This window comes from Sebastes umbrosus, chromosome 23, assembly GCF_015220745.1.
Source record: "Sebastes umbrosus isolate fSebUmb1 chromosome 23, fSebUmb1.pri, whole genome shotgun sequence".
In the NCBI taxonomy this organism is placed as follows: Eukaryota; Metazoa; Chordata; class Actinopteri; order Perciformes; family Sebastidae; genus Sebastes; species Sebastes umbrosus.
Window position 1 is genome coordinate 1,560,845 of NC_051291.1, and position 72,089 is coordinate 1,632,933.

Genomic DNA, 72,089 nt, shown 5'->3' on the forward strand with positions numbered 1-72,089 from the left:
GTTTAATCATTAAATATTTAAAACTTTTGTAGCTGCTGCCATGTTAAATATTTTAAATCAGAAAAAAATGAGCCTTCATTTATCTTTGCCGGGAGGTCATAGTGGATGTTATTTTACATATATTTAACCATAACGAACCAAATAATTTTTTATACATTGTTTTATTACGTTGATGTAACTTTCTATCTAAATTTCATACGAAATAATGTGGTTATATTTTTCTTGTTTTAAACAAAAAGGCCAATATAAGTCACAACTCTAAAAACATCATTTTATTTTGAAATGGACTTAGTTTTTTACATTCAGATGGTAAAACGTCATAGTACAGTATGTCGAAATTTTTATAAAAAAAGTCATAGGGTAGAATGTCGAAAAATTAAAAAAAAAGTCATACTTTAGTATGTCAAAAACATAAAAAAGAAAAAAAAGTCATAGTTTAGTTTGTCAAAAAATTAAAAAAAAAAATTCAAAGTTTAGTATGTCAAAACATTTCATGGAAAAAGTCGTTGTTTACTTTTACATTTTGACGGAACCTGTCGTATAAGAGTTTTATAATAAAATAAATAATCAAACAATCAACATATCTGTGTGGCACTTTTTGTTCTGACTAGAAAAAGCTTGTAGATGTAGCAGGATGTCCCACTCCCAGTTGATTTTGTTAACCCGTCTTTGGAGGACCACAAGATTCAAGATTCAAGATTCAAGATGTTTATTGTCACACCGGTTATACAAGTACAATCGTGTGAAATACTTTTTGCTGGGAAGCTCCATTAAGAAAACAATAAGTTCAGTAGTACTTGGTATATGGTAACTATAGAAGCAATACATATATATATATATATGTATATGGGAGCAGTAGAGGTTGCATACTATAAAAATATTGCACAGGCATTTTTTTATAGTCACGAAAATAGTAATAATGCATTTAATTGATTAATAACGAATTGTACAATAAAAATAGCCAATAACATTTTTTTTGCAAATTTATGCATTAATCTATGAATAATAATTTATGAATAAATAAAAAGAAGAAATATGAAAAAGACTTTACAAATGAAATATTAATCCATTAATAAATAGTTCAAATCAAAAAGGGATTTACAAAAACAACATAAAACAGTCAATAAGTACATCATTTTGAAAGACATTAATTAATTCATTAAAGAAATTATGGAATTTTCTTTTATTTCTTTTATTTATTATTCTGTATGTGGGGTTGGTATGTTTGTGAGTCTGTCTGTAGATGTTACATTTTTATATTTGTTTTTTGTCTGTTTGTGATGAAAATTCAAAAAATAAATTCAATTTTTTTTTTTTAAATAACGCAATTAAAAAAAACTACACCCTATAACCTAACCTAATAACCCATAGCATTGAAAATGCAGTTTAAAAAGAGACATAAATCATATGAATAAAATTATATAAATAAATGACCAAGCAAAAATGAATAGCTAGTACGTTCAGTAAAAACAGCAGTTTTTTTGTTATTTTATTATTTTTTCTTCTGGGGTTGCGGTTCCTTTGTATCAGTCTGTGGCTTCTTGACCTTTCCTGACACATTTCTTGTTTGTTTTTTTCATTGACTGGATTTTTTCTGCAGTTTTATATATGTGCAAATAAAAAAATAAATAAAAAAAAGAAGTTATTAATCAATTAAATAAATGCTGTAGTAGCTCATCTCTCCTCCATAGACGATCTCTGGTGACTCTTGGCTGTGACGCGTGTCTGCTCTCTGCTGGCTGACTGACAGAGAAGAAGGAGACTCATCATCTTCATCTCTCTTCTTCAGCCTCCTGGTGAGATGAATCCGCTCAAAGGTAACTCATGGGAAAGACATAAAACACGCTGACGACTACAATAAGTAGTTCTTCTATCTTCTGACCTAGCTAACGTTGCTGTGTTCTCCGGGTTAACACATAAACCTCCTGCTGTTGTGATTCCTAACAGAGCTAACAGCTAACAGAGCTAACATCAACAGCAGCTACCGTTAGCCTCAGAGTTTAGCATCGTTATCTGAATAATCACAGCTTTAAAGACAGTTAGGTCACCTTACAGTGAATAATCACAGCTTTAAAGACAGTTAGGTCACCTTACAGTGAATAATCACAGCTTTAAAGACAGTTAGGTCACCTTACAGTGAATAATCACAGCTTTAAAGACAGTTAGGTCACCTTACAGTGAATAATCACAGCTTTAAAGACAGTTAGGTCACCTTACAGTGAATAATCACAGCTTTAAAGACAGTTAGGTCACCTTACAGTGAAGGTTAACGTTACCTGGAGAGACTCAGACAGACAGGTAGTGATGAAAGGCTGAACAGAGATGTAGAACACATGAAGAGGAGAATACCAGGTTATTATAATGTGATACTCTGTTTACTCTATTTACTCTGTTTACTCTATTTATTCTGTTTACTCTATTTACTCTGTTTACTCTATTTACTCTATTTACTCTATTTACTCTGTTTACTCTGTTTACTCTATTTACTCTATTTACTCTATTTACTCTGTTTACTCTATTTACTCTATTTACTCTGTTTACTCTATTTACTCTATTTACTCTATTTACTCTGTTTACTCTATTTACTCTATTTACTCTGTTTACTCTATTTACTCTATTTACTCTATTTACTCTATTTATTCTGTTTACTCTATTTACTCTGTTTACTCTATTTACTCTATTTACTCTATTTATTCTGTTTACTCTATTTACTCTATTTACTCTATTTACTCTGTTTACTCTATTTACTCTATTTATTCTGTTTACTCTATTTACTCTATTTACTCTATTTACTCTATTTACTCTGTTTACTCTATTTACTCTATTTACTCTGTTTACTCTATTTACTCTATTTACTCTATTTACTCTATTTATTCTGTTTACTCTATTTACTCTGTTTACTCTATTTACTCTATTTACTCTATTTATTCTGTTTACTCTATTTACTCTATTTACTCTATTTACTCTGTTTACTCTGTTTACTCTATTTACTCTATTTACTCTGTTTACTCTATTTATTCTGTTTACTCTATTTACTCTATTTACTCTATTTATTCTGTTTACTCTATTTACTCTATTTACTCTATTTACTCTATTTATTCTGTTTATTCTGTTTACTCTATTTATTCTGTTTACTCTATTTACTCTGTTTACTCTATTTACTCTATTTACTCTATTTATTCTGTTTACTATATTTACTCTGTTTACTCTATTTACTCTATTTACTCTATTTACTCTATTTATTCTATTTACTCTATTTACTCTGTTTACTCTGTTTACTCTATTTACTCTATTTACTCTATTTACTCTGTTTACTCTATTTACTCTATTTACTCTATTTACTCTATTTATTCTGTTTACTCTATTTACTCTGTTTACTCTGTTTACTCTGTTTACTCTATTTACTCTTTTTACTCTGTTTACTCTATTTACTCTATTTACTCTGGTTACTCTATTTACTCTATTTACTCTGTTTACTCTATTTACTCTTTTTACTCTATTTACTCTGGTTACTCTATTTACTCTGTTTACTCTGTTTACTCTGTTTACTCTGGTTACTCTGTTTACTCTGTTTACTCTGTTTACTCTGTTTACTCTGTTTACTCTGGTTACTCTATTTACTCTGTTTACTCTGGACTCACCTTTAACTCTGGACTGGTGGTGGTGATGATGATGATGATGATGATGATGATCATGATCTTTCCTGCTTTGGTTTCACTTTTACATCCCTTTTCCACTTCACCTTCACATCACCCAGTGAAATGCATTAACAGCACTGTGAGATGTGGACACTTATACACACACTATATATATATATATATATATGTCTTTATGTGCCATCATATTGTCCAGCACTGACAGAAGACCTTGAAGATGTCTTCAGGGTACAACAAGTCTATAGCTACAGACTAGACCTGGGACGATACACCTATCTCCTGATTCAATACTATCACGATACTCGGGTGCCGATTCGATATGTATTGCGATTCAATATTGTGATTTTTTGCTTCGTAATATTATGATAATAAAGTCATAAGTTTAAGAGAAAAAAATCGTAGTATTATGAGAATGAATTCATAATATTATAAAGTAGTAATTTTACGTATTATTTTATTTTTATCTCGTAAAGTTATGACTTTATTCTCGTAATATTACGATTTTTATTCTCGTAATATTACGACTTTTTTTCTCGTAAAGTTATGACTTTATTCTCGTAATATTACGACTTTTATTCTCGTAATATTATAACTTTTTTTCTCGTAATATTACGCCTTTTTTTCTCGTAAAGTTATGACTTTATTCTCGTAATATTCTGACTTTATTCTGTAAATCTCAGATGTGTTTTCCCTCAATATGGCCCTAATATTCCGTCGTACATTTTCACTTTGGCTCTCACTGCATTAGACTTACAGTACACTATAAGCTGTGTATAAGCTAATCGCAATACTTAAAAATCGCAATACATATCGAATCGGCACCCGAGTATCGTGATTGTATCGAATCAGGCGATAGGTGAATCGTCCCAGCCCAATCAATATTGGAGGTGTTGTGCCTCTTCATAAGAGGTGACTCAGCTGTTCCATGTCCGGTTAAATATTGCTTCAGGCTGGGTTTTCCTGTTCTCCCGGCTATTCTCTTCTCTGTTATCTTTCCTTGTGTGTTTTCCTCAGGCTGATGAGTCCCTAAAGCCAACATAGACGATGCACCCGAGCCAATCTAAACCTCTTCATTTGTGTACGCTGCTGTCAGACTGGACGGCAGGAGATGAGACAGGTCAGCCCTGTACCGCACCATGAGTATCCAGAGTCTGGGAGGAGCTATAGGGGATTCCCTGGGCTCTAGCCTGACGGTGCGCATGAGCGGAGCAGGTGTCGGGTGGAGCGCTCTCTCTCTGAAACCTGTTTCCTCCGGGCGGATCGCCTCTTTGTTCCAGACCATGGTTCCCACCGGTTACACCAAGCTACAGGAGGAGCGGCTGGCCATGGTGGACCTCGGCGCCAAACCCGAGGCCGTCTCGCTCCAGAACGGCTACAGGCAAGAGACGCCGCACATAGAGGGCCGACGGCTCCTAGACCGGGCCTCTCGGTCCTCTGTGACTTTATCTGACTGCGGCGACGGAGGCTACTCTGAAACGGAGCCCATGCTGGCCGAGAGGAGGCTCTCTGGGGAGGAGGCGTGTGAGGAGGACGAAGAGGACGAGGAGGAAGGGCTGGGGTCGCGCGCGCATAACATGCCCAAGGAGTCGCCACTCGCCATGGCGCTGCAGATCTTGCTGCCTTTCCTGCTCGCTGGGTTTGGAACCGTATCAGCTGGAATGGTGCTGGATATTGTGCAAGTAAGCCGAGCTACAATACAACTATTATTCAAACAACAACCAGCGTAATCGAGAGCTCAAGGCAGGGTGGCATTAAAGGATAATTCCAGTTTATTACATACTTAATTTCACAGTTGAGGCCATTGTTTCTATCAGTCGTGATATAACACTGTACTCAGCAGAGTCATTACGGAGATGTGGGAACATGATGTCACCACTAGAACAAAGTCTGACATCAGACAGGTTGTAAACAAGCCAACAGTTTAACTGGAGGCCTGCACTACGAAGCCAGGTCAACGTTTGACATCCTTTATTGAATTTCAAGTCGCCCTGTTGACTGCACAGGTTCATATATGCAAATGAGGAGTGTTTCCCTTTATCTAAATGATAGCATAGTATTTGAATTTGAATGTCAAATGAGGGAAAGTTCAGTTATTAGGAGGTCAGACGTGGTGTTATAGTATATTACTTCCTTGTTTCCTCCACAGCACTGGGAGGCGTTCCAGTACATCACAGAGATCTTCATCCTGGTACCTGCTCTGCTCGGCCTCAAGGGAAACCTGGAGATGACTCTGGCCTCCAGGCTTTCTACAGCGGTGAGACAAACACACACACACACACACACACACACACACACACACACACACACACACACACACACACACACACACACACACACACACACACACACACCGGCTCTCTCTGAACACAGTCACAATGACACACTACCAGGGAAGTATTTTTATGTCCAGTATGAAGTGTGAAAACAAAATAATGTTTTGTTTTTGCTCCGTTGGAATGGATGTAGCTTGTGAAGATACTGGTATCATATGAAACTAGAATAATAATGAATAATGCTCCAAACTTACAGTACATTTTGGCGAGGAAAAACTGTCATGTCCATTTTCAAAGGGGTCCCTTGACCTCTGACCTCCAGATCATTGAATGTAAATGGGTTCTATGGGTACCCACGAGTCTCCCCTTTACAGACATGCCCACTTTATGATAATCACATGCAGTTTGGGGCAAGTCATAGTCAAGTCAGCACTCTGACACACTGACAGCTGTTGTTGTCTGTCAGGCTGCAGTTTGCCATGTTATGATTGGAGCATATTGTTTTATGCTAAATGCAGTACCTGTGAGGGTTTCTGGATCAATATCTGTCATTGTTTTGTGTTGTTAATTGATTTACAATAATACATATACACATACATTTGCATAAAGCAGCACACTCCCATGTTGATAAGAGTATTAAATACTTGACAAATCTCCCTTTAAGGTTAATTTAGAACAGATGAAATGTGAGATTAATCAGGATTAACTACGGACAATCATGCCAGCCCTAGTTGCAACATTAGAAAAGTTCCCAGGCAGCTTCACAACATGTCCTCTTAGCTGCTGTGGATTTGTTTGGGTGTGCTTGTTTGTGTTGCGTTACATCATTTTTTGTGGTGGTGTCTCATCCCCACAGACTGAGCCTCTCACTGCGTACGGTTGTTATTGGTCACCTCTGAAACGTCTTGGAATACTGACCTTGTTTGTCAGTGTCTCAGCGTTCACCGGCCTTCTTCTGAATTCAACTTCTTATGACTTTGGAAAGTTTCATGTGAGAATCATTTTGGAGCATCTTGAATGGATTTTTGGTGTAGGAGCTTTGCGGATTAGGAATTAGTGGAGGAATTTGTGCTGATGTAGCAGAGCGAGGGGAGGTTTCCCGTAGAGGGCGGTGGGACGGACGGCCCGAGAGTCAGATGGCAAATGTGTTGCTCCACTTCAGACCTCCCAGAGCAAACAGTGTACAAAAAGGGAAGGGCAACACGTTGGCCTGTTAGACAACCACGAGTGCATACATTCGCAGCACATAAAACTGCCTCATAAATCTGTAGGGATTACATTCCTGTCCACATTCAGCAGATATTTCTCCGTGTTTGTCTCTCCACACTGACTCAAACTCTCTGAGAAGTACAAGAAGCTGAAATGAAGAAGTGACGGAGCAGAATTCTCTCTTTGTTTGGTTTTCGTGTCTTCCTGTCCCCCCCCCATCCTCCCCTCCATCTCTCTGCACACAGACTCCACATTCACGCAGTGCTGTGTCAACACGGCCAGCGGAGCTCAGTGTGAGCTGAGACTCCTCCGTGGTGTCCCGAAAAAACTATTTGTCTTTAGTGTTCATGTTCTCCTCCGGCACAGCCGTGGAACAGACAGTCATTCACAGAGTGTGGCAGGACTTGTATCCCGTCTTATCACAGCTATTACAGCTGTTGAACCAGTTTAACTTACATTGCATATAGAATTTATAATAGATATGTGTGTAGATTAAAGTGTTTGTTAAGGGCATGCTGCTGCTGTGTAACTGGGACTAGAGTGGAAAATTTTATAAAAGGGATGAAACATGTCCAGTCCAAAGTGTGTCCATATTAAAGGGACAGTTTGGGAGTTTTTGAAGTGGGCTTGTATGAGGTACTAGGGATGTTAATAATTAACCATTAACCGACATTAACGCTATCGGTTAAAACGGTTAAAAGAAATCGTCACTTTAAGGAGACAAGCTGGTCGACCTTAAGAGAGTCTGAGCCGGCGTTACAGATACAGGAAGTCGGCTCCCGTCTATAGCTCGCTGTAGCCTCGTAGCATTTATTCACCGACAAATAAACTGTACACACACTGTCTGCTACACCTACATTCACAGCTAGAACACCACCGACAACACACACACACGGTCTATCGGAAAGTGGCTGCATGTCCGCGACACTACACGCAGCATCGTAGCTGCTAAGTTAACGCTCCCGGACGGTGAACTGGGGACAGTGAACGCAGCATCGTAACTCTCCTGACGGGTGAACTGGGGACTCAGTTGTCTATTGTGCTCATACACTGCAGCTGGCTCATGGCAAAGACCAAACTACAGCCAAAAAGAAGTGTGAAAGATGTGGGGCTCTACCAGGTAGGGAGGGCCTAAAGAAAAACGTTATTAAACTGCATTATGGGACTTGTAGGATCTAGTTGGGAGCTGCTTGACCCATACTAGGGTCTTAAAGTCAGGATATCTCGGCATCTGCTGCATCGATTGATGACCATACTTTTCTTTAATCTGTCTCTTCTAACTCTGTATGATGGTGCTTTACTGAACAGCTGGAGTACCCCTTTAAGTCCATGATAATTTGGGGGGGGCTGTGTTTAAGGTCATAAAGGGGCTCTGGCATATTTATAGGCAGTCATAGAAAACTCATCGAACTGTTGTCTTTCTTCTGTCCTGCCTCCCGACACAGGTGAATGTGGGCAAGATGGATTCTCCCATAGAGAAGTGGAATCTAATTATAGGCAACCTGGCACTGAAGCAGGTAATCACACATACACTATGTGCATGCACATACATTACATACATTATTGCCTTTTCATTTAGAAGGAATCAACAATGATTCAGAGCTCCAGACATTGGTTGCAATGATGCACTGAACTTTTTCATTTAGGAGCACTCAAAACATTTCCACCGTGGCCTTTTGGCACCGCAATAAAATACATTTGAAGCGTTTTGTCAGTTATAATTCTCTCTCTATTATCTATTTTATGTTGCTGTGAAAACATCTCCTTCAAACATCTGTAATATTCTCGATACACATCCTCACTACTACCGGTGGTGGTAATTGGTTGGATCCTGGTGGGTGTTTGCTCAGACCGTTTTATCGATCTCTGTCTGTGTAGTGAAACCGAGTACATTCTCTGTTAATCATCTCCCTACACACTGATAAACACATGTAACCTCGGAGTGTTTTGACGTGCTGTTTGTCCGATATGTTACTCAATAACACGCACACACACACATCAGCAGGAAGCGTTATGTAATGTATTGTACCGAGAAGTGACGAGACAAATATGGAACATGACGTACCAAAAGTACCCCCTTCTGCTGATCCTGTTTTCACACACGTACTGTAGTAGTAGTCTCTACTCTAATAAAAGTAACTCCCACTCCCTCCGTCTCTCCTCCAGGTCCAGGCCACTGTGGTGGGTTTCCTGGCAGCGGTAGCAGCCGTGGTTCTCGGTTGGATCCCGGAAGGGAAGTTCCAGATGAGCCACGCCGTGCTGCTCTGCTCCAGCAGCGTGGCCACGGCCTTTATAGCCTCCCTGCTGCAGGGTAAACACACACACACACGCACACACACACACACACACACACAGTGACAGCTGAGAACCACAGCTTTAAAATGAACTGTTAATACTGTCGCCGTGACGACGCTGGACCGCTCCTGTCTGTCCTCCTCCCCAAACAGTCACTAATCTCAAAGTTAGGCTTACAAAAACACTTCTTAATGTCTGAATAAGTCACCATAAATCAAGTGCTCCACCCTTTCTGTGTCACGCTCTGTTCAGGTATCATCATGGTGGGTGTAATTGTGGGTTCGAAGAAGACGGGCATTAACCCCGACAACGTAGCCACACCCATCGCCGCCAGTTTTGGTGACCTCATAACCTTGGCGATCCTGGCCTGGATAAGCCAAGGCCTCTACAAGTGCCTGGGTAGGTGAACAGCTTCTACCTTCAGAACTCTGCGCTAAATGAATGTTTCTGGACAATATCTGTCATTGATTTGTGTTGTTAATTGATTTACAATAATAAATATATACATACATTTGCATAAAGCAGCATATTCGTCCACTCCCATGTTGATAAGAGGATTAAATACTTGAAAAATCTGATTAAAAAATGTGTGATTAATTTGCGATTACCTATGGACAATCATGTGATTAAATATTTGAATCGAATGACAGCTCTTTTTTTCTACATTTTCCGACGCGCAATTACTGTATACTTTCTCTTAAGTGTTAATTAAGGTGCAATTAAGTAATTAGTAGTCCCAGTGTCTGGAATTGTTTTGTCTTGAGAACATTAACCCCTACTCAGCCAGGAGAACTACAGTCTTCTTCATTGTCAGATATAAAAGACAACTCTGTAGATAAATAGATAATGTAGAAGTTTGACAACACTTCCAAAACAGACACAGTTTTAAGAGTATTAAATACTAGGGATGTGTATTCCAAGCAAAAATACTATTCGTTAAATCACTGGGAATTAGTCGATTATTATTTGAATAATCGCCGCATGCACACGTCATATCTTCGGGGTAAAACACATGCGCAGTAAAATCTGACGGGATGAATAGTCGCATAAACTATTTGATTTTTTATAACTTAACGACTATTCAAAAAATCATGACTCATCCCTATTAAATACTTTAAAAAATCCCTTTGAAGTACATTTTGAACAGATAAAAAGATGTGATTTATGCGATTAACTATGGACAATTATGTTATTAATCGCAATTAACTATTCTAATCGATTGACAGCCCTAATAATAAACTTTGACAGTCTGGTCCATGTCCTCTCAGTTAGAAGCTCTTCCCTCAGTCAGCCAGTAGAGGTCCCTCCTGCCTCACTCTGATAGCAGCGCTGCTCTCCACTCAGAGAACAGACGGACTCTTCCTCCCCACCACAACCACACATTCCACATGTTTAATTCATGTCGCACCCAGACCTTCGTTTCACCGCCTTGTATCACTTAATACAGCCAACACTGGGACCTGTTTCCTCTGGACAGAGTCTCCTAACTAACTAACCTAACCAACCCTGTCTGGTCTAATAGCATGACATAGATGCTCACCGCAGTGAAAGGAACACTTTAGCTGCTGCTGCTGCTGCTGTGAGCTAAATGTATTAAACACACTTCAGATTTCATATTTCCATGGCGGGCCAGAGCAGCGAGGCTGTCTGGCTGTGTCACTCTCCCAGGACAGTAGCTCTGTTGTTCATGAGCCAGAGCCACGCCGACACTTCCCTGCTGAATTGGAAGTAATGGTCAAGTTTACTGTCAACTAAACACATGATTATATCTGTGCAGATAAGAACTTTATGCTTCTAAAATGCTTCTAATTTTAGAGATGAGACTGGGCTAGACATATAGTAGCTGCAGGAGTTGGGTTTATTTATAAAGAGCTTTTAACAAACAGGATTGTCGTAGTCGTGAGAGGGCTCGACAGCAGATAAAAGCAGGGATAATGAGCGCACGAACACCAAGAAATGGGGCCAAAGCTTGTGAGCGTGCACGAGTATGTGTGTGTGTGTGTTTGTGTGGATGTGGCAACGCTGGGCCATTTCAGGGCAGTCCGCGAGAGAATTGACTCCATGATGGAGAAAAAAACTGGGAAGAAATGCCGTTAAATAAATAAATCCGGTTCAGGTTGGGTCTAGACTGCTGAGAGAGCGGCTGCATTTACACCTGCAGAATGGGAGTCATACACGAGTCACACACACGTCTATTAGGACAAAGAGAGAGGGCATTATACTCCATGTATTTTACTATTTGTTTTATTCCCCACTTCGTTACGTATACAGCCGTAAACTGGCAGAAGACTGTGCCTGGAAGAAAAAATGAATTAAAGTATGTGTGCTTATATATTTAACAGACAACTTAACAATTTTTTTGATTCTTAATGTTCCTCAACAAAAAACACAAGAGTCTCCGGGATCATTTAATGATATTACAAATGTGTTTCATGGCCATCAATTTTCATTAGGGATGCACCGATACCGATACCAGTATCGGGTATCGGGTCCGATATTGTACTCATATACTCGTACTCGCAAAACGGCTCCGATACAACTTTATGGCAGCGCGACGTTAAACTCTCGTCACCGTCTTTCGGGTCCTATCGCATGAGCTCACGCTCCACCTCCCCGACGGTGTGGGTGGTGCGCCCGACCCCACGGGGCCGGGATACCACCTAAGCCAGCGCGTGCCGGCCCTCACTTTCATTGTGCCACGGGGTTTTGCTGTGACCCTCTGACTCGCACATGCGTTAGACTCCTTGGTCCGTGTTTCAAGACGGGTTGGGTGGGTTGCAGACATCACCGCAGACCCCTGGCGCCTTTTACATGGGCCGAGCCCCGCCCTGGGGTGCACGATGTGGTTGGGGCGCACTAAGGACAGTCCGCCCCGGTGACGCTTTGGCCACGGCCCCGGGAAGCACCTTCGCCCCGAGCCTTTCCAAGCCGACCTAGAGCCGGTCGCGGCGCACCGCCTCGTATTCGGGACTCCCCAGCCTGCCGTGTGTCGCTCACACCCTCCAGCTGGCTGTTAACGAGGGTCTTTAGGCACAGAGAAGTACTCGGTATCAGTACTCGGTATCGGTACTCGGTACCCAAATGTAAGTACTTGTACTCGGTCTGAAAAAAGTGGTATCGGTGCATCCCTTAATTTTAATACTTTGGTTCTGAGAAAACAGATTGGCAGGTGGCTCTAAAGTGCTACAAAACCCATGAGCAGCCAGAGGCACAAATAAGAGCTGTCACAGCTTATCAAAACTTTTTTTGCGACCCGGCCCTGGATGGAGGGATGGAGGGATGGATGGAGGGATGGAGGGAGGGAGGGAGGGATGGATGGAGGGATGGATGGATGGATGGTATTCCACCAGAGATAGACCGGAATATCAATTGTTTGTTGGTTGGTTTAATCACGGCAGAAGGTGCTGCTCAATGGCAGGCTGTCAGAGGTTCATGTAAACAGTTTAACCTGTACAAGACCTTAATTGGAGCCAGCTTACTCTGTGAATTTTAAGTCAATGTCAGTGTCAGTGTGGGTTGATTTGGGGACAAGGCTTCCCTCTCAAACGTGTGCCTCGCTATATCTTTCTCAGCTCTGCATTTGAGGACTGAAGGTTTGCTGCCCATTATACCCTGAACATTGGGCCATTTCTGTTCTGCAGCTATACGAGACTATGGAGATAATAAATCTGGGACTGTTTCCTAATGACAGTTATTTAGTATCCTGCTGGAAACACCTAAGCAGGTGCTTTACCCAAATTACTTTTTTCGAAATAGTTGTGCTATATTGTGGTTTGAACAAAGAGAGAACAGTTGTAGAGAGAAACCTTCTCCGTGTTGGTGCTCCACATCTCCTCTCACATTTAGAAACATGTGCAGCTCAGCTGGATTGGAGACTGAAGCTGGTTTTGCTAAATGTGATACTAAATTTTATATATATCGCGGTCGATCATGTTCATTGAATTGTGGAATGCCAAAATCGTGATTAATATTGGATTGATTGTGCAGCCCTACCTCAAACTAAGCTTCTGATGAGAGTATCATTTTGGTATCGTTGCTGAAGGTCAGCTATCATAATGACACTGGTTTGGAAGCATTTTCAAACAGTACCCAGCTTGTTTCCGTACCATTCCCCTTATGCATGCTGGGAGAGGCTCCCCAAACAGAAAAAATGAATGCATGTCTTCCTCTTCCCCAGATACCTACCCGTATGTGTCGTCACTGGTCTGCGCCTTCTTCATGTGTCTGACTCCGCTGTGGATCGTCATCTCCTCCAAGCACCCGGCCAGCCGCACCCTGCTCTACTCCGGATGGGAGCCAGTCATCACTGCCATGTTCATCAGTAGGTGTGTGTTCAGTTATTCACCTATGTGTTGTGATTTTTTATTTATTCTGAAATCAATTTTTTTAATTTCAATTTGTTTCATTTGAGTCTACAGTATGTGGAGGTAGAAGGAAGTTACTGATTTTATTGTTGTAGTCTGAGTAACGTGACGTCATGTCCGTTCAGTATCCGTCAACCAAAACAAACCGAGCCCAAACGATAAAATAGAACACATTGGAGCATCCACGTGGATACGACCTGCACCCTCACATGTTAAATCCAGCGTGGTAAACACTACACATCCAGTAAAGGATGGAAACACTTTGGGTTTCACACATTGACAGGAAAAGCAGAGCTAGACGGAGCAGAGCTAAAGCTGCATGCTAACTCTGTCACGGACAGGAAACGTTATCGTATGGCGGTAACGTTGCTGTCGAAGCCGGCCGTCGCTCTCGTCTCCGTGGTCAAATGGGCCGACGCTACGACTGTAGAGCACCCAGATACTGACATTTGTGTTCTCTGCATTGAAACGGCCCCGATGGAGCTGACCATGGATGGATAAAGAGAACGGAGCTGACGGGAGAGCTAGAGACCACCTTGGAGAAGTTAGAGGAAGTAGACACGTGGGACTACGTCCAGTTTTCAAAATAAGGTCTTAACAAAGGGAACTGTAGATACAAAATACATCTATGGACATAAGATTGATGGATTATATTCACCAGAAGTATAAAACATTACATGTCCCTTATAAACTAAAAAGAAAATACCACTAATCTGTGAGGGAAATGTCTTTATTCTTTGATTTTTGGGTTGCTGGATAATAAATAATTCCTGACATTGACTGATATATTTGACTTCAGGACATCTCTGACTACATACATGCTGAAAATCAAACATTCTTACTGGATTCATTTAGATATTTTCCAAAGTAAAAGTCCCTAGTCCCTTTCCCCCATGGTTTAGTGTTAAAAAAGTTAACAAAAATCACAATACATATCGAATCAGGAGATAGGTGAATCGTCCCAGTCCTACTGTTTCCCTTCAAAGGGGAAAGAACATCTGTTCTACGTCTGCTACTCCCAGTGTCTGGGTCTGCCCGATGACTCATCCCCTAAACAAATTGCAGCAGCACCGGAGCACACGCACCCTCGGGTCCCCTTGAGCCTGGCAGCCTCACTAATACAGCCGGTAGGAGGGAATGATGGTGTCGCTCGCCATTACTCAGTACTCAGTGCAGGTGATACCATATCTCTCAGGCTTTTATAGAGGAGGAAGACGATAGAAATACTGTCTCCAGTCTGGACACCATAAGATGGAAACCCTCTCTTAGTCTTCACCACTCTGCAGCTGATGAAGCAGTTTTTAGTGCCATTTATAGACAAGCATACAAATTCACTGTGGACATCATTTAGATGCTCTATCTTCGTCTTTCCATGCCGTCTTTGTCTCGCTCTATCTGTGTCTTACACACCACTTAATGATGCTACTATGTTGTGCTCTGCAGCATCGGAGGGCTCATCCTGGACAAAACGGTGTCCGATCCAAATCTGGCTGGCATCGTGGTGTACACCCCGGTTATCAACGGTGAGTCACAGTGTTGGCACTGCTTCTTCTTCTTCTTTTACTGTGTGAATGGCTTCAAGGTGTCACTGTTTGATCTGCAAATGCCTCGCCTACGGGGGCGCCAACGGACGAGGAGAATCCGGTCCAACGGTTTTAATATGATAGCTTCCTAAATCCAGGGGTGTATAGACAAGAGATATACGTATGTAAGGAAACTCAAAGCTTGTGTAGTTAGATTGCTCTAATGCCAGTGCACAGAAGTGTCTTAAACCGGCATTCTCTCTAACAGCCAGCAGGGGGCGACTCCTCTGATTGTATAGAAGTCTCTGAGAAAATGAGGCTACTTCTCTCTTGATTTATTACCTCAGTAAACATTGTAAACATGAGTTTATGGTCTCAATCTCTAGTTTCAAGTCTTCTTCAACACAGCACGATGTTCATTTAGTAAATTACAGTCCCATTTACATCCTCTCGGAAATCCCACTATGATGGTAACTCCAGCTTCCTGGAGATAAAATTGTGTAAATCTAAATGCGCATCATTACCGTGTTCTCTGGGATTCTGAGATTCATAATGCCTTACAAGATAATTTCAGATGTCATGTTCCCCTTAAGAGACTTTCTCTTTTGGAATTGTGCCGTCAAGAATGGATGGCACTTTAGGCAGACATAGGATGGTGATGTATACAGGGTCTGTAACTCATTCCATGGAAGTATGTTTGATGCTAAGTGTCAATACAAATATAATTAAACAAAAGGTTCCTTACAAGCATCAGCGATACATCCCGGCTTTATTTTACACAGCGGACGACAACAGACTGTTTAACGTTTGGGTTTACAGAGAAACCGTATCTCTTTGTCTCGTTTATCCTTCTCAGTTTTGCAATTAATGCAGTCTTTGACCCTGTTGGAGCTGAGATCCAGACAAAGAGTTTATACACAAGATGGATGACATGCCTTAGTCTATTTGTCTTCGTGCTGTGCAGCTCCCAGGTGTGAATGTATGTGAACAGAAGAGGCGCCTGTGTGCTCCCCGGAGAAATGAAAGTGACTACATAAAGACTCCAAAATGCTCATCTTACCTAATGAGACGGCCACAGTCCGTCTGTCTCCACTCCATAGAACTGGTCCTGTTCCATCTCCTCTCGCTTCTGTCTCCCACCGCTCTCACTGGCTCAGCCACGGTTGCCAGGACGCTGGCACCTCCACAACAAGAGATAAGCTTTTAATTAAATGGCATTAATGAGAGACATTTAACGAGATGGAGTACGATTCTGACTCTTAATTGGTTTTCCTGTCGAGACGTATCCCGGGCACGAAACAGCTGGGGGGAATCAAGCCCGCGTCTGTTTGCGAGGGCGAAGATGTTTTTATTTTCTGCGTGGCGTGTCAGAAACATCCAGGTCTGAGCGAACCTTTTTATCTGTCTCTGATTTCCAGCATTTTATTCACGGGTGAAGAAACGGCGAGGCGTGTCTTTTCAGCAGATTAAAATGCACCGAGGGCCCCGTTTCTAATAAAAGAATAACATTAAAGAAGAAGGCAGACGGAACAGGAAGTGTGAAAGGACGGTGTGTGGATGTTTGATTAGAAAGGAGATGTGCAGAGCGTGATAAGAAAAGACGGGTTAAATGAAAGATAGAGGGAGACACTGACCTCCATTAGTTCATTTTAATACATTATTTTATGCAATTTCCCTCCTGCAATAGAAGATAGAAGGTATCTGTGGCTGCTTGAATTCTATTATTTAAATTCTTAAAAGGTATTCTGGTTTATTTAATCCAGGTATTGAGGAAGCGTCTGCCAGTTAATTTCCTGTTGTACTTGTTCCTATTGAGCCACAGAGATTCTTTAGCGACATGAAATGGGAGGTGTTCTGGTCTTTATATTAGGGTTGTCAACCGTTAACAATATTTACTCTCACATTTACTGGACAAATATGCTTTCTTTATGCAAATGTGTTATTGTTGGAAATCAATTAACACAAAACAATGACAGATATTGTCCAGAAACCCTCACATGGAAGAACATTTTGGCAAATTTTTCTTGGGCGCTACCCACATAATCAGCTGTGCTGCTCATCCCACAAATGCATGATCCTTACAAGTTGGACATCATTGTGAAGGTAAATAAACAGGCTTTCCAACCATGTAAAATACAATGACCATTAGCATTGGAACAACAGAAAAATAATCCACCTAACACAAGTTTCCGAACTGTTTTTCCCAGTTTATCTATTATTGTAAATCAATTAACACAAAACAATGACAGATATTGTCCAGAAACCCTCACAGTTACTGTCAGATCTTTGAAAATGGCCATGGCAGTTTTTCCTCGCCAAAATGTACCATAAGTTTGGAGCGTTATTTAACCATCGGTACCAACACCGATGGATTCATCAGTCTTCACTCCAGCTTCAAAACTGAGTCCGCTACAACCTCCGAAAGATCGATTGCGTTAATGCGTTAAAACAAATTTGTGTTTTTATCGCGTTACCTTTGACAGCCCTATTTTATTTAGACTTTAAATTCAGTTTGTCATTATAAAGCCTCCGACGTGGCTCTCTGAACCTGCAGATATCATACGACGTTCTGCATCTTGTTCTGCCGTTTCCCACCAGACAGCACTCAGATAAAGCCGTCTTTAATCTCGGCTTGTCACCTTGTCGTATTTGTTTGTTTTTAAGATAAGGTGTCTGCCTGCTTTACATCTCACTTCCACCAATAACTCATTTTTTTCCTCCGTCTGCTTGTCCGTGTTTTTCTTTCATCACATTTTATCTGTGTTTGTTGTTATCGCGTCACACCCCGAGCCGTTCAAATAAACAAAATGAAATTAAACCTGGAGGAGAGGAGAGGAGCAGAGATGAGATGAGATGTCTGTCTCTCCCCCTCGGGGCAGAGAGACCCGGCTGAGACCCCCTGCAGTTCCCCACGTGGCCTCGCTGTAGCCCAGACCTCCTCACCCTCATTCCTCCTGTCAGACCCAGTGACCTGAATAAGCCAGATTGCCCCCAAAACCTCCTTCGCTCTACCTCTGCCCCCTGCTGAGGTTGTAAGAAACCCCCTGCCGCCGCCGCCGCCTGCACATCCCAAACGCCCTCAAGGACAAAAAGCCAGAAAGTCAAAACCCCATGCACAATCCAAGAACACAATAATCTATTGTGCATAAATCTCTGCATAAATTATAGGGCTGGGACGATTTACCTATCTCCTGATTCAATACCATCACGTTACTTGGGTGCCGATTCAATATGTATTGCGATTCAATATTACCATTTATTGTGATTTTTGGATCGGGTATCGGGTCCGATACTGTGCTCATGTACTCGTACTTGTACTCGCAAAACGGCACCGATACCACTTTACGGCAGCATGACGTTAACCTCTTGTCACCATCTTTCGGGTCCTCATGCTCCACCTCCCCGACGTTGCGGGCGAGACGGGCCGGTGGTACGCCCGACCCCGCTGGGCCAGGATCCCACCTCACTTTCATTGTGCAACAGGGTTTTGCTTGCACCTTCTGACTCGCGCGTGCGTTAGACTCCTTGGTCCGTGTTTCAAGACGGGTCGGGGGGGTTGCAGACATCGCCGCAGACCCCTGGCGCATTTTACGTGGGCCACGGCGCGGTTGGGGCGCACTGAGGACCGTCCGTCCCGGTCGACAGTCGGGAGCAGGGAGCCCCGTCACGGTGCGACGTGGTCTGGACAGGGAGCGCTGTAAAGCTGTGGCCGCGAGCCTTTCCAAGCCGCCCTATAGCCGGTCGCGGCACACCGCCTCGTATGCGGGACTCCCCAGCCTGCCGTGTGTCGCTCACACCCTCCAGCTAGCTGTTAACGAGGGTCTTTTGGTACAGAGAAGTACTCGTATCGGTACTCGGTATCGGCGAGTACCCAAATGTAAGTACTTGTACTATCGGTGCATCCTTAGTTTCCTCTGGTGTCCTCCGGTGCTCCTAACGGCATCTGCAAGATTTCACAGACTGGAGGAAATCAAGCAGTAAGAGCTGATTTGAGGTCCGCTGTCCAGCTGCCATCTATGAGAGCTGGCTGTCAATCACTTGCAAACTCCGACCAAACAGTCAAACTAGACAGCGCTGATCAGATTAGATGATTTAAAGCCTGAAAACAGAGCCATGAGGAGGAACAGAAGTCTAATTATTTCTTGAGAACACTTGAGTTACAATATGCTGAAAGGTTATTATGGTTATTATTATCAATGATGCAAAAATATTCTGCCTACTGCAGCTTTAAAGCCCCCACATCAGATCAGTGGCACGTTGAGCTAGTGAGAGGACGGTGACAGACGGGGCACAGAGAGAGAGTGTGAATGCTCATTGTGAGGTTATGTCTGTTTACAGGCCCCCGTGGGAGCGCTGGTAATGCTCCAATAAAATGTCACCAGGCCGACAAAGAGCCACGATAGATTGAATTAAGTATAGATCAGCCTGAGGTGGTGGCAGTGTCTAATTTAATATACTCGTCACCACAATAACAGGCCTGCTTCTTGTTCTTGGTTTATAGTACACAACCACTTCAGTGACTGACAGCAGCCACGTATAGAAGATCTGCTACTGCAAGCATTTGAATGATGCATTTTTTATGATTCTGAATATAGAAAGGTCTCCAGCAGTTCTACTCTGAGCAGTTCTCTTCAGAGCTGCTCTGCGCCCACCTGTCAGCGAGTCTGTTGTTGATATCTGTATGCATGTGCAGCTCTCCTGCAGGGCTTAGTCACCAGACTGTGGCTACAAGGGATGAAAGACGCAGGAAGTTACTTGCTAAAGGGAAGGTGTGATAAGCTGCAGTATGTGAATGTAAAGTGGCCCCTCAGTACAGATGGCGTCCCACATTCTCTCGACTGTTCATCTGCTTGACAAGGAAACCGACTGTGATCTCTTTCACAGTCTTACAAAATGTGATAATAGTAAAAAGAGTATAGCACTGGCTCCCAAACGTTTAAAGCAACGTCTTTTTTTAAAAGGCCTGAAGAGACACGATGCAAAGATGAGAGGAAAGTTTAATAAAAAAAACAATTTGTTTAACGGATTTTCTTGCTTTTGACTGAATTTCTTATTTGCCTGAATGCTCTGCTCCAGTCATGAACCGTGAACTCTCCTTTCTTCAGGAATCGGGGGTAACCTGGTGGCGATTCAGGCCAGCAGGATCTCCACTCACCTGCACTTCCACTGTGCTCCCGGGGAGGTTCCCGACGAGGCCAAGGGCTGCTACTACCCCTGCCGCACATTCTGGGGCTCAGGTCAGTACCGTGCAGCCGAGAATACTGACCATTTAATAAAATCACATGTTGGCTAGGCATAGCTGTCCAACTCCATTATTAATACTATGCTTTTTTATTTATTTATCTATCTATCTATTTATTTATCTATGTATTTATTTATTTATCTATTTATTCATCTATTTATTTATGTATCTATTTATCTATTCATCTATTTATTTATTCATTTACCTATTTATTTATCTATCTATTTATCTATTTATTCATCTATTTATTTATTTATTTACCTATTTACTTATCTATCTATTTATTTATTTAATTATGTATCAATTTATTTATCAATTTATTTATTTATTTATCCCCCTTAAACACACAATCATACATACGTGTTGGTAATTACACAAATTTAAGTCACAGTAACTGCAAGATGTTATTATTACAATTATTACAATTATTATGACTATTTTTTCATCTTTTTTTTTGGTTTGTCATGTTCTATATAAAAGTATATGTTAGTATATATTAGGGCTGTCAATCGATTAAAATATTTAATCGCGATTAATCGCAAATTAATTACATTTTTTATCTGTTCAAAATGAACCTTAAAGGGAGATGTGACAAGTATTTAATCCTCTTATCAACATGGGAGTGGACAAACATGCTGCTTTATGCATATTATGTATGTATGTATTTATTATTGTAAATCAATTAATAACACAAATCAATGACAGATATTGTCCAGAAACCCTCACAGGTACTGCATTTAGCATAAAACAATATGCTCCAATCATAACATGGCAAACTGCAGCCCAACAGGCAACAACAGCTGTCAGTGTGTCAGTGTGCTGACTTGACTATGACTTGCCCCAAACTGCATGTGATTATCATAAAATGGGCATGTCTGTAAAGGGGAGACTCGTGGGTACCCATAGAACCCATTTACATTCACACAACTGGAGGTCAGAGGTCAAGGGAACCCCTTGAAAATGGCCGTGACAGTTTTTCCTCGCCAAAATTTAACGTAAGTTTGGAGCATTATTTAACCTCCTTCATGACCAGCTAGTATGACATGGTTGGTACCGATGGATTCCCTAGATGTTCTAGTATCATATGATTATTTTTGCTCTAGTGGCGTTAAAACAAATTTGTAGAGTCACTACTGTTTTGAAAAATACTATTCTGTTTGCTGATGATTCGCCTTCACACGTTGTAATTGGCTTTCACTCAAGTACACATGTTTAAAGTAGGTTTGAATAGCGAGGTCAATGGGAAAAAAAACGCTGTCGGGATTCTAATCAGGCTTTAAATTGTGCAGCAAGGTCACAGTTTGAAACGGTACTTTTCAGCACTAACCTTTTTTCTGTCCTACCAGGCAGTTAATTGCCGTGTCCTGCTGTCCCAGGTGTAAATTAATGTCCTTGTTAGGAGTCCTGTGGACAGCAGGTAGTCGATTCAGTCGTGTATTTTATAAAGAGCCCATGCGATCTTTTAGACAGTTTTATTAGAAATGGCTCCCTCACATTCACCTTCAACCTTCCCTTCCCTTCCATCCTCCAGGAGCCAATCATCGCTCTGCTCAGGTGCTCCTCCTCCTGGTGATCCCCGGTCACCTGATCTTCCTCTACACCATCCACCTGATGAAGAGCGGACACACCACGCTGACGCCCATCTTCATGTCCGTCTACCTGGCTGCTGCCATGCTGCAGGTGAGCACATGTTGACTGTTAATACGTAAGAAGCTTTAGAATTCTGCAGCTGAAGCTGAAGGGCATTGTCTTAATATAGCAGATAGTAATGCTGCTTTAAAGTTAGAGTTCATGTTCAAGATGATTTTCACCCCAAAACAAAAGACAGGAGGAAACAAAAGCAGCACTTTAGATTAAAGCTGCACTAATCCATAATTAAATATTAACAATTTTTAAAAATTAGTATGTATAATGTGAAAAGGGGTCCCTCATTAAGATGAACCCACAGAGAATTATCACCCGACTCTGCAGCTCCCAGAGTTTTTTTTAGCATCTTTTAGCACATTGTTTTTGGTTTTCTGGTCCACATCCTACCGATAATTGTTTCGGTTCGGTCTGCATAAATAAATAAAAATGAATTAATGCAAAAATAAATAAAAAAATAAATAAAAAAATTAAAACAAATAAAAATAAATAAATACAATTTATTTTATAAATAAAAATAAATAAATAAATGCAAAGATAAATACATAAATTAAAAGATTAATAAAAAATAAACACATATAAAAGGGTAAGTTTAACAAATAAATAAGGGAATTAATACAAAGATAAATCGATAAAAAAGCAAATTAAAACAGAAATATCAATTTATATCACATATCATATAATTATTGGCTACATTTATTTTTTAATATTATTTTTGTGACATTTAATGACATATTTATTTATTATACCCCTGCGACAACGTAGTCGGGGGTATGTATGTCTGTCCTTCTGTCCATTCGCATGTCACACATTCGTTTCCAGAGCAGAACTCAAAAACTATTTAATTTATCAAGTTATTTATTTATTCATTTATTCATTTATTTATTTACTTACTTACTTACTTACTTACTTATTTATTTGGCAGCTTCCATCCTCCATACTTCGGAGGCAGACCATTAAATTACCAAAATAAAACGACAAAAAATGGCCAAAATAAACAATGAGCGATGTTCTCATCCAGTCGCTGATATTGGACATACAGTACATGATTGGAGAGTGTACGGGACACGTGACTATAAAATGATTTGCGTGCCTGTATGAACCATCGTAAGGCCCCATCTCTAAAGTTTGAACACAAGAGAAGCGAGGATATTCATGTTGCTTTGGTTCGATCGGTGTTTGTGTATAATGTTTACCCTGCGTCGCTCACCATAATCCGTGACTCTGCAATACAAGTTTTGCATTACGACCTCCAGCAAGTTCATTTTTGCATCTGCACGATCGAACCTGCACTGTTGATTTCCGTTATTATTCAGAAGCAAACATCATTTTCTCGTCTATGAAAGATGAATGTGTGGACGTGTGTGTTTCCTCCTCGACACACAACAGTAGTGAAGGAGGAGAAGCAGGTGTGTGTATCCTGTGAATTCCTCGAGCGTCGGTGCTTTCAGGCGATGCCTGAAGGAATCTGACTTCAGTGGAGGTTTTTTGTTTTGGCAGCAGTTAAGATAATTATGAAGGAACCACTTATGGGTTATGAATGACTTCTTTTACTTCCTCGGGTGCACCGTGATCTGTGTTGATGTCTGGAATTTTAAGAATTTAGTTTAGCTGTGTTTTCTGTGTGTATGCATCGGACGCTCGTTTTGCTGGAAAGGCTTCCTTAAGGCCCCCCACCTCATTAATTCTTTGATGCAGACGTGGAACATTAGGATGTAACCCTGGCCACTGAGGCGCGGAAACTTTCCAGATCAATTAAGTCGGCGGCCAGAAGAGCTGCTTTAAGGGTGCTTCGGTCCCAGATAGATTATCAAATGGCAGAGACGGGCCCCGTGGAGTTGTTTCACATCTTGATATTTACAACCACTAAAAAGGATCAATTCATTGATTGGAGTTAAGAACCTTAAACACCACTTTGCTTTTTGTTTTTAAAAGATGGACAGAATCTTTCAGGAACTTTGCATGAATTCTGCAGCAAAGTTATTATGGAATAATTGTTTATTGAAGCGTGACGCATTAATAACTCATCAGTGTATTAATACAGACAGAGACGGAACAGAAGACACTAATTATTAGGCTGGATGCTGCACATCATATGGAAGTTTATTAATACCAACTAGAGGTTTTTCCTAATGACACATTCAATCTGCGGCTCACTTTTTAATACTGCAACATGGATAAAATGCTCCGTATTAATCTAGGAAAACAAATTATATATAAAAACAATACAGAATCCATGTGTTGCAGTGTTTTTGTTTTTTTTTTTGATTGATGGAAATTGGCTTCCGATTTCAACCATCGAAGTCAAAAGCAGGGTCGGCAATTATTTTATTTTTTTCTTTGACCCTTCATACATACCTACAGCTTACCTCAAGAGATGTTACAGCCACTTCACTCATGATTTGAACTATAAACCAGCATAGAAATCCTTATTTCCAACATAAGCCACCATGTTGTGAACAGACGCATCACATTACAAACACTAACAAAAGGAACATTTGCATTTTGGAACATAAAACAACAAACTTAAACTACTCAGTCCTGCAACCGAGACGAGGCAGGCGTGATGGGACAGAACAACACCACGGTTGAATTTCAGCCTAGGTGCATATTTTTTTCAACTCAATGTTGTTGAATCAGAGCAGCTGATGTTGGTAGCAGCAAGCTAGCGAGACGGAGCACAGACTGTGTCCAACGCTCCGCCTCCGCCTCAGTGACAAACAGTGATCAGAGGAGAGAGAGAGAGAGAGGAGAGACACGAGCGTGTCAGTAAATGACAATAAAACCGTATTTGTGTAGATTACAGCAGACTAGTTGATGCTCTGCAGAAGGATTTCTGTGTTGTTTTTCTAATGATTCTGTACTGAAGAGGGTGACACAGATACTGGTGTTGAAAAGACGCAGCTTTTTATATCGTAGACTGCTGAAGTCTAATTATTGAAACACTTTCTAAATAGAAAGGGAGTTCAGTTCTCTTTTTAAAGAAGAAGTCCAACAACGGCATGTTTAAATCGAAAATATATATAGTATATATATGAATATGAATATTTCTCTCAACCCGCCGCTGGAGTGCAAGGCTCCTACTGACGTCTTTATCTCTCTGAAAACAAATGTGTGTGTGTGTGTTTGAGGATTATGTGCAGGGTATAATTGTACAGTGGCAGCGCCTTCAGTGAGCCTCTCCACCTCTCCTCCAACCCAGGCACTAATGATGGTAATAAACATTCTGCCACTCTCATCATCTCGCCCCGACAGTAGACTCAAACGAACGCACGCACACACCAGCTCCACGGTAATTTATAATCCCCTGACCTCGTGAGGAACATTCATTTTAATGATTTCCATGTTTGGAATAGATTGTTTGGACTCAGAGCGGCTCCGTTCAGCCCACTTGGAATGAGGTAGACGGCGGCGTTAGTTATGGCCGTCAGTGGCCTCAGTCGATGCCCTCAAAAGACCCCCGGCGTGGCGTATCACTGCATATCTGAAAAATCACTTTACCCATGCAGATGTATTTCATCTAATATCCCGCGGTAACCTTAAGCAATAGAAATAAATGTTTAATTCACACACATGACCTGCATTTCAAATACCCCATCGCCCTGCAGCTCTAAGCATGGACTCCCATCCGTTTGATATTCAACACATGCAGACCTTACAAATGTAATTTCAGATTTTCTCTCTACATGGGGTCAGACACAATTTGTGCGAAGATGTCTGTAGCATGGTGGAATTTGATAAAGTACTGTAACTGTCTGTTTCTTTAATAGCAGCGATAAGCGTTAAATTGCACATGCTGCGGTTTGATAATGTTCCATTTAAAGGGAAAAAGCCACAGAAAATTAGGGAGGGGGGGGGAATGAAACATTTTTGTGCAGAATAGCTGGAGTCATTGTGATATCTACTGCCAGGAGAAGAATGCACTTAAATTGACTGGCGTATTTTGGCATGCAGTTATGGTTTTGCACAAATCCATGGTTAATAAAAACAAGAGTAGAAACATGAAAACGTAGCTTAAACAATAAACACGACAACATGGTTTAACAATGCTGCTGTGTTAGTCAGCCCGCAGTATATTCAGACAAAGAATGAGGCAATGCAAAATAAACTAAGGCAACATGGTGCAATAAGCCACGGAGGTGTCAAGGAAAAAAGTCAGGACGGGAGAATAACAGTTTGACAAGTTTGGAAGTCAAGAAACTCTGAAAAGGTTACGCCAAGTTTACCGCTGATGAATATGCATCTATAACGTTCATTTAGTCCAGAGGTCGGCAACCTGCAGCTCCGGAGCAACCTGCAGCTCCTCAGCTCCTCTCCAGTGGCTCTATGTGGATTTTTAAAAATGGAAATGAATAACTGTTTTTTGTTTACATTTTCATTTTTATTTATCATTGTTGTAGGTCTATGGTACGACGGTACGACGGAGTATTAGGGCCACATTGAGGAAAAAAAATAAATCTAAGATTTTGAGAATAAAGTCGTAGTATTATAAAGTAGTAATTTTACGTGTTATTTTCTTTTTTTCTCGTAAAGTTCTGACTTTATTTTCGCAATATTACGAATTTATTATCGTAAAGTTAGGACTTTATTCTCGTAATATTACGACTTTTTTTTCTCGTAATATTCTGACTTTATTGTGTAAATCTCAGATGTGTTTTCCCTCAATGTGGTCCTAATACTCCGTAGTACATTGTCTCTTTGGCCCTCACTGCATTAGACTGATATACTATATACGTAGACTATAAACTGTGTTACCTTCATCACAATGATCACATGTTTTGCGGCTCCAGACAGATTTTCTATTTTATTTTTTGCCTGAAATGGCTCTTTTGATAGTAAAGGTCGCTGACCCCTGATTTAGTCACGGGGTCAGTATGTGGTCAGACACAAACCAGTAATAGATAATAGTTAAAGGCTCTTAAACAAAAGGGTGAGCGTCTCTCTCGCTCTGAAGCCCAAAGCTCATTATTTCATCCCCGGCTTGCGTATCAGATGCTATCAGTGTTATCTTGACAGATCAGGAATCCTGCACATCTAAGCTGTTGCTTGATCTCTCGTCTGTCAGATGAGCTTTTGGTCCTCAAACCGCTCGGCTCCGCTCAGCGATAAGGCACATAAAAGCACCGTATAACAAGGCTCTCTGAGGCTAGACGCTATATTATGTATATATAAAGATCTGATCATGCTTGACAGAACACTCTCTTTCTCTACAGCACTGCATGTAGGTAACACTTTATAATAACCGTCATTTATAAACGGTAAATTGATTGACAACTATTTTACTGTTAACAAACAGATGAAATTATAATTAATATGTTTACTGATTAATTGTGCAATATGAAGTTTATAAATGATATCATAGCTGATAAGCCAAACTCCATGAGGGTGGCATGAGGCCCGACGTCCCCTAGTGGGGCCTGTGCTCACAGCCCAGCACCGTGCAGCTCGACTGGCATTCGCCAGAGAACGCCAGAATTGACAGGTCCGCCATCGGCGCCCCGTTCTCTTCACAGATGAGAGCAGGTTCACACTGAGCACATGTGACAGGCGTGAAAGAGTCTGGAGACGGCGTGGTGGACGTTAGGGATGCACCGATACCGAGATCAGCTATCGGGTCCAATACTGCGCTCATGTACTCGCAAAACGGCACCAATACCACTTTACGGCAGCGTGACGTTAACCTCTCGTCACCATCTTTCGGGTCCCATCGCAGGCGCTCACGCTCCACCTCCCCAAAGGTGCAGGCGAGACAGGCCGGTGGTGCGCCTGACCCCGATCCCACGTCAGCTGGCGCGCGCTGGCCCTCACTTTCATTGCGCCACGAGGTTTTGCTTGCACCCGCTGACTCGCGCGTTCCCCTGACCTAAATCCAATTAAGCACCTGTGGGACGTTATGTATCGGTGCATCTGACGCCGCCAAGTACCGCCGCAGACTGTCCAGGAGCTCACTGATGCCCTGATCCATCCGCCGACTCATCAGGAGCATGCCCAGACGTTGTGGGGAGTGCGTACAGGCACACGGGGGCTGTACACACTACTGAGTCACATTATGAGTTGGATCATTCTGTGATTTCAATTGTTTACTTTGATTTTCGGTGTGATTTTGAATCCAGCCCTCAACGGGTTGAGGATTTTGGTTTCCATTGACCGTTGTTACGTCATTTTGTTCTCAACAAATTAAACAATGTACATCAGTAAAGATTTTACACTTGAATAATTCGTTCATTAAGATCTGATGTGTGATCTAAGTGTTCCCTTCATGTTTTTGAATAGTGTATGTACAGTACATATAAGCCTCATGGTTGAGGAGTCCTGATTCATTTTGCGTCGTTATTTTAGGTGTTTTAAATGAAAATATAGCCAGTCTCTTGACTTGGAAAATGCCCCGTGACATCATACGTGAGTTGAAGCTCAAGGCCCTGAGTGTGTATGAGGTCCTGCTGTTGGGCAGTTCCAGCCGTGAAAAGACGAACAGTGGGGTTGTTTCACTTTCTGTAGAAGCTTGTAGATACAGATACTCATCCAGCAGAATAGACCACTTGAGCTGAAGTGTTTGTGTTTTTATTCTCTCCACTGAGACGTAACAAATTCCGTGTCTTTACTTCTGTAAAAGAAAGTGTGAAGTGAGCAAAATATAGCTTGCCGAGACAAATGTTTAGATTTAGGTGACAGCAGACGGTGCAGGAGATGAAACACTTTGTAAATCTCAACGAGACGTAGATTGGTTGCTTGAGAAGAGCAGCAGGAGGGAACCGTCGGTGACTAACTAAAGGGCCGGTGTAAGAACTCAGAGTTCTCTGCCTCAAACTGTTCTCTCTGTGAGAGCTGGAGAGGATGGAACAGTGTGATGTTGATGTATGAAACAGAAGGGCTGGGATGAGTCACCTATCACGATACTCGGGTGCCGATTCTACAAGGATTGCGATTCAATATTATCATTTATTGCGATTTTTGTTAACTCTTTTAAAACTACACCGTGGGGAAAAGTTGAATCATTCAATTCTAGGGACTTTTACTTTGGAAAATATCTAAATTAATCCAGTAAAAATGTTTGATTTTCAGCATCTATGTAGTCAGAGAAGTTAAATATATCAGTATCATGTTCAGTAATTATTTATTATTTTATTTATTTTCAGCAACCGAAAAATCAAAGAATAAAGACATTTCCCTCACAGATTAGTGGTATTTTCTTTTTAATTTATAAGGGACATGTAATGTTTTATACTTCTGGTGAATATAATCCAATCAATCTTATTTCCATGGATGTATTTTATATCTACAGTTCCCTTTGTTAACATCTTATTTTTTGAAAAGCGGACGTAGTCCCACGTGTCTACTTCCTCTAACTTCTCCAAGGTGGTCTCTAGCTCAGGTCAGCTCTATCGGGGCCGTTTCAATGCAGAGAACAGAAATGTCAGTATCTGGGTGCTCTACAGTTGTAGCGTCGGCCCATTTGACCACGGAGACGAGAGCGGCGGCCGGCTCCACCGCAACGTTACCGCCATACCATAACGTTTCCTGCTAACCTTTTCGCACCTTTTTTGGGATATTTTGCAGACATTTTTCTGCCTTTTTTCACCTTTTTTGGGGCATTTTGTTTGCACATATTTCAGACTTTTTTTTTTTTTTTTGGGAAATATTTCACACATTTTTCTCACTTTTATTCAGACATATATTTGCCTTTTTCAAACATATTTCAGACGTTTGTTTGAACATATTTCTGCCTTTTTATCAGAGATATTTCAGTCTTTTTTTTTTTTTTTTACTTTTTTTGGGCCATACTTCGGACATACTTTGGCATTTTTTTCAGGCATTTTTTTTGGGACATATTTTGGCCTTTTTTTTAAAGATTTTGTTTTTGACACATTTCAGCTTTTTCTGAAATTTTTCAGCCTTTTTTTGGACATTTTCAGGCATTTTTTTGACTTTTTTTCGCACATATTTCAGCCTTTTTCCAGTCTTTTTTTTCCGGAAATAACTCAGACATTTTCGGACTTTTGTTTGAACATATTTCTGCCTTTTTTTAGCCCCTTATTTTTGGACATATTTCGGCCTTTTTTAAAGATTTTTTCAGCCATTGTTCAGACTTATTTTCAGACATATTTTGGCCCTTTTTTTTAGAAGTTAGCATGCAGCTTTAGCCGTGATGTCTAGCTCTGCTTCTCCTGTCAATGTGTGAAACCCAAAGTGTTTCCATCCTTTACTGGATGTGTAGTGTTTACCACGCTGGATTTAACATGTGAGGGTGCAGGTCGTATCCACGACGACCCTCCAACGTTTTATACTTTCTGAGGTTTGTTTTGGTTGACGGATACGGAACGGATATGAAGTCACGTTACTCGGATTACAACAATGAAAGCGGTAACGTCCTTCTACCTCCACATAGACTCAAATGAAACAAATATATAGATTCGGGCACTTAAAGGAGAGTACAAAGAAAAAGACGTATTAAGATACCTGAGTATTTTCCTTCATGCGTATAATTGTGTTCAAGTCATGCACTAGAATTAGTTCTTATGCAGAATCGGATCAGGAAGGTGAAACAGCTTGTAAAGGGTCTGCAAATCAAGCATTTCAGTGAGCAGTTATTTTTTGAAGAGTGCAGCGAAATCCAATTATGTGTGCCCGCATGATGAATACCTGCAGCGTTCTAACGGAGCTAATAGAGTGACTTTAAGTGATTGTGTTCTTTCAGGCAGGATTTGCAGGTTTCTTTGAGCACGGGATTGAGGGTTATGTATACTCGCATACTTAAGTCAGAGCAAACAGAAGACGGGAGCTTTATGTCATATGGAGCAGCTTAAAACAGGGATTTCACTTGAGTCAATGTACACATCACATATATATGATTTTAACACCAGTTAAGTCAGTAATTGTATATAGATTGTATATAGATCGGCTGAGGCCGTGCTTAGACATTCACATGGACGTTCCTGCTCGGTGCTTTTTAAAGTGAACCGCACACTCTGTGACTGTTTACCATCAATCACTGAGACGGAGACGAACGTGGCTGAAATAACTTCAAAGACTTGTCTGATGGTATTATAAAGCGCCGTGCAGTGTTTTGGTGTGTGTGATAAGCCTTCTAACTCACATTGATGCATCGAAGCAGCCTCTCTGAATCTCATTTCATCATCTCACCAGTACTTGAAGCAACGCTGCGGTGCAGCCCCTCGTGTTTTATTAAACGTATAATAATAATAATAATAATAATAATAATCCAGTTTGTTACAGGATTTACAGGAATGATAATTGTTAATTGGTCCCGATTCTGATCCAAGTCCTTTTAACATTGAGCGTCTGCTTTATGTTTACCTTTATTACACTGCTGCACACTAAAGCTCAAGTAATCCGTCCAATTTGAAAAAAGAAATTGTATGTTTGATAATTTAATAATTCTGCATTAAAGGGACTGTTTGTAACTTCTTACACGTATAAATCAATCCGTGTGTCTACGCTGTTCAGACTCAGACTCCAACACAAACTCCAGTGAAGCACCAAAACCTCTTGGTTGTATCTAGTGAAGCCCGTCTGTTAAACAGTGTTGGCCGCGGTCGGAGGAAGCGCTCGTTCTCGCTCTTTTGCTCCACCTCTCACGTGCATGCTGCTCACTCCACACTGCAGAAGAGTTAGTTTAGCTCTGAGAATATCTAGTGAATGTTCAGTGGACGTTTGTGCAGAAATAACTGCTGCAGCTCCTCCAGACCAACAGAGGTTTCCCGTGTCTTGTGAAGTGATGGAGCTCCGCAGAGAGAAACGTTATTGTCTCCGACCAAAACTCCAGCGTCTCCCCCGTTCCCTCCGGCCGCGGTCGGGAGGCTGAGGCGGGAAAAGCCAACACTAGGATCAGCATTGATTCATGGAGAGACCTTGGTCTGGTCAGCTAACATTACTGCCAAGCAGCTGAAATATAGAGTGATATTGTGCTTTTAGCTGACGTGTGTCTCCTCACTGTGTTGAGCGATGCTCCTTCATGTCTATGTAGAGCGAGCAAGCGCGAGCAACATGACGCTGACTTTCGTTGACTTAACGGCCACAGGTGTCGCTGTTAACAAGACATTTCTGATTCTTACATAGAGTCCTTTTAAAGATAATAATAAAACCATCTTTTTGCCCGTTGCCTGACCAACAGGTTCGTATACACACAAAAGCTTCTTGTTCTTTTCTGAAGTCGCTAAATGAAAGAACGTTTCCAAAACGCTGCACGATTGCACACGTTGGAGCACGAAAATGAGTTAGTACTGATTTTCTCTGTCCAACACTGTTTGTTAGAGAACCGGAGGAATTATTGCCTTCGACCTTCTTCTGCAACAACATTCAGCCTCTCGTCTTCGGCTGTATGTTTCTGCCACCTGTGTAAGTGGTTGGTAATTGGAGAAATCGACACAAAGGCAGATGCAGAGCGAACACGGCCGTCTCAGGAGATCAAACAGCTTTATCTTGTAGCCACTCTGACGTGATTAAGGAACCGAACGCAGAGACGGAGAAAGAGACCGCCTGATGGATCGGCACTCTATTACATTTGTCTCTTTCATTTGTTTTTGCCAAAATGTGGAAATTGGATGCATCTTAATCCTTAAAAAAACACACGTTTCTCTCCGTCCCCTTTCTTTGTTTGAGTAAAAAAACAACCTGCTCCTCGATGGGAAGCCGTGTAAGTGTAAATGACGGATCGTAGTTGACAGTTTGAGGCAAGCGATGCTACAAAAGCAACAACTGAGAGGATGTCCAACTGTGCCGCCCTGTCATCATGAATAAAAGAGGAAGCCGTGACACCCTAGTTCGCCGGTAGTCAGGTTGGAAAGCTTGTTGTTCGAGACGCTTTCATCGTGTCATGACTGAACAATATTGGCTAGGAGAGCAGAGGAGGCCGTGTTCAACAGGATTACACATCCCATCAGAAAAACTCCCCTCGCATGAAGACAAGTGTGGCTGTCAGCAGGTTATCACAACTCCTACATTAGTGTGTTCTTCTAATGGAATGATATATTATCAATTATCCCCGCCACTTCTTGATGCCATCATCGTCACTTGTATTCTTTGCATGTCAATATTTTTCAATGACTGCCATCTCTTTTTTTTGTTTTCATAATGTTTGTACCGCCGACTGTGGACAGCTCATTTCCTCTTAAATTATAGACTCGTCCTTATCTTTTAATAGACTTCTCTTTTACTCTCGGCGCCGTTCTCCCTCCACGCGTTGGAAACTTGAATTATGAATAACTCTCTTAACTCGTCTCCCGGTCTGCTGCTCCGTCCATTACTCCTTCTCTTCTCTGTTCCCCGCTACAGTTTAAGTGTTTATGCCATTCTGCACAGCATTTTGAAGCACTTATTCCTCCCGTCCTTGATAACACAAGCATATTTCTTGTCTCCCATCTTGCTATTCTTTCTATTCTTTGCTAAAGGATAACACTAACAGACTGCCTCTTCTTATTATACTCTTTTCTTTTGCCATATTATTCTTTGGTATTGCCATGAAAAAAGCACTATTAGACAAGTTAAAAGAAATAAGAAAAGCCAAAATAAGAAATTACAGTCAGACTTTGCCAGATTCAGGCTCATCTCTACTGCTCTGTGCACCGTGGCGCTTTAATCTACATGCTTACATGCTTACAGTTACCAGGTATCATGTTTACCATGTTCACCCTCACAGTTTAGCCCATAGACTGTATATAAGAAGTGGACGTAGCCATCGTGACATCACCCGTTGGTTTGTTGACTACGGTTTTGAAGCCTCGAGTTCAGCATTTTGGAAGTCACCAGGGAGGGATACGCATTACTACAGGTCGCTGTGGTAGCGACCTTACAATCACAAGATAGCCCCGCCCTAAAGCATCCCCTGCTTTATGGTCTATCTGACTCTAAATGGGACCATAATTTACTAAATGAACATCATGCTGTATTGAAGAAGACTTGAAACTAGCGATTGAGACCATAAATTCATGTTTACAATGTTTACTGAGGTAATAAATCAAGTGAGAAGTAGGCAAGTATACAACCAGAGGAGTCGCCCCCTGCTGGCTGGTAGAGAGAATGCAGGTTTAAGACACTTAAACGTTGGCTTCACTTTTCAGATTCAGAGGCTACGTCCACTTCTTTTATACAGTCTATGATTTAGCCACAAAGCACAGCGGAGGCTGATGGGGATGTCATTACTTTGGCAGGTATTTGGTAAATATCTTGACCTGATGATGGCGCTGGATGACGAGTCGGGGGATCACAATTTTTCCAATTCATCCTGAGGGGAACATTAATGTCTGCACCAAATGTCCTGTCAATCCATCCAATAGTTGTTGAGACATTTTACCCGAAACCACAAATATGAACAAATCTAACTCTCAGCAAGAAAGCAAAGTGTGTTTCCCAAAACGTCAAACTGTTTTTTCAATACTGAGAGAATTGAACAGCTGTTTGCTACGTAAAGATATCAAGGAGTAATGTCTACCTGAGCAGAGAATGAAGTCACTCTCCATCTGTGTGTGTGTCAGTGCTAGCTAGCTCACGGTCGCTACTCTGCAGTGCTCTCTTACGGCGGTTACAGCTGATAATGCCGTCCCGACCAACGGCGCTGTTGCGGAAGCATAGCGCACACCCTTAAGTTCCCCCCCCCTCAGGTTAACACTGTTAGCACCGTTAGCTACGAGCCGCCGCTCAGCCCTCGCCATGTTGAGAGCTGTGCAGAGGCAACAGAAATGCTCCCAATCTAGCACCTTTAAATAATCAATAGTTTTAAATGGATAATTAAATTCCTGCTCCGTGTCGCCACGTTGTCTTTCTGAGAGAAATGACCACGTAGGCTTCACGCCGTATATTCATACCAGCAAGCTGCAGTCAAATCCTCTTTCTCTTCCTCCTCCAGGTGTTGCTGTTGTTGTGTATATCAGACTGGATGGTGCACTCCATGTGGCGGAAGGGCAAAGATCCGGACAGTTTTTCGATCCCTTACCTGACGGCTCTGGGCGACCTGTTGGGCACCGCCCTGCTGGCCCTCAGCTTCCACTTCCTGTGGGTCATAGGGGACCAGGACAGCGACGTGGGCGACTGAGATGCCCCCGTTTTGACAATGAGGCAGCGTCGGCGGTGACGGGGGAAACCTGCCTCTGCCATCCGACTCCCTTAAGCCTTCTTGTGGGAACGTGGGTGCTCTCTGTCGCTGGCCAGCACATTCCTCTGCTTCTCTACACTACACGATGGTTTGGAAACTATTTTCTGCTCCTGGCTTTTTTTTTTTTTTTACACACAAAAGGACATTATATTCCATAAATTAAGACGGTACAGATTTGAATCTGCGTAGTTTGCACCAAAGCACTTGCATATTTTACTGCTGGTCTTGTTAAGAGGAGCAGGAAAGCAGCAGCCGCCACCCACAGCGCTGAGGAAACCTTGCTGCTGTTGGCGAGCTGGTGTTCCTCTGCCAGCCGAAGCATCAGTCGGAGGTCTTCTACTTAAAAAAAAAAAAAAAAAAAAATCTCTTTTGCTGGTGTATGTTTTGGGGATTTACCACCCACCGTGTCACAAACTTATTACCTGCCTTGTGTGTTACCGCTTTGCAACATCAAGTCAGTAGAGGGACGCGGAGACGGCCAGGTGGAGGTCTACCTGAGATCGACTGAACTGACATGTTCGCAGGTCTATCAGCACCGGGGTCCGAAGGGAATTATACAAATTTGGTCGACATTTCTTTCTGTGTTCTACGTGTTTTTCTGTTTTCTCAGTGTCCAAACTCAGCATGTGTTCTGTCCATACAGTACAACTATCATTTTCTGATTTCAGTATTTTCAGTTGTCCCACCCTCTCTCTCTCTCTCTGCGAGGATAACGCTGGAACATTGTCCCCGGCTGTATGTAAGTGAACGCGCACATTTCTGCCGCTGTTTTCTAACCTTCCTCCTGACAGGATGTTGGATCAGGGGTTCCCAACTAGGGATGCTCATTTTGAAAAATGTTCTTAACCGATAACCGACCCTCGTTAACCGATTATTAACCGACAGGATTTGTGCCTCGCATGCAGCGGTGTACCAGCTGCATGTGAGGCACAACAGATATTGGTTGACGGGAGTCTCCAGTTCACCGTCCGGGAGCGTTAACTTAGCAGCTACGATGCTGCGTGTAGTGTCGCGGACATGCAGCCACTTTCCCAGTAAAAGTCTCCACCGCACATTTAGTTTAGTTTAGCAGGTTGTCAGCTGTGTGTCTGCCCGGCGGAACGATAGCGAGTGTCCAACAAACAGTGTGTGTGTTTGTGCTACGTTAGCAGCTCTAGCATTGCCGGAGGCTTCGTGCTCGCCGCCGCCGCACACGTAGTCTGCGTAACTTTAGCGAGTTTCCAACAGACCGTGTGTGTGTTGGCGGTGAGTGTGAGGTCGTTGGTGGCGTTCTAGTTGTGAACGTAGGTGTAGCAGTGTGTGTACAATTTATTTGTCGGTGAATAAATGCTATGAAACTACAACTCCTCCGCTCCGCTCAAGCGAGCTGGAGAGACCGGAGTCGACTTCCTGTATCCTGCAACTCCGGCTCCGCCTCTTAAGGTGGGCTGTTAAGGTGGATCAGCTTTTCTCCTTAAAGAGACAAGCCGCTCCTCTGAGCCGCTCAGCTTTGGAGTTAATTATTAACATTTCTTTTAACCGATAGCGTTAATCGGTTAAAATGCTTAATGTCGGTTAAACGGTTATTTGGACTGAGAATTATGGACATCCATCCATCCATCATGCTGTATTGAAGAAGATTTGAAACAAGCGATTGAGACCATAAACTCATGTTTAACCAACCACAGGAGTCGCCCCCTGCTGGCTATTCGAAAGAACGCACATTTAGGCACTTCGTCATCGGCTTCAGTTCTCAGACCTCGGAGGTAGCCCGATGTGGACGGTATGCTTGACTCTGAGCACTATCGCTTGTTTATTCAAAGTTTATTAATATTGAACGCATCCAAAATTGCACCATACTTTTTGACACTGCACGTCCTCGGGTCCCCGTCAACACACCCGCCAAGTGTGACGTCGATGGGATGAACGGTTCTTGAGATATATAAAGGACACACAGACAGACAGACTGACTGAAGCTACAGGTGTAGCAACAGGAACTAAGGGGAGCGGGGTTTAGTGAACGGTCATTTACTGCTTTGGATCAACCGATACGCAGATTATGTTTACGTCATGTGCAGCCATTCATCTTTTCAGCCTCCTGTTATCCTTATTATGTAAATGTTCTCATGTAAAAGCAGACCTGTATATTATGTCACCCTCCTCTCATTCATTCCCTGTGTTGATTTGTTATCCTCGGCTGTGCACACAGTTCAGCGGGGGAAAAAACCAAACATTCCTCGGGTGGATGTTTGCACGCTAATCACACGCTGTTTACGGCGCATGTATGCATAAGTATCGACATGCATGCACACATAACTAATCAGCAGTTTTCATGTCAGCGTAGTCTGATTCTCTACTCATTTACTCATCGTAAATCAGTGTAAACATAACCTGATTAAATCTCATGTGTTTGTTAAAAGGTCAGATCCAGATGAAGCAACCCTGATTATTAAAACGAGTCCGTTTGACTCCGGGAGAAATCAAACCAACTCCTTAATCTGATAACTCAGCAGCATATTGTGTGCACGTGGACGTTGGCTCTAATCCAATATGTGCCTCTTGAGATTCACTGGTTAACAAGGTCTTTCTCTCTGTCATGCCATTAATGCAGTTTTCTTTCTACAGCATCGTAATGCTGATTTCCTTTTGTACTCTCGACGACGACGACGACTATTCTAGTTTTGAGGAGTTTCATTCCAAAATGATTTTAATTGCAGGCATGAAACTACTTCTAAAGAGCGAAGTTGTCAGAATCTAGACGGTCACACGGTTCATTTCCTTTCGGTATGAAACCCTTAATTTGCTTTTGTGGCTCATATGAGCCAAACATGTCTAAATAAATGTCTTTCAATTGAACAGCATCTCATTTCTGGTTATTTTAGTTGAAGGGTTTAGCTGACAAGTGGCCGTCCTCTCATCTCGTCGTGGACGGTAGTCATTACTGCGCTGAGAGGAGAGACGGCCGTCACACGAGCTCCGAACGCAGCAGATGAAAGATGAAATATCGAGCCAGGGAGGAAAAGCAGGAGTTGTGATTGAAACGAACAGTAAAGAATTCATCTCTCCGTTTGCCTGAAGTAGGGCTTTAGATTTTATCTACCGACAGTCTCCATGACAACACGACCGGGCGATGCTCGAACCTCTTCCCTTGAGCTCGATGTTTAGGAAAACATGCATTTCTACACAGATGTCACACGTACGCCCGCCTCCAGCACCTCCAGCACACCAAGAAGCTCATGCTTCCCTGTAAAAGCTGGTGGTGTGGTACAGCCATCGTAGGGAAGAACTTAACCTTTAATAAGTTTTTATGTCTGATGATTGTTTGGCATTGATGAAATGGCTTTTGTTTGATGCTGTACTGGGAGTGGACCAGTGAGGTAGGTAGGTAGAAGGTGTATTATCTACAGTAGATGACGGTTGGCGTGCCTCCAGCATTGAGAAACAGACAGAAGCACCGACACCGGAGCAAAGCACTACAGTAGCTGTGGACGGGGAGGGCAGAAAAACGTATTTTAAACACCTAAAAGAAAGTTGTCACGTAAAGAAATTGATATCCGTACAAGTGTACAATATATTTAGAATATTTTCTGACGGCGATCTGAACTGAAAGTGAAACGTATCTGTACTGTTTTTGTCGTCTGAGCCTGCTGGCTTTTAGAGAGAGCGTAGATAAGTTTCACTTTCTGTTGCTTTGCTTTGCTTTGGTGTCGGTGCTCCTGTCTGTTTCTCCAAACTGGGGGCACGCCGACCGTCATCTACTGTAAGTACTACACCTACTATGGATAAGTACCCCACTTCAAAACACTCAAACTATCCCTTTAATGTCTTTTATATGGTATTTGAGGCCCAATCTCAAGTTAAAATGCTATGAACCACAACGATGTGTGCGCTCCATCGTTGTGGTTGAGACGGAAGGACATTGTTTTGCGAGATTTCGCAACAGTACTTTTTCTAACCTTTTTTCCCCGGATGTGGGGGTGCACAGCGTTCCTGAAATCCTGTCTACAGGCCTCTGTCACTTTTTTCCGTTCTGCCTTCTTGATGGATCATGACAGCCGGCGTTTTAGAAGAGGAATGATCGGTTTGGTTAATTTGGCAGTGAAGCATCTCTGCGTTGCTGCTGCTGTAACACCACCGAGCATCAAAGTTTCCTCAGAAGTTTCCTCTAGAATCGATGGACTGCAGCAGCCCAGACGTCTCCGCGGCGCTGCGGCTTCTTGTGGAAGCGGCCGAGCTAACATGGAAATAGGAAAACTTCAAAGTTGGGTGTCACAAGGTGTGTCTTTCTTGGAAACAGGAAGAGGCAGTTACAGGATCAAAAGGAAAAAGGCGGGTACTTACAGATCGTGGTCTAAATTCAAAGTCCTGGATTGTATAACCGATGGATTTCCCACATCTCCTTAAAGACGCTGCATTCCAGCGCTCTTCACAACTTTTCAACGTGGTCCAATGGATTTTCTTACCTCTCTTGTGATGAAAGGCAGCAGATATAGATTATTCATGCTTATGGATCGTCTCGCTGGCTGAGAGAGAATCCGATGTGTTCTTCAGATGAAAGGTTTGTATCGACTAACAACAGCAGGACATCTAAAAATACCTTATTATCAGAGTGGAGCCGGCGAGCGTCAGGCCGTCCTGCTTTATTATTAAAGGGGGAGTTTATGATTAATATATTTCAGACGGCGTGTTTAACAACGCACCTTTGTTGGTGTCTAGACGCTTCGTTTTTAACAAGGTCGATGGGTGCTTGATAAACCGAGCTGTGAAGTTTTCTGGGGGTCTCTCCTCGGTCTGCTGACTCAGCAGCAGCAACCCAGACGGCACCGGAGGGCCTGTTAAACCTAACCCCCCCCCCATCACTCATCCAGCCACCCTCGGGGCTATTAGCAGTATGTTAATACGGAGCCCTGAGACAGACGGAGGCTCGGAGCGGTCTGGCGGTAGCTCACAGCCAGCTCGTGAATCCCCCGGCAGCTCGCTGGGCACTCAGGACAACAATTGATGTTTCATACATAATTGGAAACAGATTTCCTCCAGAGGCCAGACATGTTGGAACAGTGTGTCACAGTTTGAAACCGGGAACCAGACCCGCAGGGTCAGCGGGCGATCGCAGCTGACTTTACTGTCTTTCAGAGGTCGTAGCGGGCTCAGTGTTAAAGCTAGAGGGAAGATACTGAAGTAGAAAACCTAAAGAATCCATCGCTACCAACCACGTCACCAGGAGACATTTCATTGACCTCACTGTATAAAATGACCTGTGGTGACCTCTAGGACAATCACAGCCTCATGAAACTTTACAGCCACAAACTAGAGACCTAGAGCATTCAGAGGATGGATGGATCAGACTAGAGACCTAGAGCATTCAGAGGATGGATGGATCAGACTAGAGACCTAGAGCATTCAGAGTTGACTTAGTTAGTTGACTCGTCTGAGTGACTGACCGGAGCGTCTATATGTGTTCTTACCGGGTAAACAGAGGACTTCCTGCCACCTTGGAGTGACATTCCTCTGGAGTCAGACGGGACGTATGAATGTTGGATTTATTGAGCTGTGACGTTGATGTGCTTCGACCTGCGCTCCTCTGTCCTCTTCAAAGGGTTGTTACTCACACGGGCAGCATCCCGCTGTCTTAAACGTCGAGTCATTCCTCAGAAGTAAAACCTCCGAGACAGCTGGTAGCTGGCCTGGATGTGACCACCGTGACCTCTGCGCCCCCCCACCACGGTGTCCTCTATCTTTTTACACTGACACTAACTGTACTTTCAGGCAGGGGGGAAGATCGATAGCGCCGTTGCAGAGGACGGATGACTCAGCCTGTAGCGGGTGCTCAGTGCTCTCGGAGTGAAGCGCCGGTCGATCCGTCTTTATTTGGGTGGTTATCAATCTCATTTGGCACCGAACTGAGATGGCAGCAGGAGGAGGAGGAGGAGGCTGGCGGCCGTTACTCCACGGGGAGGTTCACAGCTGCATGTGTGCCACTCTGTGAACACCCCAGACACACTAATTACCCCATCACCACAGAGGGACACTAGGAGGACACAGAGACAAGTGTCCTCTGATCCTCACATGTCACGAGGAAAGTAACCGTCCTTCACCCTCCACCCAGCCGTGAAGCCAAACACGTCAACACTGATGGATCATCACGTGTGCAAGCTGTCACAGCTCGTATCACCCGTTCACCTCCAATTATTCATCCACCATGTCCGCCATGTATGTCCTTCTTTATCCTACACATAGTGGCTTTTAAAGCTGCACTAATCAATATATATATAATCAGGGCTGTCGATCGATTCAAATATATGATTGTCCATAGTTAATCACCATTTATCACAAATGAATCGTACATTTTCTATCTGTTCAAAATGGGAGTGGATAAATATGCTGCTTTATGCAAATGTATGTATATATTTATTATTGGAAATCAATTAACAACACAAAACAATGACACATATTGTCCAGAAACCCTCACAGGTACTGCATTTAGCATAAAACAATATGCTCCAATCATAACATGACAAACTGCAGCCCAACAGGCAACAACAGCTGTCAGTGTGTCAGTGTGCTGACTTGACTATGACTTGCCCCAAACTGCATGTGATGATCATAAAGTGGGCATGTCTGTAAAGGGGAGACTCGTGGGTACCCATAGAACCCATTTACATTCACTGATCTGGAGGTCAGAGGTCAAGGGACCCCTTTGAAAATGGCCATAACAGTTTTTCCTCACCAAAATTTGGCATAAGTTTGGAGCGTATTTTAACCTCCTTCGCTACAGGCTAGTATGACATGGTTGGTACCGATGGATTCTTTAGGTTCTTTAGTTTCATATGATACCGGTATCTACACTCTAGCTTTAAAACTGAGCCGCTACAACCTCTGAAAAAAAAGAAAATGTCCGATAAAAAAGATCGAAAAAATTTCGAAAAAAAAGATCTGAAAAATGTTTGAAAAAAAGATCTGAAAAATTTCGGACAAAAGAAATCTGAGAAAAAAGATCTGAAAAATGTCAGAAAGAAAAAGTCTGAAAAAAAAGATCTGAAAAAGGTCTGAAGAAAAATGTCGGACAAAAAAAGTCTGAAAAAAAAGTATGAAAAAAAAGTCTGAAAAAAAAGATCTGAAAAAATGTCCGAAAAAAAGAGATCTGAAAAATGTTTGAAAAAAATATGTGAAAAATGTCGGACAAAAAAAGTCTGAAAAAAAATATCTGAAAAATATCTGGAAAAAAATATCTGAAAAATGTTTGAAAAAAATATCTGAAAAATGTCTGAAAAAAATATCTGAAAAATGTCAGACAAAAAAAGTCTAAAAAAAAAGTCTGAAAAAAAAGATCTGAAAAAATGTCCGAAAAAAAGATCTGAAAAATGTTTGAAAAAAAAATCTGAAAAAAATCTGAAAAAAAGTCTGGAAAAAAAAATATGAAAAAATTTCCAAAAAAAATATCTAAAAAAATGTCCGAAAAAAAATATCTGAAAAATGTTTGAAAAAAAATGTCCGAAAAAAAGAGATTTGAAAAAAAGTCTGAAAAAAAATATCTGAAAAAAAAATTTGGGGCGCCTGGGTTAGCTCAGTTGGTAGAGCGGGCGTCCATGTATCAAGGCTTGGTCCTGACCGCGGCGGCCCGGGTTCGAATCCGGCCTGTGGCCCTTTCCGCATCACTCTCTCTCTCCCCCCTTTCCAAGACTCTATCCACTGACCTCTCAATAAAATGGAAAATGCCCCCAAAAAAATAACTTTAAAAAAAAAAAAAAAAAAATCTGAAAAAATGTCCAAAAAATATCTGAAATAATGTCTGAAAAAAATATCTGAAAAATGTCGGACAAAAAAAGTCTGAAAAAAAATATCTGAAAAATATCTGGAAAAAAATATCTGAAAAATGTTTGAAGAAAAATATCTGAAAAATGTCTGGAAAAAAATATCTGAAAAATGTCTGAAAAAAATATCTGAAAAATGTCAGACAAAAAAAGTCTGAAAAAAAAGTTTGAAAAAAAAGTCTGAAAAAAAATATCTGAAAAAATGTCCGAAAAAAAGATCTGAAAAATGTTTGAAAAAAAGTCCGAAAAAAAATATGAAAAAAAGTCTGGAAAAAAAAATCTGAAAAAATTTCCAAAAAAATATCTAAAAAAATGTCCGAAAAAAAATATCTGAAAAATGTTTGAAAAAAAATGTCCGAAAAAAAGAGATCTGAAAAATGTTTGAAAAAAAGTCTGAAAAAAAATATCTGAAAAAATATCTGAAAAAAAAGTCTGAAAAAAAAATCTGAAAAAATGTCCAAAAAAAATATCTAAAAAAATGTCCGAAAAAAAATATCTGAAATAATGTTTGAAAAAAAATATCTGAAAAATGTCTGAAAAAAATATCTGAAAAATGTTGGACAAAAAAGTCTGAAAAAAAATATCTGAAAAATGTCCGAAAAAAAAGTCTGAAAAAAAATATCTGAAAAATGTCTGAAAAAAATATCTGAAAATTGTTGGACAAAAAAGTCTGAAAAAAAATATCTGAAAAATGTCCGAAAAAAAAAGTCTGAAAAAAAATATCTGAAAAATGTCTGAAAAAAATATCTGAAAATTGTTGGACAAAAAAGTCTGAAAAAAAATATCTGAAAAATGTCTGAAAAAAAATATCTGAAAAATGTCTGAAAAAAATATCTGAAAAATGTTGGACAAAAAAGTCTGAAAAAAAATATCTGAAAATTGTTGGACAAAAAAGTCTGAAAAAAAATATCTGAAAAATGTCTGAAAAAAATATCTGAAAATTGTTGGACAAAAAAGTCTGAAAAAAAATATCTGAAAAATGTCTGAAAAAAAATATCTGAAAAATGTCTGAAAAAAATATCTGAAAAATGTTGGACAAAAAAGTCTGAAAAAAAATATCTGAAAAATGTCCGAAAAAAAAAGTCTGAAAAAAAAATATCTGAAAAATGTCTGAAAAAAAATATCTGAAAAATGTCTGAAAAAAATATCTGAAAAATGTTGGACAAAAAAGTCTGAAAAAAAATATCTGAAAAATGTCCGAAAAAAAAAGTCTGAAAAAAAATATCTGAAAAATGTCTGAAAAAAAATATCTGAAAAATGTCTGAAAAAAATATCTGAAAAATGTCAGACAAAAAAAGTCTGAAAAAAAAGTTTGAAAAAAAAGTCTGAAAAAAAATATCTGAAAAAATGTCCGAAAAAAAGATCTGAAAAATGTTTGAAAAAAAATGTCCGAAAAAAAGAGATCTGAAAAATGTTTGAAAAAAAGTCTGAAAAAAAATATCTGAAAAAATATCTGAAAAAAAAGTCTGAAAAAAAATATCTGAAAAATGTTTGAAAAAAAGAGCTAAAAAAATGTCCAAAAAAAATATCTAAAAAAAAATATCTGAAAAATGTTTGAAAAAAAATATCTGAAAAAAGTCTGAAAAAAAAGTATGAAAAAAAAGTCTGAAAAAAAAGATCTGAAAAAATATATGAAAAAAAATATCTGAAAAAATGTTTGAAAAAAAATATCTGAAAAATATCTGGAAAAAAATATCTGAAAAATGTTTGAAAAAAAATATCTGAAAAATGTCTGAAAAAAATATCTGAAAAATGTCAAAAAAAAAAAGTCTGAAAAAAAAGTCTGAAAAAAAAGATCTGAAAAAATGTCCGAAAAAAAGATCTGAAAAATGTTTGAAAAAAAGTCTGAAAAAAAATATCTGAAAAAATATCTGAAAAAAAAGTCTGAAAAAAAAGTCTGAAAAAAAATATCTGAAAAAAAATGTCCAAAAAAAATATCTAAAAAAATGTCCGAAAAGAAATATCTGAAAAATGTTTGAAAAAAAATATCTGAAAAATGTCTGAAAAAAATATCTGAAAAATGTCTGAAAAAAATATCTGAGAAATGTCGGACAAAAAAAGTCTGAAAAAAAAGTCTGAAAAAAAAGATCTGAAAAAATATCTGAAAAAAAATATCTGAAAAAATGTCCAAAAAGAATATCTAAAAAAATGTCCAAAAAAAAATATCTGAAAAATGTCTGAAAAAAATATCTGAAAAATGTTTGAAAAAAAATGTCTGAAAAAAATATCTGAAAAATGTCGGACCAAAAAAGTCTGAAAAACAATATCTGAAAAATATCTGAAAAATGTTTGAAAAAAAATGTCTGAAAAAAATATCTGAAAAATGTCTGAAAAAACATATCTGAAAAATGTCTGAAAAAAATATCTGAAAAATGTCGGACCAAAAATGTCTGAAAAAAATATGTGAAAAATGTCGGACAAAAAAAGTCTGAAAAAAAATATCTGAAAAATATCTGGAAAAAAATATCTGAAAAATGTTTGAAAAAAAGTCCGAAAAAAAATATCTGAAAAAATATCTGAAAAAAAAGTCTGAAAAAAAATATCTGAAAAAATGTCCAAAAAGAATATCTAAAAAAAATGTCCGAAAAAAAATATCTGAAAAATGTCTGAAAAAACATATCTGAAAAATGTTTGAAAAAAAATGTCTGAAAGAAATATCTGAAAAATATCTGGAAAAAAATATCTGAAAAAGTTTTGAAAAAAATATCTGAAAAATGTCGGACAAAAAAAGTCTGAAAAAAAATATCTGAAAAATATGTGAAAAAAATATGTGAAAAATGTCGGACAAAAAAAGTCTGAAAAAAAATATCTGAAAAATATCTGGAAAAAAAATATCTGAAAAATGTTTGAAAAAACATATCTGAAAAATGTCTGAAAAAAATATGTGAAAAATGTCGGACAAAAAAAGTCTGAAAAAAAATATCTGGAAAAAAAAATCTGAAAAATGTTTGAAAAAAAATATCTGAAAAATGTCTGAAAAAAATATCTGAAAAATGTCGGACAAAAAATATCTGAAAAATGTCGGACAAAAAAAGTCTGAAAAAAAATATCTGAAAAAATATCTGAAAAAAGTCTGAAGAAAAAGTCTGAAAAAAAATATCTGAAAAATGTTTGAAAAAACATATCTGAAAAATGTCTGAAAAAAATATGTGAAAAATGTCGGACAAAAAAAGTCTGAAAAAAAATATCTGGAAAAAAAAATCTGAAAAATGTTTGAAAAAAAAATATCTGAAAAATGTCTGAAAAAAATATCTGAAAAATGTCGGACAAAAAATATCTGAAAAATGTCGGACAAAAAAAGTCTGAAAAAAAATATCTGAAAAAAAAGTCCGAAAAAAAATATCTGAAAAACGTTTGAAAAAAAATATCTGAAAAATGTCTGAAAAAAAATATGTGAAAAATGTGGGACAAAAAAAGTCTGAAAAAAAATATCTGAAAAAATATCTGAAAAAAGTCTGAAGAAAAAGTCTGAAAAAAAATATCTGAAAAACTGTCCGAAAAAAAATATCTGAAAAATGTTTGGAAAAAAATATTTGAAAAATGTCTGAAAAAAATATCTGAAAAATGTCGGACAAAAAAAGTCTGAAAAATATCTGGAAAAAAATATCTGAAAAAAAAGTCTGAAAAAAAATATCTGAAAAAAAAGTCCGAAAAAAAATATCTGAAAAATGTTTGAAAAAAAAAATCTGAAAAATGTTTGAAAAAAAATATCTGAAAAATATCTGGAAAAAAATATGTGAAAAACGTTTGAAAACAAATATCTGAAAAATGTCTGAAAAAAATATGTGAAAAATGTCGGACAAAAAAAGTCTGAAAAAAAAATATCTGAAAAAATATCTGAAAAAAGTCTGAAGAAAAAGTCTGAAAAAAAATATCTGAAAAAATGTCCGAAAAAAATATCAAAAAAAATGTCCGAAAAAAAATATCTGAAAATTGTTTGGAAAAAAATATTTGAAAAATGTCTGAAAAAAATATCTGAAAAATGTCGGACAAAAAAAGTCTGAAAAATATCTGGAAAAAAATATCTGAAAAAAAGTCTGAAAAATGTCTGAAAAAATATCCGAAAAAAAATATCTAAAAAAATGTCCGAAAAAAAATATCTGAAAAAAAAGTCTGAAAAAAAAGATCTGAAAAAATGTCCGAAAAACAGATCTAAAAAAATGTCCGAAAAAAAAGAGATTTGAAAAATGTTTGAAAAAAAGTCTGAAAAAAAGATCTGAAAAAAGTCTGAAAAAAAGTCTGAAAAAAGTCTGAAAAAAAGTCTGAAAAAAGGCTGAAGAAAAAGTCTGAAAAAAAAGATCTGAAAAATGTCCAAAAAAAAAGTCTGAAAAAAAAGATCTGAAAAATGTCCGAAAAAAAAGTCTGAATAAATGTTCGAAAAAAAAGATCTGAAAAATGTTTGAAAAAAAAGATCTGAAAAATGTCTGAAAAAAAGATCTGAAAAATGTCAGACAAAAAAGTCTGAAGTCTTTTTGTAGAAAAACTCCAGGACTTCTCTGTAAAAAAAATTTAAATGTCTTTTGATTTGTGTTGGTTAGAACACAGAGTACATTTCTGTGAGATTCAATTTCCGTTTTTATTTTCTCTCTTGTCTTTATGGTAATTTTTTATTATTTATACATTCATGTGACATCACTGCAGCCTACATATTCTATTAGCTAGTTTGTCCTGAAAAAAAAAATGTAATTGTCATGATTGATGTGCATTACAGCGTTGAGAGTCATTTTTACAAAAGGCGGATTAAAAATAGCAAAGAAATAGCCTAGACGCCAGAGGGAAATACAAGGGAATTATGCAACAAGGCTAATTTCATTCACAGTAAAATAATCAGTGAATAGAAGACATTTTGTGTGATAGAGTACGTCTAGTATGATTCTGAACAGCCTATATTTGTCTGGGACGTTGCCTTCAGTGATGTAGCAGCCACAGTGCATCAGCTTCAGCTACAGAAGAAAGTCAAAGAACACAAACAGTGAAGCCAAACTTTGATCAGACACGTCCTGCAGCTCCACCAGCTTACAGTCAGTGAGGATTGGCTGCTCTCCTCCATCTGTTTGTCCAGTGCCTGTGGCGTCTTTAGCTCAGGCTCAAAGCTGGAAGCTCTCTCAGTGCAGACGGCTCAGGATGAGTGGCGTATAAAGAGCAGCATGAAGGTGAAAAGTTGCATATTAGAGCTTGTAGAGTGATTATTCACTGGGAGGGGACAGAAGTTTAATTCATGGTCAGCAAATAAAAGCAGGTCTAGTCCAACAGAACCGTTCCACCGCCATCAATAACGGTGTTATTTCAGTGTGTGGGCCGGCCTCTGGAAAGTGAATCATTTGTTAAACCCGGCACAAGAATAGTTTTACTGCTTGTCCCCTTTATGGAGGTCAGAGGTCACCTTCCTTCAGAACAGTGCATAAAAGATCATAGAGTGTACAAAAACACGGAGTACCGTCTGCGCTGTCAATCACGCTTCTCTGAAAGAACATTTTAAAGGCAGGTGTCGCTGTCATCTGTCAGTTACTGAAGTTACCGAAATGTCTCATTTTTGTGCGAGGTGGGTTAAAGAGGGCATCACCGCTGTGTGTGATTGGCTCAGAAAGCTGTCGATCAAAGTGCTTCAAAGACCTCCGGCACACAGGTGAGGGATTCAATGTCTTGCCCACGGGCACTTCAGCAGGGCGTCCGTCTCATCGGTTCGTTCCGGTTAAAAGCCCAGTCTCTCTGACCACTGCACCACCTCATGCTATGAATTCTCCCTCCTGATAACAGATGACATTTTTATGGCAACATTAACCCTCAGGACACAAACTGCCTGCGATGTGAGCGAAGAGATCGGTCCTCCATTCCGTTCACTTTAGCCCTCAACTCTAAATGTCAGCATTAGCATAAATCAGCGGGTGATTTATCGTCCCATCAGATAATCCATTCAGTCTGGATATCCCGCCAACACTTTTCATCTTTATGGACGAAAAATTGACTAACCGTGCATAATGTTTTACAGCAAAACCTCCCTAACAACTTGTTCATTGACAGCTCTTTATTGCTGATCAGCTGAGGAGCGGGTGTCTTACTCAAGGGCATCGGGAGGGAAGCATCTCTCACTGGAGGGTTAGGGACGCTGGTGTGAATCTGGACCAGTAACATCGTGGTCATGAGCCTGATTAGCTCAGTCATGGGAAACTTGAGTAAATGTGATGTTATCTGTGATAATGAAGCATGAAAAGCTTCTCATCACGTTTATTTAGCGCGCAAAGTGTTCGTTCAAATTCCTCTGCATGTTCCAGATGAATTATTCTGTGTTACGGTAAAAGAACACGAGGATAAATTATGTCTGAACTTTACAGAACTTTACAGTTTACCATATTATGACTTAATCAAAACGTAATATGTGCCTCCATGTATGTGACGGGAGATTTAATCTGCCGCCAGGATTTTGTCTGCTTTAAGGTTGTCAAAATTAGATTTGCTCATGTATAACTAAAATCATAATAACATACTTACTAGATATGGTGCGTGCATATTAGCGCATGTACGCGCATGCATGAACTTGCGGTACACTTAAGGGTCCTGGTTTGGGGGTTTAAAAATATGGTCACCCTAGGGAGTGTGATATATATATTTTTTTCAACATACTATACTAAATTTATGATGTTTTTTTCGACCTAATATACTATGACTTTTTTTTTTTTTTCAACATACTATGTTTTTATAAAAGAAAAATTATAGTATAGCATGTCGAACAGGCGTGATATTGTTTAAATATGGAAGTAACGCTGCACATATCTAGACACATTCATTGTGTTGCACTCGATTGTTACCATGAAAAGTGAAAACGTATAAGATATGTTTTTTCAGACATTTTTCAGATATTTTTTTCAGACATTTTTTTTCAAACATTTTTCAGATATTTTTCAGATATTTTTTTTTCAGACTTTTTTGGTCCGACATTTTTCAGATATTTTTTTCAGACATTTTTTTTCAAACATTTTTCAGATATTTTTTTCAGACATTTTTCAGATATTTTTTTTCGGACATTTTTTAGATATTCTTTTTCAGACTTTTTTGGTCCGACATTTTTCAGATATTTTTTTCAGACATTTTTTTTCAAACATTTTTCAGATATTTTTTTCAGACATTTTTCAGATATTTTTTTTCGGACATTTTTTTAGATATTCTTTTTGGACATTTTTTTCAGATATTTTTTTTCAGACTTTTTTTTCAGATATTTTTTCAGATTTTTTTTTCGGACTTTTTTTCAAACATATTTCAGATCTCTTTTTTTCGGACATTTTTTCAGATCTTTTTTTTCAGACTTTTTTTTTCAGACTTTTTTTGTCCGACATTTTTCAGACATTTTTCAGATATTTTTTTCAGACATTTTTCAGATATTTTTTTTCAAACATTTTTCAGATATTTCTTTTCGGACATTTTTTTAGATATTTTTTTTGGACATTTTTTTCAGATATTTTTTTTCAGACTTTTTTTTTCAGATATTTTTTCAGATATTTTTTTTCAGACTTTTTTTCAAACATTTTTCAGATCTTTTTTTCGGACATTTTTTCAGATCTTTTTTTTCAGACTTTTTTTTCAGACTTTTTTTTCAGACTTTTTTTTCAGACTTTTTTTTTTTTGACATTTTTCAGATATTTTTTTCAGACATTTTTCAGATATTTTTTTTCAAACATTTTTCAGATATTTTTTTCCAGATATTTTTCAGATATTTTTTTTCAGACTTTTTTTGTCCGACATTTTTCACATATTTTTTTCAGACATTTTTCAAATATTTTTTTCCAAACAATTTTCAGATATTTTTTTCCAAACATTTTTCAGATATTTTTTTCGGACATTTTTTTTGATATTTTTTTCGGACATTTTTTCAGATATTTTTTTTCAGACTTTTTCTTCAGACTTTTTTCAGATATTTTTTCAGATATTTTTTTTCAGACTTTTTTTGTCCGACATTTTTCACATATTTTTTTCAGACATTTTTCAGATATTTTTTTTCAAACGTTTTTCACATATTTTTTTCCAGATATTTTTCAGATATTTTTTTTCAAACATTTTTCAGATTTTTTTTTTCAAACATTTTTCAGATATTTTTTTTCGGACTTTTTTTTCAGATATTTTTTTTCAGACTTTTTTTTCAGATATTTTTTTCCAGATATTTTTCAGACTTTTTTTGTCCGACATTTTTCAGATATTTTTTTCAGACATTTTTCAAATATTTTTTTCCAAACATTTTTCAGATATTTTTTTTCGGACAGTTTTTCAGATATTTTTTTTCAGACTTTTTCTTCAGACTTTTTTCAGATATTTTTTCAGATATTTTTTTTCAGACTTTTTTTGTCCCACATTTTTCACATATTTTTTTTCAGACATTTTTCAGATATTTTTTTTCAAACGTTTTTCAGATATTTTTTTTCGGACTTTTTTTTCAGATATTTTTTTTCAGACTTTTTTTGTCCGACATTTTTCAGATATTTTTTGTCCGACATTTTTCAGATATTTTTTTCAGACATTTTTCAGATATTTTTTTTTCAAACATTTTTCAGATTTTTTTTTCCAGATATTTTTTTTCAGACTTTTTTTGTCCGACATTTTTCACATATTTTTTTCAGACATTTTTCAGATATGTTTTTTCAAACATTTTTCAGATATTTTTTTTCAGACTTTTTCTTCAGACTTTTTTCAGATATTTTTTCAGATATTTTTTTTCAGACTTTTTTTGTCTGACATTTTTCAGATATTTTTTGTCCGACATTTTTCAGATATTTTTTTCAGACATTTTTCAGATATTTTTTTTCAAACATTTTTCAGATTTTTTTTTCCAGATATTTTTTTTCAGACTTTTTTTGTCCGACATTTTTCACATATTTTTTTCAGACATTTTTCAGATATGTTTTTTCAAACATTTTTCAGATATTTTTTTCCAGATATTTTTCAGATATTTTTTTTCAGACTTTTTTTGTCCGACATTTTTCAGATATTTTTTTCAAAAATTTTTCAGATATTTTTTTCCAGATATTTTTCAGATATTTCTTTCAGACATTTTTTTTTCAAACATTTTTCAGATATGTTTTTTCAGACATTTTTCAGATATTTTTTTCCAGATATTTTTCAGATATTTTTTTTCAGACTTTTTTTGTCCGACATTTTTCACATATTTTTTTCAGACATTTTTTCAGATATTTTTTTTCAAACATTTTTCAGATATTTTTTTTCGGACATTTTTTTAGATATTTTTTTCGGACATTTTTTCAGATATTTTTTTTCAGACTTTTTTTTCATGAATTTTTTCAGATCTTTTTTTTCATACTTTTTTTTCAGACTTTTTTGGTCCGACATTTTTCAGATATTTTTTTCAGACATTTTTCAGATATTTTTTTTCAGACTTTTTTGGTCCGACATTTTTCAGATATTTTTTTCAGACATTTTTTTTCAAACATTTTTCAGATATTTTTTTCAGACATTTTTCAGATATTTTTTTCCAGATATTTTTCAGATATTTTTTTTCAGACTTTTTTTGTCCGACATTTTTCAGATATTTTTTTCAAAAATTTTTCAGATATTTTTTTCCAGATATTTTTCAGATATTTCTTTCAGACATTTTTTTTCAAACATTTTTCAGATATGTTTTTTCAGACATTTTTCAGATATTTTTTTCCAGATATTTTTCAGATATTTTTTTTCAGACTTTTTTTGTCCGACATTTTTCACATATTTTTTTCAGACATTTTTTCAGATATTTTTTTTCAAACATTTTTCAGATATTTTTTTTCGGACATTTTTTTAGATATTTTTTTCGGACATTTTTTCAGATATTTTTTTTCAGACTTTTTTTTCATGTATTTTTTCAGATCTTTTTTTTCATACTTTTTTTTCAGACTTTTTTGGTCCGACATTTTTCAGATATTTTTTTCAGACATTTTTCAGATATTTTTTTTCAGACTTTTTTGGTCCGACATTTTTCAGATATTTTTTTCAGACATTTTTTTTCAAACATTTTTCAGATATTTTTTTCAGACATTTTTCAGATATTTTTTTTCGGACATTTTTTTAGATATTCTTTTTCAGACTTTTTTGGTCCGACATTTTTCAGATATTTTTTTCAGACATTTTTTTTCAAACATTTTTCAGATATTTTTTTCAGACATTTTTCAGATATTTTTTTTCGGACATTTTTTTAGATATTCTTTTTGGACATTTTTTTCAGATATTTTTTTTCAGACTTTTTTTTCAGATATTTTTTCAGATTTTTTTTTCGGACTTTTTTTCAAACATATTTCAGATCTCTTTTTTTCGGACATTTTTTCAGATCTTTTTTTTCAGACTTTTTTTTTCAGACTTTTTTTGTCCGACATTTTTCAGACATTTTTCAGATATTTTTTTTCAAACATTTTTCAGATATTTCTTTTCGGACATTTTTTTAGATATTTTTTTTGGACATTTTTTTCAGATATTTTTTTTCAGACTTTTTTTTCAGATATTTTTTCAGATATTTTTTTTCAGACTTTTTTTCAAACATTTTTCAGATCTTTTTTTCGGACATTTTTTCAGATCTTTTTTTTCAGACTTTTTTTTCAGACTTTTTTTTCAGACTTTTTTTTTTTGACATTTTTCAGATATTTTTTTCAGACATTTTTCAGATATTTTTTTTCAAACATTTTTCAGATATTTTTTTCCAGATATTTTTCAGATATTTTTTTTCAGACTTTTTTTGTCCGACATTTTTCACATATTTTTTTTCAGACATTTTTCAAATATTTTTTTCCAAACAATTTTCAGATATTTTTTTCCAAACATTTTTCAGATATTTTTTTTCGGACATTTTTTTTGATATTTTTTTCGGACATTTTTTCAGATATTTTTTTTCAGACTTTTTCTTCAGACTTTTTTCAGATATTTTTTCAGATATTTTTTTTCAGACTTTTTTTGTCCGACATTTTTCACATATTTTTTTCAGACATTTTTCAGATATTTTTTTTCAAACGTTTTTCACATATTTTTTTCCAGATATTTTTCAGATATTTTTTTTCAAACATTTTTCAGATTTTTTTTTTCAAACATTTTTCAGATATTTTTTTTCGGACTTTTTTTTCAGATATTTTTTTTCAGACTTTTTTTTCAGATATTTTTTTCCAGATATTTTTCAGACTTTTTTTGTCCGACATTTTTCAGATATTTTTTTCAGACATTTTTCAAATATTTTTTTCCAAACATTTTTCAGATATTTTTTTTCGGACAGTTTTTCAGATATTTTTTTTCAGACTTTTTCTTCAGACTTTTTTCAGATATTTTTTCAGATATTTTTTTTCAGACTTTTTTTGTCCCACATTTTTCACATATTTTTTTTCAGACATTTTTCAGATATTTTTTTTCAAACGTTTTTCACATATTTTTTTTCAGACTTTTTTTTCATGTATTTTTTCAGATCTTTTTTTTCATACTTTTTTTTCAGACTTTTTTGGTCCGACATTTTTCAGATATTTTTTTCAGACATTTTTCAGATATTTTTTTTCAGACTTTTTTGGTCCGACATTTTTCAGATATTTTTTTCAGACATTTTTTTTCAAACATTTTTCAGATATTTTTTTCAGACATTTTTCAGATATTTTTTTTCGGACATTTTTTTAGATATTCTTTTTCAGACTTTTTTGGTCCGACATTTTTCAGATATTTTTTTCAGACATTTTTTTTCAAACATTTTTCAGATATTTTTTTCAGACATTTTTCAGATATTTTTTTTCGGACATTTTTTTAGATATTCTTTTTGGACATTTTTTTCAGATATTTTTTTTCAGACTTTTTTTTCAGATATTTTTTCAGATTTTTTTTTCGGACTTTTTTTCAAACATATTTCAGATCTCTTTTTTTCGGACATTTTTTCAGATCTTTTTTTTCAGACTTTTTTTTCAGACTTTTTTTGTCCGACATTTTTCAGACATTTTTCAGATATTTTTTTCAGACATTTTTCAGATATTTTTTTTCAAACATTTTTCAGATATTTCTTTTCGGACATTTTTTTAGATATTTTTTTTGGACATTTTTTTCAGATATTTTTTTTCAGACTTTTTTTTCAGACTTTTTTTTCAGATATTTTTTCAGATATTTTTTTTCAGACTTTTTTTTCATACTTTTTTTTCATACTTTTTTTTCAGACTGTTTTTGTCCGACATTTTTCAGATATTTTTTTCAGACATTTTTCAGATATTTTTTTTTCAAACATTTTTCAGATATTTTTTTTCAAACATTTTTCAGATATTTTTTTTTAGATATTTTTTTTGGACATTTTTTTAGCTCTTTTTTTCAAACATTTTTCAGATATTTTTTTTCAGACTTTTTTTTCAGATATTTTTTTTCAAACATTTTTCAGATATTTTTTTTCGGACATTTTTTTAGATATTTTTTTTGGACATTTTTTCAGATATTTTTTTTGGACATTTTTTCAGATATTTTTTTTCGGACATTTTTTTAAGCTCTTTTTTTCGGACATTTTTTTCAGAAATTTTTCAGGCATTTTTTTCAGACATTTTCCAGACCTTTTTTTTTCGGACATTTTTTTCAGACAATTTTCAGATCTTTTTTTTCGGACATTTTTTCAGATCTTTTTTTTCAGACTTTTTTTGGTCCGACTTTTTTCAGATATTTTTTTCAGACATTTTTTTCAAAAGTGAAGGCGTATAAATACCACGACATTACACAGACATTCTGCAGGTCATGCAAATCTAAGCGCAAGCAGGGGCCCTATTTGAGTGCGAGGACAGGGTTACAAAATCTGAAATCAATGAGTTCAAATTGAAAGACCACGCTCTCGGATGAAAGCCTCATACACTCCAATCTGAGGTTCACCGATGAGAGCCGTCTTAGACTCTGCCTTTCTCTTTTTTTTCTGTTTTTGGGGGTATTTTTTCATGTGGTACTTTTTGGACCCAGGGCCTTTTCTTTAAAGCGGGCCACTTTAAAGGAACCACTGAGCGCAGCAGAACACAGTGTTGGCGTAATGAGAGGGACGGGGGTCTTTGCAGGGAGGCTGTGCCGGCTCAGAGACGGACTGAGACACAAACACAGCTGCTGCAGCTCTAATGAGCCGAGGCTTAGAACTAGCAGGTGCATCAGAGGCAGCAACATGACGGGCTACTGGAGGCAGAAACTCAGGCTACAATCTACCCAACAGTGGTCTGTATGACTGATAGAATAATATTATATTACTCGTTAACGCATATTCATTTTAAAGCCATCACATGCAGTTTGGGTCAAGTCATAGTCAAGTCAGCACACTGACACACTGACAGCTGTTGTTGCCTGTTGGGCTGCAGTTTGCCATGTTATGATTGGAGCATATTGTTTGATGCTAAATGCAGTACCTGTGAGGGTTTCTGGATCAATATCTGTCATTGTTTTGTGTTGGTAATTAATTTCAAATATTAAATATATAAATACATTTGCATAAAACAGCATGTATGACTTTTTTTCGACATACTATGGTATCACTTTTTTTTATTTCTTTCAATATACTATATGACTTATTTTCGACTAACTATACAATTACTTTTTTACTATGACTTTTTTATTTTTATTCGACATACTATGTTTTTATCGAAAAATGTTATGAAAAAAAGCCACAAAAAAATACAATGTCGAAAATTTCATGAAAAAAAGTCATTAATTTAATGAAACAATTTAATGAAAAAAAGTCACATTTGATATGTGAAATAGCTCAGTGTGGTAGATACCTGATTGGAATACAGGAGGTTGTGGGTTTGATTCTTATGTGATACAATCTGTTAATTAAAAAAAAGACGTGGTAAAGTATATAAAAAAAGTAAAAGAAAGGTCATAGTATGTCGAAAAAAAGTAATAGTATAGCATCTCAAAAGCATAAAAAAATAAAAAAAGTCAGAACTATGTCGAAAAAAAAAGAAAAGTCATAGTATAGTATTTCGAAAAAATATAAAAAAAGTCATAGTAAAGTATATTGGTAATTTAATTTAAAAAAAGTCATAGTATACTATTTCGAAATTTGACATGCTATTTCATGACCTGTGAAATAGCTCAGTGTGGTAGAAATTTGGTTGAAATACCGGAGGTTGTGGGTTCGATACTTATATGACACAATCTGTTTTCAGGTCTAACTTCTAATGACCAAGTCAAATATACCAAGAGAACAGTCACAAGTGTATCTGGTGGTATAGCTCAATGGGTAGATATCAGGTTGGAATACTGGAGGTTGTTAGTTTGCTCCTTATGTGACAGTGACTTTTGAGGGCTAACTTCAAATGATGATGTCAAATATACCAAGAGAACAGTTACAGGTGTATCTGGTGGTATGGCTCAGTGTGGTAGATACCTGGTTAGAATACTGGAGGTTGTGGGTTTGATTCCGCTGGTGCCCGACAGTGGAGTGAGACGAGTGTCTCCTCCCAGGGTTTACCAGAGATAACTCTGGGGGGTTATGCAACAGGGAACATGAGGTTGCAGTAAATTTTACTACATTTCACACATTAAATTTGTTGCTCTGCTCCTGCAGATGGTTGACATGTCTGTGGTAGGGTTATGGTTATATATTATACAGATTAGGGTTATGGTTGTACAGATTAGGGCTAGGGTTATAGGTTAGGGTTATATATTATATGGTTAGGGTTAGGGTTAGGGTTATATATTATACAGGTTAAGGTTAGGGTTATATATTATACAGATTAGGGTTAGGGTTATATATTTTTACAGGTTAGGGTTATATATTATACGGGTTAGGGTTAGGGTTATATATTATACAGGTTAGGGTTATATATTATACGGGTTAGGGTTAGGGTTATATATTATACAGGTTAGGGTTAGGGTTATATATTATATAGGTTAGGGTTAGGGTTAGGGTTATATATTATACAGGTTAGGGTTAGGGTTATATATTATATAGGTTAGGGTTAGGGTTAGGGTTATATATTATACAGATTAGGGTTAGGGTTATATATTATATAGGTTAGGGTTAGGGTTAGGGTTAGGGTTATATATTATACAGATTAGGGTTAGGGTTATATATTTTTACAGGTTAGGGTTATATATTATACAGGTTAGGGTTAGGGTTATATATTATATAGGTTAGGGTTATATATTATATAGGTTAGGGTTAGGGTTATATATTTTTACAGGTTAGGGTTAGGGTTATATATTATACAGGTTAGGGTTATATATTATACGGGTTAGGGTTAGGGTTAGGGTTATATATTATACAGGTTAGAGTTAGGGTTATATATTATATAGGTTAGGGTTAGGGTTAGGGTTATATATTATACAGGTTAGGGTTAGGGTTATATATTATATAGGTTAGGGTTAGGGTTAGGGTTATATATTATACAGGTTAGGGTTAGGGTTATATATTATATAGGTTAGGGTTAGGGTTAGGGTTAGGGTTATATATTATACAGGTTAGGGTTAGGGTTATATATTATATAGGTTAGGGTTAGGGTTAGGGTTATATATTATACAGGTTAGGGTTAGGGTTATATATTATATAGGTTAGGGTTAGGGTTAGGGTTATATATTATACAGGTTAGGGTTAGGGTTATATATTATACAGATTAGGGTTAGGGTTATATATTATATAGGTTAGGGTTAGGGTTAGGGTTATATATTATACAGATTAGGGTTAGGGTTATATATTATATAGGTTAGGGTTAGGGTTATATATTATACAGATTAGGGTTAGGGTTATATATTATATAGGTTAGGGTTAGGGTTATATATTTTTACAGGTTAGGGTTATATATTATACAGGTTAGGGTTAGGGTTATATATTATATAGGTTAGGGTTAGGGTTATATATTATACAGATTAGGGTTAGGGTTATATATTATATAGGTTAGGGTTATATATTTTTACAGGTTAGGGTTATATATTATACAGGTTAGGGTTAGGGTTATATATTTTTACAGGTTAGGGTTATATATTATACAGGTTAGGGTTAGGGTTATATATTATATAGGTTAGGGTTAGGGTTATATATTATACAGATTAGGGTTAGGGTTATATATTATATAGGTTAGGGTTATATATTTTTACAGGTTAGGGTTATATATTATACAGGTTAGGGTTAGGGTTATATATTTTTACAGGTTAGGGTTATATATTATACAGGTTAGGGTTAGGGTTATATATTATATAGGTTAGGGTTATATATTATACAGGTTAGGGTTCTACAAGCACAAATAAAGATATTACATTATATTTACAACTTCATGTTCCCTGTTGCATAACCCCCCAGTGTTATCTCTGGTAAACCCTGGGAGGAGACACTCGTCTCACTCCACTGTCGGGCACCGGGCATCGATGTGAGGGTGGGGATTGAACCCCGCTCTGCCGCAGCCAGAACTGGGAACTTTCCAGCCAAGCCACCAATGCCACACGCACTGAGGACTGTTCTCTTGGTATATTTGACTTGGTCTTTAGGAGTTAGACCTGAAAACAGACTGTGTCACATAAGGATCGAACCCACAACCTCCAGTATTCTAACCAGGTATCTAACACACTGAGCCATACCACCAGATACACCTGTAACTGTTCTCTTGGTATATTTGACATCATCATTTAAAGTTAGCCCTCAAAAGTCACTGTCATATAAGGATCAAACCCACAACCTCCAGTATTCCAACCTGATATCCACCCATTGAGCTATACCACCAGATACACTTGTGACTGTTCTCTTGGTATATTTGACTTGGTCATTAGAAGTTAGACCTGAAAACAGACTGTGTCATATAAGTATCGAACCCACAACCTCCGGTATTTCAACCAAATTTCTACCACACTGAGCTATTTCACAGGTCATGAAATAGCATGTCAAATTTCGAAATAGTATACTATGACTTTTTTTCATTTAAATTAAATTACCAATAAACTATACAATGACTTTTTTTTTTTTTTTCGACATACTGTACTATGACTTTTTTTTTTTTCTCGACATACTATATCCTGACTTTTCTTTTTTTTCGACATACTACATTCTGACTTTTTTCTTATTTTTTCCGACATATGACTTTTTATGCTTTTGAGATGCTATACTATTACTTTTTTTCGACATACTTTACTATGACCTTTCTTTTGCTTTTATGATATACTTTACCACGACTTTTTTTTAATTAACTAATTATGCATTTTGGACACTGCAAATACCTGTGTGGCAGCATTCAAAATCACTGCTATTAAGCTATTGAGTATCTGTTATTTAAGGGAGTAGTGTATAAGTGAATAAGGTCGTGATTTTGAACATGTTTTATGTTTGCACACAACACTTTCCCCCGGCACTTTGAGTTCACTTCAATCAGAAAAAAAAACACCACGTGTGTGTCGATACCTTGGAATAAAGACACCCTGTCAATTAGATCAATTTATAGGGATAGAACCCGTTCAGAGAGCTCCGCTATGGAGCCAGAGGGACATTACTGTATGTCCTTCAGCCAGGACGACAGGAATGTGAAGGCAAAGTGAGATGAATTCATGGCTTTATTCTCCTGTTCTGTATGGTGTGTTTAAGTGCTGCCGGGACTTTTCTGTATCAGGGGGTCATGTACAGCTGCTATGTGTTCTTACATATTTCACATGCTTGAAAAAAAAAGTCCGTGGGAGGCTCTGGGAGTTTCAGTGTCATTTTTATTGTGAAAACATCAGACAGGATGAACCGCAGGTCGCGCTGCCGCAGGGTCGACACCGCTCTCCCACACTCAGTGTACAGCACACAGTCAATTATTCATGACTTCGGTGAGTGCGCCTGGAAATGAGCGGAGTAAAACAGAAACAGTGAGAAGCCGTTTTCCCCCCCCGGGAGGAAACGAGAGATACGGGGAGTTTGGGTGTGTTGCCATGGTGATTGCGAAGGATGGAAAGGAGTATGGGTAGTTGTCTGAGAATAAATAAATAAATAAAGTGGCGCCTGTTTGGATGAGAGTGTCGCCTTTTCATCGGAGACGTTCCCTCTAAGGCAGAGCGGGTACAGCACACACACACACACACACACACACACACACACACACACACACACACACACACACACACACACACACACACACACACACACACACACACGCAGCTGTTATCCAGCCGCTCCACTCGTAGTTTTACAGCACATGAGGCACTCTGATACACACAACGGTGAAAAATGCTGATGACATGGTATAAATTCAGTAACAGACACGGCTGATTTAGGACTCATTCCTCAAAAGGTCACACACACACACACACACACACACACACACACACATTACTGTACAGGTCACAGCACAACAGCCACACCATCTGGTAGAACATGACGCCGCTGGAAACACTCCGGAGGTCAGAGGGAGCGTGACCTCTGCTCGCTGAAGGAGGACGTACAAGATGTCAAGACACATGAAGCCCGCCGGGGCCGCGGCCACGCTGACGTGGACACGACGAGCCTTCCACCCGCACTGATTTATCTAAGGAAGTTCACTTTAATGTGTTCCACCGGGCGTGCTCTTCACAGATAGGCAGAAAGCCTCTTTGACGAGGGGGTTGTTTAGAATATACGTCTCAATCGGGGGGGTTTTACGGCAGTTTACGGCCAACTCTGTGCGTTTGTACACAAACCACCTAGCCGACAGTTTGCAGAGATGCATGCCCAAAAGAAAAGAAGGGGGAGAAACACACCTCCTTTTAAACACTCGGATATCAACAGGTGCTGGGATTTGCACAAATATCACAACGCCGGCCTTTTTCAAGAAGCTGGTTGAAGGAATGAAAGAGGGAGGCTGCGTTCGCACGGTCCAACAAGTCCATCACCGGTTAACCGGAGTATGAACGGCTGCATGTAAACGGGAATATTGATTTTTATCAGCCATGTAAACATCTTAGTAGGAATATTGTCTTTTTTTTGGAATAAGGGCAAAAAAAAAAGATATTTTGTGAATGTAAACGTCGTCATTGATCCTTTATCTGACTGAGAATCTGAAACATCAGTAGCCTAACTGTGCTGTGTATTGATCGGATCCATGGTACTGTCCATTATTATTAGTGACACTGCAGCGATGTCGGCATGTTTCCGTCTCAGCAGTAACTTCAGTGTTATTATAACTGACAGCACTGACGGCCACATTTGGGAAATAAATCCCAAGTTGCAATAAATTAAATCTTACAAGCAGGTTAATTTAGGTGAATTGTTGCGTGAAAGGGCTGTGAATGGAATAAATCACAATTTATTGGTGTTACTGTATTTCCTCAAAGTGAATTAAGGTGCTTCCTGTTGATGCTTTTCTACTCTTCCCTCGTCTGTTGTTGAGGTAACACTTCATTTTACAGCTCCGCAAATTTCATGGTTATTAGGTGATAATTAGCAAGTAAGATATTTGAAATTTCTTTGGAATGACTGCCAAATTACCCCAATATTTACCTCAAAATGTATTGAAAATTACTTTCTTCTAAAAATTATTTAATGATTATATGCTAAAATAATAATGTATTAAATAATATATAATATAATTGTTAAAATAATTAATAATTAACAATAAATAATTAATTAATTTAAATAATTGTGTGACTTATTGTCTACACAACTGTAGCTAATGTCATGATTCAGGGAGTTTATTAAGACATTTTAAAGACTATTTATCAGCAGACATGGATATAAAGCGTATCAATTAACTTTGTATTCTTTTCCTGGAAATGTATTAAATAAATTACCAGCTATTGGGAAATAGTTTATATAAAAGTAATTTTCGATAAATGTTGAGGCTGCCAAATTACCCCAATATTTACCTCAAAATTTATAAAAAATTACTTTATTATAAACATTATTTAATAATTATATTCCGCTATTTCCCGATATAAATGAATAGAAATACGATAAATAGATCATAATTAGCAAATCAATTAATTAGAATGTCTTTAAAAACTCCCTGAATTAGAAACCAGGCTACATTTGTGTTGACAATAAGTCACACAATTATTTGTATTAATTAATCATTTATTATTATTTACAATTATATTATTATTTTAGCATATGATTATTAAATAATGTGTAATTTCCAAAATAAATTGAGGTAAATATTTGGGTAATTTGGCAGTAATTCCAAAGAAATTTAAAATAGGTAACTTGCTAATTATCACCTATGAAATTTGCGGACCTGTGAAATGAAGTGTTATCTTGAACTGTTGTTTAGAAGAGGGAAGAAGAGGAAGGTTAATACGGCCACTGACAGGCCGGCAATCTGAAGCACCCATCTTCACCAATCGGTTTCTAATTATGTTGATAACTTAACGCAGCAGAGTGTGTGAAACAGCGTAGTGAGAAGACAAAGCATCTGTCCTGCTGGCAGACGCTGATGTGAATATTCACTGTGTGTGTGTCGGTAATGGAGGAAGGCCCAGGTGACCACAGAGAGAAGGTGGCGCTCTGAATCTTTGCTCTGTGTGTCGCTGTGAATGAAAGGCACAGAGAAACAATAGTGCCACACAAACATAGTGTGTGTGTAATGTCTGTAAGTGTGTGAGGCAGCTCATTGATCCAGACATGACAGCTCAGAAAAACAACAGCAGAATGAATGACATCATGTCTACACTGTACAAAAACATCCTGCGTTGGGACTGTAGAGACTTCAGGAATGAAACAGGCCGAGAAGGAGAGAAACAAAATTAAAAAAACAGTTCCTGGCTTTGTCCGTCTGTGCTGATGAGACGAGATATGATCAGATTTTTGGGTTAAATAATTTTTTTTTGGTGCCAAAAGGAACCAAAATAAAATCCCTTTCGTTTTCAGTCTTCTGCCCTTTAAAGGAGCACTTTGACATTTTGTGGAATACGTTTATTTGATTTCTTACTGCGTCCAATCGGGAGCCGAGTGCCTTGCTTCTAGGGACAGCACACCAAGCGTCCAATGTTGGGAAGCATCGCGTCCCCTCGCGATAAAAAACGCTCCTGTGGACACGTACCATAAGATGGTGAACATGGTAAACGTTTTAGCATCGTCACTGTGAGCATGTTTGTATGCTGACGTTGGCATTTAACGCAAAGTAATCTAACGTAAAGTACGACCTCACAGAGCTGCTAGCTGGGCTGCAGACTCTTTGGGCCTTTTCACAGACGAAACTCTAAAAACAGAACCACGTGAGCTGCGTAGCAAATGAACGTATTTCCCAAAAATGGTCAAATTACCCTATAACATTAAATTGATTTTTACCTGCTATGACACCACGCTTCATTGTATATAAAGATCTGTTAATCTGTGCATAAATAATACTTAAATACGAGCACAATCACATCCACTCCTTGAGAGAAAAACTCCCTCAGATATTTCCTGTGTTCCTTTCAGCAAATATGTAATTCAGTCTAATAATAGACGTCGTTCAAAAGCAACATAAATATACCCGTCGGCTTGATTTGAGTATAAGCACCGGTACAGTATGAGACAGCTGGGCAGTGAACATAGACCGCTGCAGACTGAGGAGTTAAGAACAGGGACAACAGCACTCTGAATGTGGCTGTTAGAAAGTCAGCCGGGTCCTCTAGGTGCTCGCTCGGTTCCCCCGTGGGCTTGTTTCTACCAGCTCTGTTTGTTTAAGCAGTGCTGCCTTTTTTTCCCACCGGGACGGCAGCAGGGATCATCGACACTGACTTTATATACAGGAGGCCACTTTTGGAGTGAGATGGGAGAGGAGAATTATAGAGCGAGGCCTCTGTAGCGGCTTGTTTGCAGCCTAAGAGGTCCTCTGTGTATCGTTGGTTCCTCCATTCTGGGAGCTAAATGAGCAGTTTAAGCCGAGGCTCAGTCGAGTTTGTTAAGAGTTGCTGCTGCCCGCCTGTGCCTATGCATCGCAACTGCTGAGTAAGATGCTGCGTGGCGTCAACATCAGCAGGAGAGCTATAATGTGCAAAGCCGAGGAGGCCGTGCTGAGAATACAGCCATTGTTTGTGCAGAAAGGACGGCGGCCGCGGCTGCAGGCCAGACCGGTAGCTGCTCTCCTTTATTAGAGCCAGATGTCTGGCTCTCAGTATAACCCCCCCTCACACAGTCATGTGTACACTCTACAGTAATAATAATACTTCAGAAGTTACAACGAGAGGTTTGCAGCTGAAACGTGTTCGTGTCCTGAAGGAAATGTCTATTTATAACCCAACATTTAGTCATCACACCACATCAGTTATACGCTGACATTTCACTCACCAGCTTCGTTTTAAAGACACGGAGTCATCACCGGGCGGAACAGCTGACTGTACTATCAATCTGGAAATAAAAACTCAAGGTAAACTGTCCATTAAAAACATTTCCTGCATTGCTAAGCTGTATGTAAATGACTTTAAATTACAGTTTCAATGTAATAGTAGCCTAATGACCTTTCATATATAGATTAAATGGTGTTCATAAAGCTGCGTCGAGCAGCAGCAGGGCTGGATTAACCTGCTAGGCGGCCGCGGGGGAAAAAATAGCTGCTGGGCCCCTTTAACCCTTTAATCCCCCTCCCTTCCCCTCTATGTGCATTGCATTATCTATGCTGGAATATCGGGAGCGAAGGAGGAAGTAAGGTGACATAGTATAAAAAGCGAGGTTGTGGTGGGCTTTCACCAGGAAACCGCTGCTCCGTGTCCCGTGTGAAACCAAAAGTCAACGCTGACTTATTTTAATTTAGTTAGGTTACATAACGTTATCTAACTTAAAGGTAGGGTTGACGATGATGGAAAGCTAGCGTAATTGGAAAGTAGCATCGCCTCAGGAGCTCCGTCTCGAAGCTCCTTCCAAGGCAAGGCATCATCTGCGGCGATGTTGGCAACCCGTCCGACCCGTCTTGAAACACGGACCAAGGAGTCTAACGCATGCGCGAGTCAGAGGGTGCAAACAAAACCCCGTGGCGCAATGAAAGTGAGGGCCGGTGCGCGCCGGCTCACCACCGTAAAGTGGGATCGGTGCCGTTGTATCGGAGCCGTTTTGCGAGTACAAGTACATGAACACAGTATCGGACCCGATGCTGGTATCGGTGTCGGTTCATCCCTAATACAAAGGCACGAACCTGCTCTGCATCCTCTCTACACTGAATCTGGTGAGTGAAATATTACCAGTACCGGCAGGAATGATGAACCAAACTACATAAATAAAACTCTAAAACTCTATAAAACTCTGTTTTCCATCTATTTTCTTATGCAGTCTGCAACAGATGGCATACAAACAATATTATTACTGGTTCTGTCAGGTGCAACAAAGAGATGCAGCTTTTACAACAAAAAAAAAGATCTCTTTCACTTTGAAGCCGGAGTGGTTCATAATTTACAAAGAGGTGTAAAAAACAAAATGACTCTCTCTCCGTCTCTCTCTCCCTCTCTCTCTCCGTCTCCATCTCTCTCTCTCTCTCTCTCTCTCTCCATCTCTCTCTCTCTCTCTCTCTCTCTCTCTCTCTCTCTCCTTCCTGTATAATACTTACACATGAGCCTGTAATCCAATTCACAGCGTGATGGAGAGTGCAGTTATTAACCTTGACATGGCTCAGCATTAATCACATTACAGTGTGAGATAGAGTCTCTGATTGTGTGATGTGGGCAGTAGATTGTTGATATGTACACTGAGAGTAGCAGCTCGTTCTCATGTTCTGGTTGGGGGTGGGGGGGTGTCTTAGCGGCAGTTATGTGTCCTGAACACTGAGTGGGGATCTCTGAGGCTCTCGCAGACATTTTTGGCACCAATTGTTTGACAACAGGAAACAGAAAATAACTCATAAATCTCTGACGAGGTCAGACACAGAAGGACAAAGCCAGCGGAAATGATCCGCACGACCTTCAGAAATGAAAATGCGGCGACGCACTAATAACGTATCGGAGGCAAGTTGTGAAGAAAGAAAGCGTTGACATGACATTAACAACAGTTTCAAAAAAAGTTTCCTAAAAATGTTCAGAGAAAAAAACAGTTCAATCTTTCTGTCTTTAATCAACAAAGCAAATTAAATAATCTGTAGTTATTGCTGCTCGCAGCAATGCTTCATAAAACAAGAAAAAACAAAAAAGCATGGAGACAAAAGGATAATCTTAATTTACTGAAGGACATGTTTGGTTGTCTGAGCAGGGGCTTTGTGGGCGTGTCCCTGGGCGTGTCCACCGAGCCCCTGGGCGGGGCATGGTGGGCCACGGCAAGGCGGGGTTATGAGATCCGGTAGCTTTTAACCCTTTCACAACCAGCTGTCTCTTTTCTTTCAGCTCAGACCTTCCGCCGCAGACTTGTCGCTCACAGCCGGCGCGTCCAGTCACGTGAGAACATCCTGTACCTTTCTGACCACGTTCCTGTAGCTCAAAGTGTTAAGGATGCTCGGTGTTACAGGCAATGATTTATTAAGCACTTCCACACTCTACTGCCGCAGCAGGAGTCTCCGTCTTCTCGGGGTCCTCAGGGTGTAACACGAGAGCTCCCTTCTGCCAACATCATAATGATAGAGACCGGTGACAACTTGTTTCCTTAAAAACCCTTTTTGGCTGAAGGCCATGTCGCCATAGTTACAGTTGTAAAGGTCTTTAAGAGTGAAGCCAGTAGCCATCTATCACAGGGCGTCCTTGCGGCGGTGATGAGCCGGTTTTCCCCCCTGAAATGCATGAATCTAGTGAGGGCAAAGGGGTGATAACACACCGCGCTGACATGAGGACATTAATTGTTGTTTTACAATTTGACGGAGTTTCTCTATTGATCAGGGGGGAGGGGGGAGATAAGCTTAGCTCCCACGATGCGTTGGGGGTCAGGGCGCGTGCGAGGCCGCTGTTTGCTTTGTAGAATCGGAAGCAGCCTAATTTTAGTCAGCAGTTTGTTTAAACATGTAGGGAACATCATCAGGAGAATCCCTCTTCAAGTCCGTCCTCTGAGGAGAAGTTCAAAACACCTTGAAGACCTGCTTCACCCACACATTTTAATCTTTGCATGCATTTGGTCCATTTAGCCCACATTCATCCAATCAGTGCCCTCTGTATCACACAGAGGAGATCAGACATCCTCCCCCCTTTTATGCCCAGACAAGCACGCATCACCTTCCTTTCTTTCAGCACCTGCTTATATGTCTAATTCAGACCCCACGCCTGCAAGATACGACGACAGTTTTTTTTAAAATCAAGTTTACCTCCCAAAAAAATCCCTCATTTAGTTGCCTCTCCTTAAACGAGGCAGCCGTTCTCAGAGACCCAGCTCCGTCCTCCGTTAGTCCAGCCGGAGGTAGCTGGGCGTGGAGTAGTTGAACATGAGGAAGTCCAACTTGTAAAGCTGGTAGAGTTGGATCTGCTGCTGAGTGCTGATATTGCTGAAGAACTGTGCCGTCATGGCATCCGTGGTACGGGTGGACTTGGCGTAGCTCGGGAAGCGCAAGGAGTCGCCGACGCCCACCAGCCGCAACACGTAGTTAGCGTCCTCTTCCAGCGTCTCGTACTTGCCCACCAGGTCGTAGTGGATGTGACACGGGTGGCAAAGCTGGTAGACGGTCTGCCAGTGCTCGTTGAGCGGGCCGTCGCGCTGCGTAGCCGGGTCCACCAGGTACTCTGCGAACTCTTTGAATTTGACATCGGCGCCGTTGAGAAGGGCGTCCTGCGTCGCGTTCTTGCGGTAGCGGCGGATGATGCGGGTGCCGAAGCGCTTGTGGAAGGACGAGTTGTACTTGAGGGTGAACTTGTTGCGGTACGCGGAGACAAGCCTCTCAAAGGGCTCGCGAACGAAGAGGAACTTGAGGTAGTTCTTGAGGCGGTGGTTGATCTCAGCGATGCTGTACTGGTTCAGCGTCTTCAGGTTGGAAGGAATGTGGGCTTCATTGGAAGGGATTTCCATCGGGTCGCTGTAGAAGAGAGGCATGCGGACAGTGAGAACCAACAGCAAAACAAACAATATGCATTCATGTCTTTGTATCAAGCGGCCAATGCGGAAGTGCCTTAAACCTGCATTCTCTCTAACAGCCAGCAGGGGGCGACTCCTCTGGTTGCAAAAAGAAGTCTGATTGTTTAGAAGTCTCTGAGAAAATGAACCTCACTTAATTTATTACCTCAGTAATCTATGTAAACAGATTGTGCATTCCTATGCAGAATCTGTAGGCAACGGGACAAGATTTTGGTCCCAGAAGCGTTCTGGTTTCCATTTGTAGTGCAAGTAGTATTGTTGACCAATCACGTTCGAGCAGGCTTTGGTTGAATGCCGGTAAACAATCCGTGCGGAGACCAAAAGAGGTAAAACGCATTGGCCAAATCTCGGAACCCACCGGCTATCATCTGCCGATAATTTAGCTTTTTATTGGTTTAAAATTAGCTTGTAAACTCGCTACTTCTGAAACAATCCGGTCGTCTCTCAACTCCAACTCCAGTCTGGCATCTGAAGTACTACTTAGCTCCACCCTCTCGTGTCACATTTGGATGCAAAACTCCAAGATGCCGAACTCGAGGCTTCAAAACCTTCCTATTTGTCAATCACAGAGCAAATACATTTAGAAAGGGAATACAATGAATGTGTCCGTATTACTGACCTGTATTTGCCCCGGCCTGTGAGCACCATCATGACGCGTTTCCAGTTGGTACAGGCCACCTTGGGGACGTAGCAGTAGATGAGCTCGTGGTCCTCGTCCACCACGAGGTGTTTGAGGTCTCCGGGCGTCAGGACTCTGCGCTTACGGCTGGACGCGCTGTAGACTCGACAAGCATCCACGACCTGATCCCTCCTGGTCTGGTGGAGGACGGCCGCTCCAGACAACTCCGGCTGAAGAAGAAGGGAGTGGGACAGAGAAGTAAACATTGCTGTTAAATTTGGACATGAAGATCTGAATCCAAACTTTGAACTATAAACCCCGATCTCAGTGCTATGATGAAGGCAGAATCAAACACCCCAGTGTTTCCATTACATATATATTTTGCGGCGGCCCTCAAGCCTTCATTTTCCAGAGAGATCGTGACCCGGAAGCAGACAGAACTGCGTAGTGAAAGCGAGGTTTAGGCTAAAGGGAACCAATCTAAATGCTGATGGAGTCATTATTCTAAGTTAAAGCAAAAATCTTTTTTCACAGATCAGAGATTTGTGACAAAATGACTTCCTGTCTCTTCTTTTGATGTCTTTTCACCTTTTCCCTCACGTTATTGTATAACCTTCCTTAGCGGTGTATAAGGAAAACCTCAGCGTGCCAATAAAGCACTCTAAAATGAAGGAAACTCAACCAAAGCTCAAAGAGGGAGTGATGAAGGGAGATAGAGAGAGCGTTATTAATCTCAGCCTTTATTATTATACTCATCTCTTTATTGACTCTATCTTTCTCTCCTATCTGAGCCGCTCCACAGACTATGATAGAGATTAGTCCATGGGTATAGAGGAAGATAATGATATTGGAGGATATTACACATATTGAGTGTTCAATATGCGCAAATCCAGGCGGCAATCATTCATCTGAGGCATATTTCATATTCACCATGATGCTCGTGATGAAGTGGACCATGGCAGGAGAGAGAGGAGGAGGCTGGGGAGGAATTAAAAGAGTCGGAGGCGGAGAGCAGCCGGAGGGCTTTGCATCTGAAGGGCAGGAATGTTTTCTTATGCCTCTTGATTATTTTTCCGCCGGGTCTGAATTCCCCTCCGGGGCAGTTCCCCCGGTTGCCTCGCCCGCCCGATCTAAATTGATTGTACTGTGGCCTGCATCTTTACCTGCTCCATCCCACTCACAACAAGTGTGGCCTTTGAGTGTTACACTGGCCAGGAGTGCTGACACAACTCAGGGACCACCACCACCAAGACAGCTTGACTAAAGAGGTTTGTATGCGTTTCTCTTTGAAGTCACCATGTCTCCCAAGTGAGCAATTCATCACGTGCACAGCTTGATACCAGAACATGGGTGCAAACCAATCTTTTATACCATTTTATCTGATGACAACATACAAAAAGCAGCCATGAAGGAGTCATGATGCTAATGCATGAAATTAGAATCAGAGATATTTCAGAATGATGTCTGTAAACAACCTCCCAACTCGTCAAATACCGCCGTTGGGTCAGTGCCCCTTCGACACAGGCCTCAGGGCTTGATTAAGTGGTCTTTCTCACTTTATATACTACGCAACTAGCTCTGACGTTAGACTTCCGTCACTACACAACAGGTGACAAACGTCACATGAAAACGGCCACTACAAAACACTGCACCTTCATGGATCTATGCATCCCCGCTGGAGGGAAGGGAGGCACAAGAGAACCAGAACCAGGACTCAGCGGGGCAGACTGTCAGACCCTGCTGCAGTCAAATCAGAGATTTTCTAAAGGGACTCGGAAACACTACCGCCAAAAGTTCCTTCTGTTGCTTCAACACAAAGTTTCATCTTCACCCTCCTCAGTGGCGTATTCGATCTAACGGCCAGTACGGATCCTAAAAGATGGTATTTTTTAATTCTTGTGCAAACGGTGTAACTTTTGAATTACCTAGATAGTAACTACGTGCACAACAAATGGATTTGTCTTCCAAAAAAAATACCCGGTGCACATAACATATCAATCTTGTTTCCATAAGATAATAACCTGTCCCTACAACGGATGGATCTCGGCCCTGCACGGAAATAACTATAGCGTGCACAATATATAGAACTTGTTCCCACAACATGATAACGTGTATACACATATGGATCTGTGAATAATTTGTGCACCCACAACTTAATACCTTGTTCCAACACGATGTCATCTCCTGTGCACTGCTATGAATCTCGCCAAAGAAATAACTTTTCGATCTTGTTCACACAAGATTGCGCTCAAAACATAATACTTCATATCTGCTATGGACAATTTAATATCCTGTTTCCACAAGATTCAAAAGAGATTCTTTCCCCCGTTGTTAACGACGTTCTACTTTACAACTTTATCAGTTTATTTATTACTCTTTCCTTATAATTCTTTTCTTCCTGTCATATCAAACCTCTAAAGCATCGTGAGGGAAGTATGAATTGACATGGCTGATGGATTATGAACGTCTGCTCCCCTCCCACTTCTCCTCTCTTTGTGTGCTCTCCACTCCTTCCTATTCATGCTTACGCCA

General features: G+C 39.1%; 2 protein-coding genes across 4 annotated transcripts in view; one reads left to right on the forward strand and one right to left on the reverse strand.

The window, feature by feature from the left end:
- The first annotated feature begins 1,674 nt into the window (after positions 1-1,674).
- On the forward strand, positions 1,675-35,889 carry slc41a2b (solute carrier family 41 member 2b). Of its 3 annotated transcripts, none has more exons than XR_005205569.1 (11): positions 1,675-1,817; positions 4,671-5,335; positions 5,803-5,910; positions 8,584-8,655; positions 9,305-9,449; positions 9,686-9,832; positions 13,611-13,754; positions 15,241-15,320; positions 20,426-20,557; positions 22,094-22,242; positions 35,069-35,203. XR_005205569.1 is itself a non-coding variant. In XM_037760792.1 (11 exons), exons 2-11 carry the CDS (start codon positions 4,793-4,795, stop codon positions 35,252-35,254), a joined length of 1,710 nt encoding a protein of 569 aa, XP_037616720.1. In that variant the 5' UTR covers positions 1,675-1,817; positions 4,671-4,792; the 3' UTR covers positions 35,255-35,889. The 3 variants fall into 3 exon arrangements, 2 of the variants coding, with proteins under 2 accessions (XP_037616720.1, XP_037616721.1); XM_037760792.1 differs by having other exon boundaries at positions 13,611-13,758; positions 35,069-35,889; XM_037760793.1 differs by lacking the exon at positions 1,675-1,817 and adding an exon at positions 2,332-2,352 and having other exon boundaries at positions 13,611-13,758; positions 35,069-35,889.
- Positions 35,890-65,975: 30,086 nt separating this feature from the next.
- chst11 (carbohydrate (chondroitin 4) sulfotransferase 11) overlaps positions 65,976-72,089 on the reverse strand; it is a 79,794-nt gene continuing 73,680 nt past the window's right edge. Inside the window, exons 3-4 of the mRNA XM_037760823.1 lie at positions 69,558-69,787; positions 65,976-68,879 (exon numbers count right to left, since the gene is read on the reverse strand). Coding sequence (XP_037616751.1) covers positions 68,255-68,879; positions 69,558-69,787 — 855 coding nt within the window. The 3' untranslated portion in view covers positions 65,976-68,254. The remainder of the gene's footprint in view (positions 68,880-69,557; positions 69,788-72,089) is intronic.

Excerpts from the sequence above, each read along its gene's own strand:
- slc41a2b (XM_037760792.1), top strand. The coding sequence starts at position 4,793 with ATGAGTATCCAGAGTCTGGGAGGAGCTATAGGGGATTCCCTGGGCTCT. Across the intron at positions 8,656-9,304 it reads GCAACCTGGCACTGAAGCAG|GTCCAGGCCACTGTGGTGGG; the intron begins GTAATCACACAT and ends TCTCTCCTCCAG. Across the intron at positions 15,321-20,425 it reads GTACACCCCGGTTATCAACG|GAATCGGGGGTAACCTGGTG; the intron begins GTGAGTCACAGT and ends TCCTTTCTTCAG.